Source organism: Bos mutus, chromosome 15 (genome assembly GCF_027580195.1).
Source record: "Bos mutus isolate GX-2022 chromosome 15, NWIPB_WYAK_1.1, whole genome shotgun sequence".
In the NCBI taxonomy this organism is placed as follows: domain Eukaryota; kingdom Metazoa; phylum Chordata; class Mammalia; order Artiodactyla; family Bovidae; genus Bos; species Bos mutus.
In genome coordinates this window covers 76,780,318-76,852,406 of record NC_091631.1, presented here as the reverse complement: position 1 = coordinate 76,852,406, position 72,089 = coordinate 76,780,318, and positions in this window count along the sequence as shown.

Here is a 72,089-nt window from a genome sequence, read left to right as displayed (position 1 = left end):
TCCAAGGAGTAAGTGTCTTTTAATTTCATGGCTGCGATCACCATCTGTACTGATTTTGGAGCCCAGAAAAATAAAGTCTGACACTGTTTCCACTGTTTCCCCATCTATTTCCCATGAAGTGATGGGACTGGATGCCATGATCTTCATTTTCTGAATGTTGAGCTTTAAGCTAACTTCTTCACTGTCCACTTTCACTTTCATCAAGAGGCATTTTAGTTCCTCTTCACTTTCTCCCATAAGGGTGGTGTCATCTGCATATCTGAGGTTATTGATATTTCTCCTGGCAATCTTGATTCCAGTTTGTGTTTCTTCCAGTCCAGCATTTCTCATGATGTACTCTGCATATAAGTTAAATAAGCAGGGTGACAATATACAGCCTTGAGGTACTCTTTTTCCTATTTGGAACAAGTCTGTTGTTCCATGTCCAGTTCTAACTGTTGCTTCCTGACCTGCATATGAATTTCTCAGGAGGCAGATCAGGTGGTCTGGTATTCCCATCTCTTGAAAAATTTTCCACAGCTTATTGTGATCCACACAGTCAAAGGCTTTAGCATAGTCAATAAAGCAGAAATAGATGTTTTTCTGGAACTCTCTTGCTTTTTCCATGATCCCGCAGATATTGGCAATTTGATCTCTGGTTCCTCTGCCTTTCCTAAAACCAGCTTGAACATCAGGAAGTTCATGGTTCACATATTGCTGAAGCCTGTCTTGGAGAATTTTGAGCATTACTTTACTAGCGTGTGAGATGAGTGCAATTATGCGGTAGTTTGAGCATTCTTTCACATTGCCTTTCTTTGGGATTGAAATGAAAACTGACCTTTTCCAGTCCTGTGGCCACTGCTGAGTTTTCCAAATTTTCTGGCATACTGAGTGCAACACTTTCACAGCATCATCTTTCAGGATTTGGAATAGCTCAACTGGAATTCTATCATCTCCACTAGCTTTGTTCATAGTGATGCTTCCTTAGGTCCACTTGACTTCACATTTCAGGATGTCTGGCTCTAGGTCAGTGATCACACCATCATGATTATCTGCGTTGTGAAGATCTTTTTTGTATAGTTCTTCTGTGTATTCTTGCCATCTCTTCTTAATATATTCTGCTTCTGTTAGGTCCATACCATTTCTGTCAAGACCTGGGTATATGTTGCACCTTGTATTTAAAGTATTGAAGTCTGTTGAAGAGCTACTGAAGCCTCACAATTTACACTCTAGTATCTTTATTATTATGTGATTATTTTCTAATACCCTTATAATTCCTATACATTGAAATCACAAGGATATTTTTTTTTTTTAACACACAGATACCTGGACCCCATCCAAGATCAATTGAATCAGTATTTCTAAGTGTTAAGCAGTCATCAGTATTTCACAAAATCAAACTTATGATTGTATAGTTGAAAACCACTGTTAGAAAGAAGTAACATCTTCCTCATAGTCTTAAATTCAAAGTCAACTTCTCTTTTCCTCATAAAAATTAAGGACAGTAATATGCCACAATGGACATAAGATAAAAATACCACAGTCTTCATAATTTGTGCTCATACTTTATAGCAAATAAGTAGAAATTAGAGTCTAGTAAAAAAAATGAATCATACTTCCTGAATTCTTATATTTGAAACCTATGTAATTGACTTTGTGGGAAGAAGCTAGTTCCAGGGTTGCCTAGAAGAAAGTGCTAAAACTAGATCTATAAGACTACAGTCACTGGGTGGTTTTATTAACCTATCTTTTTATGTAAAAATTCATTTCTAGATTATACAATTTTACATGGATTATAGAACTGAGAATTATATATTTTAGAGGAATAATTGATACCTAAAATTAGGCTACAGTGGAAGCTTGGACTACAGTCCTTCAAGCTGAGTATTACCTTTATTTATGCAAACTTGAGCAAGTTATTCAAGCTTCTATGCTCTACTTTCTTCATCTACAAAATGGGGAGAAGATAATAATTCATGCTGAGTAGCCCACTCCAGTACTTCTGCATGGAAAATTCCATGGACGGAGGAGCCTGGTAGGCTACAGTCCATGGGGTCGCTCAGAGTCGGACAGGACTGAGCGGCTTCACTTTCACTTTTCACTTTTATGCATTGGAGAAGGAAATGGCAACCCACTCCAGTGTTCTTGCCTGGAGAATCCTGGGGACGGCAGAGCCTAGTGGGCTGCTGTCTATGGGGTCGCACAGAGTCGGACACGACTGAAGCAACTTAGCAGCAGCAGCAGCAGCAACAGCTTATCTGTATTATATCAAGCTTCAACAAACACTGTGAAGTAGCTACTAATTATTATTCTCATTTTACACATGAAAAAACTGAGGCAGAGTGAGGTTAATAGTGTTCAATGTCACAGAGTTCATAAACAGTGTAGCCACAAAAAGATCAGGCATGTTTAACTGCCCTGGACTGTTGCCATAATAACACTGTTTCAGAGAAGTATTTAGAGGATGTGGTAAAATAAAATAGTGGTTTTCAAAAAACACTTCTGCTTGGTTTTCACTCTTGGATATTTTAATTTCACTGGTGTGGGGTGAAACCTGGCCTTCAGGATTTTTCAAACCTTCCCAGGTAATCTAATGTGTGACAAAGTTTTAAAACAAGTGCTATGTTGCATTGGTTTTGCCATACATCAACATGAATCCGCCACAGGTGTACACATGTTCCCCTTCCTGAACCCCCCTCCCACCTCCCTCCTGTACCATCCCTCTGGGTCATCCCAGTGCACCAGCCCCAAGCATCCTGTATCCTGCATCGAACCTGGACTGACAATTCATTTCTTATATGATATTATACATGTTTCAATGTCATTCTTCCAAATCATTCCACCCTCTCCCTCTCCCAGAGTCCAAAAGACTGTTCTATACATCTGTGTAGAAAGAAATGATAAATGGTTAACAAAAATAATAATAATAAAAAAGAAAAAAACAGACAAAAATAAATAAATAAAACAAGTGCTATAAAGTCTAGAGTGTAATCTATAATGGGAGAATAATAAATAATACCTTTATTTATTATTATTTATTATTATTATTGATGTTAAAATTACACACTGGTGATAAAACAAATCAAGCAGATATTAAAAAATGATCAAATAAGGCAAAATGACAAAAATTAATTTGATTATTATTTAATTACAAAAATGAATTAGATAATTAGTTAACAAATTAATTGGTATGTGTCTAAAATATTTTTCTTGTTAAAAATAATTTTAAAATTGATTTCTTAAAAGATAAACTAAATGAAACATAGAAGCTAAAAGCAAATCAAACAATATAGACCTGAAACTTTGGTTTCAGTTGAGTTCTACTAGGTTATCCAGTTTTAGTCAGAGACAATCCTCTTTGTTGCTTCCTATTTAGGTGGCTACAAAAGAGCTTTCAGGAGCAAAGCTGTTTCTACTTTTTCACATTTTCCATGAGCTGGTTCACATTTTCCATGAGCCTTTGAAATTTTCTATAGTGATTACTGACTCATCTTCATCTTTACAAAAAAGAAAATTTGTATTCAAGGAGATAGGAAATGCTCAGCAGTTTCTTAATCTTTTTAAATAATATTTCCAAACTGTTTCAGTTGGAGACAGAGATATGGATTTCTTAAACTCTCAAGGTTTATTTGAACCTCATGGTTCTATTATGCCTGTGAGTAGTAAACATTTATAATAAACATACAATGAAGTACTAGGCACAATTGCAAATTAGAGCGAGCCTCCCTTTTCTCTAGTTTTTCGTCCTTCAGCTGTGCTTGCTGTAGGCAAGGGACATGTGGTTGCTAATTTTAGTTTGTCAATAGTTGAGTTTCCTGAGGTCAGCTAGCTTTGGTGACTAGCAGAAAATGCATTATTTGCAAATATGTTAGGCAGACTAGAGGGATTATTTTCCCAATAACTTTTAATTTTTTATTTACTTGTCCTGATGGAGGTGATTTGTAAATGTTTTATATAACATTAATTTTAACTTATTTTTATATGTGATATTTGAAAACTCACTAAATGAAGCAAAGCATTGACAATAATGACTGAGGAAAGAGTGGATATATTAATATATTTTACCTTCTTTTTGTCTCTCTCTCAGAATTTATGACAGCTGAGGAGTGTACCTATTTCATACTGAAGCTACTAAGTTGATCATTTTCCAGATATCTTAATACAATTTGAATATCTACAACCTAAATATAAGTGTAATATCAAAATTATCATAACTAACATTTCTGCCCACAAGAGATATATCCTGTTCTCAAATATGCAAACTCCCTGTGCAATTTTGTCATGAACAATGTATGAGTTAAAAACTACAGCTTTCTATTTGGTTACAGTAAATGGATCCAAACAAATCAGAGTTTTTAGAGCATGAATGTAATTGATTTGAGACTAGCTACTCTGATTTAGAAAATTCAATTCAATAGTTTCCAGTTATTTAGATATTTCTTAACAAGAAAGTATTTGATTGTTTAAACAGCATCATGATAAATGTGTATGTTATATTACCTTGAGGATATGATTCTCATGCCTGATTCTATATACAAATGTATAGAGTCAGGTATACAACCCAAGAAAACTTAATTTTCCATGCACATACACAAACAAAAGCACTGCAGCAGAAAGGCTAAAATTATTTTACCCATTTGTGTTAAGTGTATATGTAGAAAAAAATTATCCACTTGGATTTGCTGTTGAGATTTTCAACAGGTCTTTCAATTAGTGTTAAATGAAAGAGGATACATCTCTTTAAGTAAGAGATGAGCTGTAATCCATCCTATAAAAAAACAGACTCACAAATAAGTCTTACTTTTTGGTGTTTCTACTGAGATGAAGTTATCTTAAACCATTGATAGACTTCCTAGTCACTGTTGTTTGTGTGTGTGTGATTTAAAAGACTAAAACTAAATAAATGAATAAATAATAAATCAGCAGTATATCATTAGTTTCCTTATACAATTTGTGTGTTTATAGATTCTGCCCTTTAGTTTGCTAAGTTTGATGTGTATTTATATTAAAATGGCTTTACTTTCCAACAAAGAAAATAAAACAGAGAAACCTTTAAGAGACCCTAAACCTTATGCATCACCGACTCAATGGACATGAGTTTGGGTAAACTCAGGGAGGCCTGGCATGCTGCAGTCCATGGTGTTGCAAAGAGTTGCACATGACTGAGAGACTGGACTGAACTGATCTGAAAACTGACTAGCTAATTGAACTAGCAAGAGCATTAGGAATTCTGATAGAATCTAGTTTTAACTGTCTTGATGAGGATGTGCTTTACCCTTTTATTTTCATGCTGTTCTCTTCCTCAAAGCATACTCTGAGACTGTTAATGAGTGCTCTTAGCATTTCATTTTCCTTTATGCATGTAGTACTATGTATTAACCCCATGCCACAAAAGGATGGTCACTGTCATTTTTGTTGATCTATACAGTGGTAAATTATTTAATCAGATCTCTTTTGGTTCTATAAAGCTCTCCTTGTTTCCCATATTATTCTAGCGTCATCTTAAGTCAATGAATTAATTCCTTTATTAACATTTATGTAGGGAAAATCAACTGGGGAGAGGCATTTCTCTCTGTGTATGAAGGAAGGGAATGTGAATAGTAAAACAGCAATACTAGATACAGCACCTGAAACTTTTATTTTAGAAGTCATTAGTATACATACACATTTCAATATAATTAAATATATTAATATATCAACATATATTAATGTTACTGTATTATATATATTATATATAATATGTTACTGTATTGTATGTGTACATGTGTATGTATATATATATACATACATATATATATATATATATAAAATGGTGTGTGCTCAGTCACTAAGTTTTATCTGACTCTTTGCAACCCCAAGGACTGCATTCCACCAGACTCCCCTGTCAATGTGATTTCCCAGTCTAGAATACTGGAGTGGGTTGTCATTTCCTTCTGCAGGTCATCTTACTGACTCAGGGATAGAACTTGCATCTCCTCCTTGGCAGGTGGATTCTTTACCACTCAGCCACCAGGGACGCCATATATATATAGATAGACATAGATATATACACACATATATGCGTATACACAAGGGTCACAGACAGAACATATCCAGTGCCAGGATATATTTTGTAGGATTATAGGAGAGCTAGTTTTGTCCAAATGTGGCATAGGTGGCAGCAAATTTGACCATCAACTAATTTAGCATAATGGTTGAGCTTTGTGAATACTGGATGAGCATGTAAATGTGAACCAAAATAGAAACTGAGAGACCAAGTCTGTAGCTATTGTACTGACATCTGGGTAAACCAGATAATTTCTATATCAATGCACAAACATCTACAGAAAGTGTGGGATCAGTTTTCAACAGAGACATCAAATGGTAGTGTTTAAAACAACTGGCTCATCAAGGCATCCAATCAACTCTCACCCATACAGCTATGCTTCCAACTCCCTTCTGTTCCATCTCTGCCTACACAATAAAGAGTCCACAGTCCATCATTGCAATCACTTTCTTGCAAAAATCTTCCGACTCTTTCCCCTCTTTACCTCCATGGCAATGTCAGGGAATAGCTATAAGGATTACAATATCACAACATTACTCGTATTAATAGTATCAGCTTGAATTCTTGATTGCACACTCATAGGGGCAACCGATACTTTGTGAGAATCCTACATAATTTCTTTAGTGTACTTTCCCTATTTTGAAGACAATTATTTTATATTTACTTTTCTATTGTCAAACCACCACTTTTGTCTGATGAGCTCACCTCACATTCTATTGATATAATAAAAAATAGTAGAAGAAAAACTCTCATCTTCCATTACCATGACCTTCACTACTAAGATGAATGAAATAGTCTTGTCCCATTCAAAGTCTGTCTTCTTCAGCTCTTGATCTTGTTACTTCCTGTTATCTGTTGGACTCAGCTTCTGCAGGCTTTTCTTTCCTCTTGCCTTTCAACAACTCCTCATTTATCCCACTTTTTATGATAATGTATGGACACATTAAAAAATCATCTGTCTTTCAAAAATTTCTCATAATTTCACTTTGCTTTTTTGCTATGGCCAAAGATCTCTATCTGGAGAAGGCAATGGCACCCCACTCCAGTACTCTTGCTTGGAGAATCCCAGGGACAGGGGAGCCTGGTGGGCTGCCATCTATGGGGTCGCACAGAGTCGGACACGACTGAAGTGACTTAGCAGCAGCAGCAGCAAGATCTCTATCTCCCTTCAAAGCAAAACTTAAACTCTCTCTCTATCCACATTTCCAGTCTTCATCATTACACAGAAACTTCTTTCCCAAGACTGCCAATGACGGAAATATTGCTTTGTTCATTGATCATATCCTGTCCTCATCTTTATTAAACCTTCAATATCATTTGAAACAACTGAGTGTTCCTTCCTTGAAATAGTCTAATCTTTAAATTATTGTGAAACTATGCTGTTCTAAGGTTTCTTTCTGTCTTTGCTACCTCAAGTATGTTTACTGGCTCTGTGTAGTAAAAATTAACCTTATCCAAAGAATGGTCTGGCCTTTTCTCTGCACTATCTGTGGTACCCTGTGTTATCTGGACCCTTAGAATGTCCTGCCTGATAAGTGTATTTTAGTTTGACTAGGAGATCCGGATCATTGGATAGTCAAAAATTGTGACTTATGACAGGGTATCTGCAGTCAAAAATTGTGGGGATCATTGAATAGTCAAAAATTGTGATTTATGACAGGGGATCACTCTACCACTTGAGAGGCTAGAGATAAGGTCACCTATGTGTGCAGTCAACTGTGGAGTGCCAATAAAATTTTTGGACACCAAGCCTCAGGTGAGCTTACCTGGTTGGCAGTGCTCCATTCATAGTCATACATTGATTTCAGGAAATAATTTTCATTGAGTTCTGTGAGTAATTCTAGAGAATTATCAAATCTGAGCCTGGTTGAAAACTACCAAGACATGGGGTTAGTGTTTAAAAGGAGGGAGATCGGTGGCCTATGTTCCCTCAAACTTCACACGCTCCTTTTTTCTCCTTTTGTATATTGGAGTGCTTCGGCTCTTGGTTCCAATCTCATTTTCTCTATCTACACTCTTTCCCTAGGTGATTGTGTAGAATCCTAGAGCTTCAAGTATCATTCAAACTCTATAGCCCCAAATTTTCCTTCAGATTATTTTGGGATAAATTATTTACTTCATGTGTAGCACTGTTTGCCTTTACAGGATAAATAATCAAGAATTTCAGGATAAATAAGCAATCTCACATGTAATAGTGTATGCATTTATGTTGTTAGTTGCTTAAATTCACATAACCTACAGAAAGTGCTTTTCACACTCCCCCCACTTTTTTTTTTTAATCAACATGGTAATCGGTTAAAAGCACCTATATGCTCAAATTAAAATCTAAAAGTTTATTCTTGATTAACCCTTTCCCATACCTCATTTTATAGACAGTATTGGTTGCTCAATTATGTCCAACTCTTTGCAACCCATCAACAGTGGCCTGCCAGGCTCCTTTGTCCATGTAATTCCCTAGGCAAGAGTAATGATGTGGGTTGCCATTCTCTTCTCCAGGGGATTTTCCTGACCCAGGGATTGAACATGGGTCTCTTGCACTGCAGGCAGATTCTTTACCGTATGAGTCACCAGAGAAGCCCATTATATAGAACCCATTAGCAAGTCATTGGAGAAGGCAATGACACCCCACTCTAGTACTTTTGCCTGGAAAATCCCATGGATGGAGGAGCCTGGTAGGCTGCAGTCCATGTGGTCACTAAGAGTTGGACACGACTAAGCGATTTCACTTTCACTTTTCACTTTCATGCATTGGAGAAGGAAATGGCAACCCACTCCAGCGTTCTTGCCTGGAGAATCCCAGGGATGGGGGAGCCTGGTGGGCAGCCGTCTATGGGGTCACACAGAGCTGGACACGACTGAAGTGACTTAGCAGTAGCAGCAAGTCATATTTCAATTAGTGTTAAGATTTCAATCATAGGCAATGGTCTGATGATCTTGATTGTTGAAACAGTATACTATCTATGGATCTGTTGGTATACTATCTATGGATCTGTTGATCATTTCTGTGAGCAAGACTCCTTTTACCCTCTACCATCTGTACTCCTCCCTGGCCCCATATCTAATTACCTCCCCAACTTTGCACAATACAATAACTAAAGATTCAGTGACTGTCAGGGGATGTTAAAACTTGACCTTGTTTAGCTCCATGCTCAGCTTTAGTTATGATTGGTTGGTGTATGGCATGTGCCAGTTATATGTCAAAGTGTTTTTCCTTCTGAGCTGTGCCCTTGGCACCTCTTGGGTCTACTCAGGGCTTATTTGCTACTCCAGCACCTGATATTATGCTCAATCTCCCACCAACTCACTGTTGCTTCCCTAAGAAAACCCACTTTTCCAACACATTTTGGGCAGTGTAGGAAACAGAGTGGCTGGTAGCCATGATTGTACTTCAGTATGTTAAGGCCCAATGGCCATCTGGTAGCCTGAAAGTATCTTCTGGTTTTTTGCTCTCTTGAAATCATTCTTGCTAAAGTGGCTTATTATATGAATTATATTATGTGAGTTAAAGCTTTCTTGAAACTTTTTTCTACAGAATTCCTGGGAGAAATCTGAGGAAACCTCAGTCTTAATTAGTTTCATTTAAAAGCAGTAGTAGGGCACTACAGTCCCGGCAAGTATAGTGGGTGCTCCTTAGAGAATTGAGAGGACTAGGGAAATGTGTGGAGTTTGCAAGCCCATTTGAAGCTGGCAGAGGGAGGTATCTATAGTACAAACGCCTTTTATTTTACCCTTCCCATTGACTTTTTTACCTGAGATTCACAAATTTAAACTGCACAATTCAAAGATTATTCGTATATTCATAAGATTGTGAAAGCACCACTACTACTCAGAAAAAAAGGGGAAGAGGAGAGAGAGGAATCTGTGAAGGAGGAAAGGTTTCTGCAAATGGGAAGTCCTTTCACTGATGGAAACAGAGAGGAAGTTTCAGCATCTCAGAGAAGAATGCAGTGCAGGTGTGTGGAGGGCAAAGTGGACCAAGACCTGCACAGAGGTTCGGTGCCAGCCAGCACTCCGCATCATGAGACACGTGTCCACCTGGCAGCTGGGGATGGCAGAGTTGGGTACTGAGGCTCAGATTTTGGAGGCAAGACCCTTGGGAAATAACTTAGATTGGTTACATGAAGAGACACTGTGTGGGGCGAAGTGTAGTGCTTCACAACTAAGGGAGTCTGGGAAGAAGCCTAGGCTTACCAGAGAAGGGACCATTGTTAGATGGTGCACAGGAGTGGGGCAAGTCTGCCACAGACATTTCTTTCTCTCTTATCTCAAAGGTGGCAGGGCACTGCCTACAGAAGTTGCAGGGATGAGGATGAGCCACAGTTGGCATCTTGAACTCCAGAGGCAAGTGTAGACTGCTACCATGCAAGGCACACCACTCCTGAAGATACTTCAATCCAAGACCAGCTTCCCTGGGAGAGAACAGGGCACACTGCAGACTGTTAACACTTTCTGCCAGTCTCTGCTGTCTTAGGAACTTCATACACAACCCAACCTGTGGTCACTGCCATATGTCTCTGTGGCCTGAGCTAGTAAGTGTGCCCCAATCAGTCCAAGCTTTCACCCCTTCTCACATAGGGAGAAAAAACATGACTGAGGGTGGCTCACATGTAGAGGTAAGGACAAAACCAAAGCTGAACCCAAGTTTCTGTGTGGCTAAAGAAGAGGCACAGAAATGTCACTGTGCAGCTGCAAAAATCCAGGGATGAAATCACTGTGATTGGTTTGCTAAACTCTGAAACTATGGAATATCTGAATGAACTTTGGGGGCAAGTACATGTGGCAAGTGGGTCAGGTCAAAGTCGGGGCTGCCTCAGCAGTGCCCAGTATAAGTCCTAGAGACCTACCTTGAGGTACTGGAGGTTCTCTTTGGGACTGTGGTTCACTGTAGTGGAAAGGACACTTACAGCTGAGGCCCTTGGAAATATTATTACTATTATTTTTGTTTCCTTTGTTGCTTTCTTATATTTATTACATTTCTTTTGAAATTTTTAATAAATTATTTTTCTATTTTTACTTAACATTTTGTTGTTTTATCTTGTTTTTGTTTTCATTTTCTTAATTTTTTTATGTTGTTGCTTTTGTTTATTTTCTGATTTGGTTTTTTTAGTTTTGTTTTTATTGTTTGTTTGCATTTGGGGTTCTTCTATTTGGTTACTCTCTTGATTTTTGTTTTCTTTGTATTTTTTGTCTGTTTCTTTGCTTTTGTTTGTTTAGTTTTGATTTTACTATTTGTCTTGGGTTTTGCTTGCTTCCATTTGTTTCTTTTTTTGTTGTTTTGTTACCTCTCTCTCTCTTTTTTTTTTTCCCCCATGCCGCAAAGCTTGCTGGGTCTTGGCTCACTGGCTAGCAGTTGGACCTGATCCTCAGGGAGGAAGCACTGAGCCCAAGATATTGGGGCACCAGAGAATTCTTGGTCCCAGAGAATGTTAATTTGTGTAAGTTCTCTTGGTGGTATCCATCTTGACACTAAGACCTGGCTCCTCCCAACTGTCTGCAAGCTTCAGTGCTGGGAAATTCATGCCAAACAAGTAGCAAGTCCAGAACACTGTCCCATACAGCTGCAAACAGGCTGTCAAAAGTTGTACTAAACTCAGACACCACAAAACACACCACTGAACATGACACTGCCCATCAAAGGGACAGGACTGAGCTCTATGCACCAGAGCCCAGGTATAAATCCTTCACAACAGAAAGCCTACACAACTCTCTATACCAACCTCAGCCACCAAGGGGCAAGAGGAACTATGATCCTACAGTCTGCAGAGAGGAGAACAAAAACACAGAAATTTAGACAAAGTGAGATGGCACAGATATCTGTCACAGATGATGGAGCTAGGTAAAAACCCACAAGATCAAATAAATCAAGAGGAAATAGGGAATCTACCTCAAAAATAATGACAATAAAGATGATCCAATAACTAAGAATTAGAATGGATGCATGGATGAAGAAGATACAAGAAATATTTAACAAGGAAGTAGAGGAACTAAAAAACAAACAGTGACGAAAAGCACAATAAATAAAAATTTAAAAAATACACTAGAAGGAATCACTAGCAGAATAACTGAGGCAAAAAGAACAGATAAGTGAGCTGGAAGATAGAATGGCATAAATAACTAACATGGAGCAGAATCAATAAAAAGGAATGAAAAGAAATGAGGACAGTTCAGAAGTCTCTGGGACAACAGTAAACACTCCAACATTTGAATAACAGGGCTTCCTATGTGTTGAAGTAATAAAGATTCTGCCTCTCAATGCAGGAGATGCAAGTTTGACCCCTGGGTTGGGGAGATTCTCTGGAGTAGGAAATGACAACCCCCTCCAATATGCTTGCCTGGAAAATTCCATGAACAGAGGAGTCTGGGGGGATACAGTTCAGAGAGTCAGACATGACTGAGCAAGCAGACTAAGATAACTAATATTTGAATTGTAAGTGTAAGGGTTAGAAGAAGAAGAGGAAGAGAAAGCATCTGAGAATATATTTGAAGAAACTATAGTCAAAAACTCCCCAAACACAAAAATGGAGATAGTTACCCAAGTACAGAAAGCACAAAAAGAATCATAGGGAATGAACCCAAGAAGAGACATGCCAGGTAACATATTAATCAAGCTAACAAAAATTAAATACAATGAAAAAATACTAAAAGCAGCAAGGAGAAAACAACAAATAACACACAAGGGAATCCCCATTAGGTTATCCATCAGTTTTTCAGCAGAAACTCTACAGGCCAGAAGGAGATTGTAAGATATATTTAAAGTGATGAAATGAAAAAGCCTAGAACCAAGATTACTCTGCACACCTAGGATCTCATTCAGATTTGACAGAGAAATCAAAAGATTCACAGACAAGAAAAAGCTAAGAGTACTTGGCACCACCAAAGCAGCTTTATCACAAATACTAAATGAACTTCTCCAGATGGGAAACACAAGAGAGGAAAAAAGGCCTAAAGAAACAAATCAAAACAATTAAGAAAATGGTAACAGAAACATAAAAAGTCAAAGTGTTAGGCGCTTAGTCATGCCCAACTCTTTGTGACCCAATGGACTGTAGCCGACCAGGCTCCTCTGTCCATGGAATTCTTCAGACAAGAATAGTGGAATGGATAGCCATCCCTTTCTCCAGGGGATCCTCCTGACCCAGGGATTGAACCCAGGTCTCCTGCATTGCAGACAGATTCTTTACTGTCTGAGCCATCAGGGAAGCCCATATAAGCAGATAATTGTTTAAACTTAAAATGGGCTTTTGATGGACAGGGAAGCCTGGTATGCTCCAGTCCATGGGGGTGGGTCACAGAATTGGACACGATGGAGTGACTGAACTGACTAAATGGGTTAAATGGTCCAAACAAAAGACACGTATTGGTTGAAAGGATATAAAGCACATAGTGAAGAGCTAACTATCCTCAAACTTTTTCAAAAATTGTAACCCATTTGTGTGCTGTCTACCTACAAGAGATTCATTTCAGACCTAGGAACACATACAGACTGAAAGTAAAGGAATGAAAAAAGATTATCCATGCATATCAATTTTTTTTTAAAGCTGGAGTAGCAATGCTAATATCAGACAAAATGCATTTTAAAGTAAAGACTATTATAAGAGACACATAAGGCCAATTACATAAGATCAGGGGATCAATCCAAGAAGATTTATGCAACCAAACTGGGAGCACTTCAGATCGTAAGGCAAAGGTTACCAGTCATAAAAGGGTAAATTAACAGTAACGCAATAATAGCAGGGGACCTTAACACTTCACTTATACCAATGGACAGATTATCAAGACAATATTAATAAGAAAATAGAAACCTTAAATGACACATTAAATGAGATAGAATTAATTGGTAGTTATAGTACATTAAAACAGCAGAAGACACTTTCTTCTCAAGTGCACAAGGAATATTCTCCATAATAGATCACACATTGGATGGCAAATCAAGCCTTAGTAAGTTTAAGAAAACTGAAATTGTATCAGGCATCTTCTCTGACCATGAAACAATAAGATTAGAAATATAATACAGGGGACAAAACCTATAAAACAAAACAAAACAAAACAAAATGCATGGAGGCTAAGCCATATTCCACTAAATAATCAATGGATCACTGAAGAAATCAAACAGAAAATCAGAAAATATTTAGAAACAAATGAAAACAAAATAGAATGACCCAAAACCTATGGATGCAGCCAAAGCAGTCCTAAGATCAAATTTTATAGCAATATAATCCTACCTCAAGAAACAAGAAAAATTTCAAATAAAAAATCAAACCTTCAACCTAAAGCAACTAGAGAAAGAATAACAAACAAAACCCACTTACTAGAAGTAAAGAAATCACAAAAATCAGAACAAAAATAAATGAAATAGAAATGAAGAAAACAACAGAAAAACAACAAAACTAAAAACTGATTCCTTGAGAAGATAAACTAAACTGATAAACCTTTAGCCATACCAATCAAGAAGAAAAAGGAGAGGACTCAAACCAATAAAATTAGAAATGAAAAGGAGAAGCCACAATTGACACTGCAGAAATACAAAAGATCATAAAAGACTACTACAAGCAACTATATGCAAATAAAATAACAATCTGGAAGAAATGGACAGCTTCTTAGCATGGTACAACTTTCCAAGACTGAACCAAGAAGAAATAGAAAATAAAACAGATCAACCACAAGTAATGAAACCAAAATTGTGATTAAAAATCTTCCAAGAAACAAAAGTACAGAAACAAGTGATTTCACAGGCATATTCTAGCAAACAGTTAGAGAAGAGCTAACAGCTATCTTTCTCAAACTTTTTCAAATATTGCAAAGGGAGACATACTCCCTAACTCATTCTAAGAAGCCACAATCACTCTGTACTAAACCCAAGGATATTAAAAAAAAAAAACAAAAGAGAAAATGACAGGCCCAATTCCCTGATAAACATAGACACAAAAATCTTAACAAAATAATAGATGAGAGAATCTAACAATACATTAAAAGGTCATACACCATAATCAAAATTGATATGTCCAAGGAATGCAAGGATTATTCAATATACACAAATCAATCAATGCAATACTTGTTGCTTGTTGTCATTAGTTTGTTTAAAAAAATCAATACAAATTAACAAATCAAAAGATAAAAACCAAATGATTATCTCAATAGATGTAGAGGAAACTTTTGACAAAATTCAACAATTTATGATAAAAACCCTCCAGAAAGTGGGCATAAAGGGATCCTACCTCATCAGATGAAGGCCAATAACAAACACCATTCTCAAAGGCGAAAACCTGAAAGCCTTTCCATTAATATCAGAAAGAAGACAAGGATGTCTACTCTCACCACTCTTACTCAACATATTTTGGAAAGCCATAGCCATGGAAATTTGAGAAGAAAATGAAATAAAAGGAATTCAAATTGGAAAACAAGTAAAACTGTCACTATTTGCAGGTGATACTATATTTATAAAATCGTAAAGACACATCACAAAACTACTAGTGCTAATCAGTGTATTTGGTAAATTGTATGATACAAAATTAATACAAGGAAACCACTTGCATCCCCATATACTAACAGTGAATTTCCAAAAGACATAGGGAAACAATCCCATTTACTATTGCAGCAAAAGGAATAAAATACAAGAAATAAGGCTACCTAGGAGGCAAAGATCTGTACTCAGAAAGTATAAGTTTCTGACTAAAGAAATCAAAGATGACACAGATGGAGTGATATATCACGTTCTTGGATTAAAAGAGTCACTCCTGAAAATTACTATACCCAAAAAAAAAAAAAAAAACAATCTAAAGATTCAAGACAATCCCTATAAAATTACCAATGGAAGTTTTCATAGAATTAGAACAAAAGAATCAATTTGTATGGAAATATGAAAGATTCCAAATAGCCAAAGAAAAGAAAAAAAAAAAAATCAGAAGACCAAAATATGGAGATGAAGAATTCAGACTCCTTGATTTCAGACTACACAAGAAAGCTACTCTCATCAAGATTGTATGGTACTGGAGCAAAAACAGAAATATAGATCAATGGAACAGAATAGAAGGCCTTGAAATAAACCCACACATGTGTGATCATCTAATCTATGACAAAGGAGACAAGGATATACAATGAAGTAGGGACAGTCTCTTCAGTAAGCAGTGCTGGGAAAAACTGGACAGCCTCGTGTAAAATAATGAAATTAGAACATTGGATGGCAAAAGGAGGAAGTCAAGAAACACCTGGAATAATGGGCAAATTTGGTCTTGGAGGGCAGAATGAAGTAGAGCAAAGGCTAACAGAGTTTTGTCAAGAGAATGCACTGGTCATAGCAAGAACCTTCTACCAACAACACAAGAGAACATAACCCGATGGTCAATATTGAAATCAGATTGATTATATTCCTTGCAGCCAAAGATGGAGAAGCTCTACACAGACAGCAAAAACAAGACAGAGCTGACTGGGGCTCAGATCATGAACTGCTTATTGCCAAATTCAGACTGAAATTGAAGAAAGTAGGAAAAATCACAGGGCCATTCAGGTATGATGTAAATCAAGTCCCTTATTCCACTATTCAGTGGAAGTGATAAATAGATTCAAGGGAATAGATCTGATAGAGTGCCTGAAGAACTATGGACAAAGGTTTATAACATTGTACAGGAGGCAGTGATCAAGACCATTCCCAAGAAAAAGAAATGGAAAAAGGCAAAATGGTTGTCTGAGAAGGCCTTACAAACATCTATGAAATGAAAATAAGTGAAAGGCAAAGGAAAAAAGGAAAGATATACCCATTTGAATGCAAAGTTCCAAAGAATAGCAAGGAGAGATATAGCCTTCCTTGGTGATCAATGCAAAGAAATAGTGGAAAACAATAGAATGGGAATGACTAGAGATCTCTTCATGAAAATTAGAAATACCAAGGGAAATTTTCATGAAAGATGGGCACAATTAAAGGATAGAAATGGTATGGGCCTAACAGAAGCAAAAGATATTAAGAAGAAGTGGCAAGAATACAGAGAAGAACTATACAAAAAATATCTTCAGGACTCAGATAATCATGATGGCGTGATCACTCACCTAGAGCCAGACATCCTGGAATGTGAAGTCAAGTGGGCCTTAGGAAGCATCACTAAAAACAAAGCTATTGGAGGTGATGAATTTCCTGTGGAGCCATTTCAAATCCTAAAAAGATGATGCTGTGAAAGTGTTGCACTCAATATGCCAGCAAATTTGGAAAACTCAGCAGTGGTCAGAGGACTGGAAAAGGTCAGTTTTAATTCCAGTCCCAAAGAAAGGAAATGCCAAAGAATGCTCAAACTACTGCACAGTTGCACTCATCTCACATGCTAGCAAAATAATGCTCAAAATTCTCCAATCCAGGCTTCAACAGTACCTGAACTGTGAACTTCCCATCATTCAAGCTGGATTTAGAAAAGGCAGAGGAACCAGAGATCAAATTGCCAACATGCATTGGATCATTGAAAAAGCAAGAGAGTTCCAGAAAAACATCTACTTATGCTTTATTAACTTATCAAAGCCTTTGACGGTGTGGATCACAGCAAACTGTGGAAAATTCTGAAACAGATGGGAATACCAGACCACCTGACTTGTCCCCTGAGAAAACTGCATGCAGGTCAAGAAGCAACATTTAGAACTGGACACGGAAAAACAGACTTGTTCCAATCAGGAAAGGAGTATGTGTATTGTCACTCTCCTTATTTAACTTATATGTAGAGTACATCATGAGAAATGCTGGGCTGGATGATGCACAAGCTGGAATCACAATTGCCAGAAGAAATATCAATAACCTCAGATATGGAGATGACACCACCCTTATGGCAGAAATCGAAGAGGAACTAAAGAGACTCTTAAAAGTGAAAGAGGAGAGTGAAAAAGATGGCTTAAAACTCAACATTCATAAAAATAAGAGTATTCCATCTGGTCACATCACTTCATGGCAAATAGATGGAGACACAGTAGAAACAGTGAGAGACTTTTCTTGGTCTCCAAAATCACTGCAGATGATGACCGCAGCCATGCAATTAAAAGATACTTGCTCCTTGGAAGAAAAAGTTATGACCAACCTAGATAGCATATTAAAAAACAGAGACATTGCCAACAAAGGTCCGTCTAGTCAAAGTTACGGTTTTTCCAGTAGTCGTGTATGGATGTGAGAGTTGGACATAAAGAAAGCTGAGCAGTGAAGAATTGACACTTTTGAACTGTGGTGTTGGAGAAGACTCTTGAGAGTCCCTTGGACAGCAAGGAAATCCAAGTACTCCATCCTAAAGGAAATCAGTCCTTATTATTCACTGGAAGGACCTATGTTGAAGTTGAAACTCCAATACTTTGGCCACCTGATGGGAACAACTGACTCATTGGAAAAGACCCTGATGCTGGGAAAGATTAAAGGTGAGAAGAGAAGGGGACGACAGAGGAGAAGATCACTGGATGGCATCACTGACTCAATGGACATGAGCTTTAGTAAACTCTGGGTGTTGGTGATGGACTGGGAGGCTTAGCGTGCTAAAGCCATGCGGTCACAAAGAATCGGACATGACTGAGTTTCTGAACTGAATTGAACTAAAGAACATTGGTTAACACCATATGAAAGCTAAATTCAAAATAAGTTAAAGATCTAAATATAAGGAAAGACATTATAAAACTCTTAGATGAAAAATAGGCAAAACATCTGGAATAAATCTCAGTAAGATCTTTTTGACCTGCTTCACAGTGTAGTGAAAATAAAAACAGAAATAAACAACAACAACAGCAAAATATTAATTAAACTTAAAAAGTTTTTGTGGAGCAAAGGGAACCATAAACAAGATGAAAACACAACCCTCATAAATGGTAGGAAATGTTTGCCAATGAAGCATCTTACAAGGGATTAATCTCCAGAATATACCAACAGCTCATGCAGATCTATTAGAAAAAAAATAAAAATAAAAATGGGCATAAGACAGAAACAGAAATTTTTCCAAAGAAGACATATGGATGGTCAGCAAACACATTAAAAGATACTCAACATCATTAATCATCAGAAAATTCAAATAAAAAATAGAATGAAGTATTACCTCACACTTGTCAAGATGGCCATCATCAACAAGTCTACAAAGAATAACTACTGGAGAGCATGTGGCAAAAAGGGAACCCTTCTACACTATTGATTGGGAATGTAAATTGGTGCAGGCATTATAGGGAACAGTATGGATGTTCCTTCAAAACCTAAACATATAAGTACCACATGACCCAACATTCCCACTCTTAGCCATATGAAAGTGAAAGTGGCTCAGTTGTGTCTGACTCTTTGCGACCCCATGTACTTTACAGTCCACGGAATTCTCCAGGCCAGAATACTGGTGTGGGTAGACTTTCCCTTCTCCAGGGATCTTCCCAACCCAGGGATCGAACCTAGGTCTCCTGCATTGCAAGCAGACTCTTTACCAGCTGAGCCACCAGAGAAGCCCAAGAATACTGGAGTGGGTGCCTTGCCTTCTCCAGAGGATCTTCCCAATCCAGGAATTGAACTGGGGTCTTCTGCATTGCAGGCAGATTCTTTACCAACCATAATTCAAAAACTTATGTGCACTGCAATGTTCATTGCGGCACCATTTACAATAGCCAGGACATGGAGGCCACCTAAATATCCATCAACAGACGAATGGAAAAATAAGATGTGGTACCTATATACAGCATGATATGATCTAGCCATTAAAAGGAATGAAATGGTGCCTTTTCCAGAGGCATGAATGGACCTAGGGACTGTCGTACAAAATGAAGTAAGTCAGAAAGAGGAAAAAAAAATCATACAATACCAGTTACATGTGCAATCCAGCAAAATGATACAGATGAATTAATTTGCAAAGCAGAAACAGAGAACCACAGGTAAAGAATAAATGTATAGACAATGAGAGACAATGGGGTGAAAAGAACTTTGTAACTGAGTTTGACATACATACACTACTTTGCATAAAATATATATAAGTAGAACCTATTGTATACCACAGGCTTACTCTACTCAATATTCATAGTGACTGAAATGGGAATGAAATTTGGTAAATTGCAGGCCGGGGTGGGGGGGAGGTATACAGGAGACAGGGATCAAGACCATCCCCATGGAAAAGACATGCAAAAAAGCAAAATGACTGTCTGGGGAGGCCTTACAAATAGCAGTGAAAAGAAGAGAAGCGTAAAAAGAAAGATATAAGCATCTGAATGCAGAGTTCCAAAGAATAGCAAGGAATAGAAAAGCCTTTCTCAGCAATCAATGCAAAGAAATAGAGGAAAACAACAGGATGGGAAAGACTAGAGATCTCTTCAAGAAAATTAGAGATACCAAGGGAATATTTCATGCAAAGATGGGCTCGATAAAGGACAGAAATGGTATGGACCTAACAAAAGCAGAAGTTATTAAGAAGAGATGGCAAGAATACACAGAACGGTAAAAAAAAGATCTTCATGACCAAGATAAGCACGATACTGTGGTCACTCACCTAAAGCCAGACATCCTGGAATGTGAAGTCAAGTGGGCCTTAGAAAGCATCACTACAAACAAAGCTAGTGGAGGTGATGGAATTCCAGTAGACCTATTTCAAATCCTGAAAGATGATGCTGTGAAAGTGCTGCACTCAATATGCCAGAAAATCTGGAAAACTAAGCAGTTTCCAGGCTACAGGACTGGAAAAGGTCAGTTTTCATTCCAATCCCAAAGAAAGGCAATGCCAAAGAAAGCTCAAACTGTCCCACAATTGCACTCATCTCACATGTTAGTAAAGTAATGCTCAAAATTCTCCAAGCCAGGCTTCAGCAATATGTGAACCGTGAACTTCCAGATGTTCAAGGTGGTTTTAGGAAAGGCAGAGGAACCAGAGATCAAATTGCCAACATCTGCTGGATCATGGAAAAAGCAAGAGAGTTCCAGAAAAACATCTATTTTGGCTTTATTGACTAAGCCAAAGCCTTTGACTGGGTGGATCACAATAAACTGTGGAAAATTCTTCAAGAGATGGGAATACCAGACCACCCTGACCTGCCTCTTGAGAAACCTACATGCAGGTCAGGAAGCAACAGTTAGAACTGGACATGGAACAACAGACTGGTTCCAAATAGGAAAAGGAGTACGTCAAGGCTGTATATTGTCACCCTGCTTATTTAACTTATATGCAAAGTACATCATGAGAAACGCTGGGCTGGAGGAAGCACAGGTTGCGATCAAGACTGCTGGGAGAAATATCAATAACCTTAGATATGCAGATGACACCACTCTTATGGCAGAAAGTGAGGAGGAATGAAAAAGACTCTTGATGAAATTGAAAGAGGAGAGTGAAAAAGGTGGCTTAAAGCTCAACATTCAGAAAAAGAAGATCATAGCATCTGGTCCCATCACCTCATGGGAAATAGATGGGGAAACAGTGGAAACAGTGTCAGACTTTACTTTTTGAGCTCCAAAATTACTTCAGATGGTGATTGCAGCCATGAAATTAAAAGGCACTTACTCCTTGGAAGGAAAGTTATGACCAACCCAGATAGCATATTCAAAGCAGAGACATTACTTTTTCAACAAAGGTCCGTCTAGTCAAGGTTATGGTTTTTCCAGTGGTCATGTATGGATGTGAGAGTTGGACTGTGAAGAAAGCTGAGTGCTGAAGAATTGATGCTTTTGGACTGTGGTGTTGGAGAAGACTCTTGAGAGCCCCTTGGACTGCAAGGAGATCCAACCAGTCCATTCTAAAGGAGATCAGCCCTGCGTGTTCTTTGGAAGGAATGATGCTAAAGCTGAAACTCCAGTACTTCGGCCACCTCATGAGATGATTTGACTCATTGGAAAAGACTCTGATGCTGGGAGGGATTGGGGGCAGGAAGAGAAGGGGACGACAGAGGATGAGATGGCTGGATGGCATCACCGACCTGATGGAAGTGAGTTTGGGTGGACTCCAGGTGTTGGTGATGGACAGGGAGGCCTGGCGTGCTGCAATTCATGTGGTCGCAAAGAGTCAAACAACCAAGCTACTGAACTGAACTGATGCTTAAACTCTAGATAAATTTGGATATTACTGTTATCTTTAAAATAATGAAGTCTTTTGTTTTTCTTTCTTGCCAAGTTACCATAGATGAAATCTTCAGGGAAATTATGAGTATAAATTGTGAGAGTAAACATTCTTGTATTGTTCCTGATCTCAGGGAGAAATTTTTTGTCTTTTGTTAGTTTTTAACAAAAGACTTTTCTGTGTCTATTAAGATGGCCATGTGAGTTTTATATTCTATCTTATTAATAATGTGTATTATATTGACTATTTTCATATGTTGAATCAGTCTTACATATTTAAGATTAACCCCACTCAGTTACAGTGTATAATCCTTTTTATAAATGGCTATATTTGTTTGGTCAATATTTTTTTCAGAATTTTTACATTTATTTACTTTTCATGTGGTATCTTTGCTTGGTTTTGGTTTTAGGATAATACTGGCTTTTTAGAATTGATTCTGAAGTTATTAATTTTCCATTGTTTTTGGAAGCATTGGAGAGGAATTAGTGTTAGTCCTTTAAATATATGGTTGATTACACCAGTGAAGCCATCTGGCTTGAGGGTATTATTTGTGGGTAGATGAAGATTTTTTTTTTAATTACTAATTCAATCTCTACATAGTCTAGATTCTGCTTATTTATGTGTGTGTTCTTTTGTGTCCAACTCTGCAACCCTGTGAACTGTAGCCCGCAAGGATCCTCTGTCCATGGGGATTTCCAGGCAAGAATACTGCAGTGGATTGCCATTTCATCTTCCAGGGGATCTTCCCAATTCAGGGATTAAACCCACATCTCCTGCATTGCTGTCAGTTTCTTTACCTCTAAGCCAAAGAGGAAGCCTGGATTTTGCTTATGTCTTGGCCTTATTGCATGGTATTCTTCCTGTTTCCACTAGTGTTCATTAAGGTTAGCCTCATTCTATTAGTTAAATAATCAAGTGCTCAGCTCAATGTCTTTACACATGTTGTTTCCTCTGGCTAGAATCTTAAATATTTAACTAATTGATAATATTCTATGTGTTATTCATTTTGATAATAGCTTCACATATTTTATCTGAACAACAATGTTTTATAATCTTGGAAAACAAAGGACTAAAGAGGTTAATTACTCATCCTATATACATATATAAGAAAATGCTTAAAAATTGAAGTAATTACTTTTGTTATAGACTGGCTCATGTCTTATCTACTATATAATACAGACAGAATTTAAACCGTGTCCCTGTGATTCCAGAATCCAACACTTTACCATTGTACTATTTTGCTACCATATTATGAATGTCAAATGAAATGACACAAGTAATAATCTTACTTACACAATGTAAACTTTCCTTAGATATTCTAAGCTGTATGTTGCTATTGGAAGATGATAGATGGTTAGGTTGTTTAAGTTGTGTAGTGTGGGAAATATCTTTGCTCTACTTCTCAACTTCTGGTTTAAATGCCATTTCTCCCTTAGATTTTATACTCAAGGTAATGTGTGTGTGTGTGTGTGTGTGTATTGTGCTCTTCCTGCTACAATTTTTGCACACACTCTTTCCATTGATTCAAGTGTCATTATCAGAATGAAGCAAGTCCATACTTATTTTTCTTAATTATATTTTTTATCAAGGTAAGAATGTTTAACATAAGATCTATGTAACAAAATTTTAAGTGTACAATACAGTATTGTTAGCTTCAGGGACAATGTTTTACAGCAGCTTTTTAGAACTTATTCATCTTGCATAACTGAGACTTTACACACATTGATTAGTATAGTCTTCATTTTATCCTTTCCTCCCAATGTCTGGCAATCACTATTCTACTCTGGTTCTATGAAACTAACTAACTTAGATACCTCATATAAGTGGAATTATGCAATATCTGCCTTCTGTTACTGACTTATTTTACTTGCTTAACATAATGACCTCAGGATACAGCAATATTGTTACATATTCAGGATTTTCTTCCTTTTTTAATGTGCATCATTCAATTTCATGTATTATTTCTAATTTTTATTTCAGTTTTATTAAGGTATAATTGACATACAATACTGTGTAATATTTATATGTACATCATAATTTACTAGTGTTACATATATAATGAAGAGATCACCACAATAAGTTTAGTTAACATTCATCATCTCATATACATTTAAAAAAAGAAAACAAAATGCATTTTTTACCTTATGATAAATCTAGGATCTAACTATTTAATGTTCAAACACACCATACAGCAGAGTTACCTATAGTTATCATACAGTACATTACACCTCTAGCACTTTTTATCTTCTGGCTGGAGGTTTATACATTTTGACAACTTTCATCTGTACTCCCATTCACCAGACCTCTGCCTCTGGTACAACAAATATGATCTGATCTTTTTTCCTATGAACTTCATTTGTTTTTATATTCCATATAAAGATAGATCGTATAATATTTGCCTTTCTCTGTCTAACATTTCACTTAGCATAAGGCCCTAAATGTTCATCCATGTTGTTTCAGTTCCTAATACTAGGAAAACATTAAATGTTATCTCTCTTTGATTTATATTTATTCTTCATACATATGTGTATAAATATATTAATAGATTTTTGGTTTTATAACATTTGCATGTAAGAGTTCTTGCTATTCTGTTTTACTTATTTCTTTAAGCAGAAAAATAGCTTTCTTTTAATTTTAAACTCCTGACTTTTTGTTATATACATGCAATAAGAATAAAAAAACATGAATTATAATATCTATCAACAATAAGTTATTCAAGATTAGGCAAATGATAGATTTCATATTTGTGAAAAGGGCTGTTTAGGGAAAATGTATGTAAATCTCATTGTATCTCAAGTATTTTGTATAACTTAAGAAAAGCTCTAGAACATCTTTCAAGGAAAATATGCATTCATATATGTAGATTAGATCTATCTATATCTAGCTATAATTTCATAGTTTCACAAGCATTCTTAAGCTAATATATGGATAACTCTGAGTTCCTTTGACAATATGTTAATAAATCTAATCTAGCTGCTATCTCTTTCTTTTCTATGAAGGACAATGTTGTATCAATGTGATTAAGGCTATGAACTATACATTTTCCAAAATCACCTTCTCTGTATGATTCTGAGTCAGAATAAAGCAAATTTCCCAGCTTAATTTCACTTTCCTTTGCTCTGTCTCCAGCTTGTCTTCCCTACTACTGGCCCTATTGATCAACAGTGGCCCCAGGCCCACCAACCAAATCCTTGACAGAGAGATATGGTACTTACCCTGAGACAACAGTGTCTCTTGAATCTTGCCACATTTTCCCTTTCACAGTTCTTTGATGGTCTAACCCGACTGTTTTTTTTTTTTTTTTTCCCACATGAATGTGCAAGCTCCAATATAACTACTTACACTAAGTCATCTGCCAGGTTGGGTACTGACTTCTCCAATCCTCCAACTCTCCCTTTCAGTCTTTCATTTCCTACTATAAACCACTTATTCCCGCAATACTTCAGTTCAGTTGAGTTCAGTCGCTCATTTGTGTCTGACTCTTTGTGACCCCATGAATCGCAGCACGCCAGGCCTCCCTGTCCATCACCAACTCCCGGAGTTCACCCAGACCCACATCCATTGAGTCAGTGATGCCATCCAACCATCTCATCCTCTGTCGTCCCCTTCTCCTCCTGCCCCCAATCCCTCCCAGCATCAGAGTCTTTTCTAATGAGTCAACTCTTCAAATGAGGTGGCCAAAGTACTGGAGTTTCAGCTTTAGCATCATTCCTTCCAAAGAACACCCAGGGCTGATCTCCTTTAGAATGGACTGGTTGAATCTCCTTGCAGTCCAAGGGACTCTCAAGAGTCTTCTCCAACACCACAGTTCAAAAGCATCAGTTCTTCGGCGCTCAGCTTTCTTCACAGTCCAACTTTCACATCCATACATGACCACTGGAAAAACCATAGCCTTGACAAGATGGACATTTGTTGGCAAAGTAATATCTCTGCTTTTGAAAATGCTATCTGGGTTGGTCATAACTTTCCTTCCAAGGAGTAAGCGTCTTTTAATTTCATGGCTGTAATCACCATCTGCAGTGATTTTGGATCCTAGTATTGGCTTAATAGAAATTATTTAGCACATGTAGTTGCTTAAGAATATTGAATTAATGAATTATCATAAGAATGAATTAATGAAATTTTAAAGTAAATAAAATATGATCTTATTTATAGTATATGATTTCTACTTTAAAATAAAGATTTTATTTTAAAGTGACTAAGTGATATCAGGGTGGAATCAAATGCATTTATGTACTATGAAGTGTTGCCAGTGTGTTAAAAATATTGTATGGAAGTGGTGTTTTGTACATCATCAGAACATATCTATAAGGAATAATAAGAGCTATCATTTACTTTGAAATCTAGCATACCCATAGAAAGTGAGTTGTCAGAAGTCACACAGATAGTAAAGGAAAACATTTAGATTGAACTGATTTCAAGCCCAATAAGCATTTCACAAACTCCAGTGGTATTCTAATACCTCATTATTAGCTAAGTATGTATTTTAGAAAAAAAAAAAATGTGCTCTGCTCTTTTTATAAGTTTTTTCCATTCTATTTTTTTAAAATAGGTGTGAATTTCTTCTTTATAAAAGAAAAAAAATCTATTTTAACTGGAGGATAATTACTTTACAATATTGTGATAGTTTTTGCCATATATCAACATGAATCAATAGTTATACATGTGGCCACCCATCCCTAACACCCTTCCCCTTCCCTCCTTTTACAAAACTCACTACTTAGGCTTGACCAGTTTGGATAAAGGCATTCCTGGAGTTGCTTGACTCATCTTGGAATGTCTTCTCTTATTCTTTTCACTAACTATTATTCTTTCTTTGTAGTTTAGGTCAAGTCCTCCTCTCCATAAAGCTTTTTATAAAGATTATTCTAATGATCCCTTTTTTCTCTCTGACTCAGGTAGTATTAATAGTTTACTTTGAAATCTAGTAGACATATGCCCTTGATTAATTTATTAATTTATATAAACATTTTGAGTACCTATTAAGTGTCCAATACTATTATTTGTGTTTGGAGGATATTAGCTAATAGATAAGGTAAAAAAACTCAAACTTTTAGAGTTTATTATGAGCATTTATTTTTATGTATTTTTCTTTGTTCTCTAGTTTCTTTGTGTGGTGTTTGACATAGGAGTTTTATTTCTTTATATTTCAAGTTCTCACAAAACAGTGAAAGTACTACTTTATAATATGTATAATGTTTTTAATTTTAATACAGTGTTAATAATTTAGTAAATATACAGTTGAGTAACTGGACTTTTGAAAACAAAACATTACCCAGGTATTAATGGAGAAGTTTAATTTTAGATATTGCATGCATCCACATAATTATTAATAAATATTTTTATAGTCAAAATTTGATACTTTAGCATATGCTATGTGCATTGGATATTTTAATTCTTTCAATAGTCCAATTAAATAAATACAATTCCCATTTATAGACCAGGCCTTGGAGGCTAATTAAGTTTTCTGAGGCTATATGGTTTTTAAATGCCAGGACTGGGATTAAAACTCAGATATTTCTAAACCAGAAGGCATTCTGTTTACCAAAATATCTTAAATACTACACAACTAGGAAGTGATAAACTTAGCTAGGATGGGAGCTGAAGCCAGTTATGTGCATTTCAGACATTTATTCATTAGATAGCTGGGTATTATGAAATTTCATTTTAATAGGCAATTTCATGGCAGATACAACAGCTTTAATGATCCTCACTCTGAATGCTACATGAATACAAAATTAACTAGACACAGAGATACACATATGCATATAAGAATAAAAGCATTTAATGAAAAGACTCTTCTTATAACCTATTCTATGTCTATTGAAAATGTTGTTAACAGCATAAAGCTCAAGGTTCCAGGCTCCACAAATGTGGCATAAATGGTATTCTGTTACTGAAAGAGTGTAGTACTCAAAAATTATAGCAGTGATCCACACCTATGCATTGTCACTTTCCTGATGTTTCTGCATGTTGGAAATTTGAAAGGTTAGAGTCTTTCGCTGGAATGAAACTTGACACTTGTGTAGAGAGAGAGGCAGTGTGGCATGTTGAAAAAGTATAATGTAAGCTTGGAGTCAGTCAGATACCTAAGTTCAAATCTAATCAAAGCCATTTTTAGCTGTGAGATTTTGACTGTATGATTCTAAAACTCATCATACTGGTTAATAAAATGGAAATAATCAAGATCTTAATAAGATTAAAAATAATTTGTGTGAAGTTCTTGGCATGTAATAGATATTCAACAAAGAGCAGCCACTATTATATATCCTAACTCAATCATTCTTGTCTGGAAATCCACCCACTTTCATTACTAGGGGACTTCTTTTCATTTCTCATAGCCCGGTGGTATAATCCATTCCCCTTTGAATGTCAGCCCTAGGCACTCAGAAAGAATTAGATGTTCAGCCTTTGCTTGCTAATATAACTTTTCATCTGCTTGGTAATAGCACTGTCACTCATGTGTGCTTACTTTCCCCATTATCAAGATCACAAGACTGTTAGCTCTGGAAGGAGAAAACTGTCTGATTCATATTTTTATCACTAGATGTTTGGAGTTCCTACTCTGTCAATAAATACCATGTGCTATATGCTGATGCCACATTTTGACAGTGATGTTATGTCTAAAATCAAACACTAGCTTAAATCATGGAAGAACCTGGTAACTTTGGATTATGTGAAACAAATGGTTTCTTTGAATACATACCTCAGTTTTAACTGGAATAACAATAGATAACTTTAATGAAGTTTTGAAGCTTGGGAAGCCATAGGATGATAGAGATAGATGGGATTTTACGATCATCTGGCTGGTCCTTTGAAAATGGCAGACTAGAAGGGCATGTGCTCATCTCCTCCTGTGAGAGCACCAAAATCACAGCTAGCTGTTGAACAACCATCGACAAAAGGATGCTGGAACTGACCAAAAAAAGATACCCCAAGTCCAAAGACAAAGAAGAAGCCACAGTGAGATGGTAGGAGGGGCACAATCATGATAAAATCAAGTCTCATACCTGCCGGGTGGGTGATACACAAACTGGAGAACAATAATGCCAAGGAAGTTCTCCCACAGTTTGTGAAGGTTCAGAACCCCACGTCAGGCTTCCCAGTCTATGGACCCAAGAAAGGGTCTGGGAATTCCCAGAGACACTGATCTTGAAACCCAGCAGGATTTGATTACAAGACTTCCACAGGTCTGTGGGAAACAGAGATTCCAGGCTTGGAGAGCCTGCACACCAACAAAACCTTGTGTGCACCAAGACTCAGAGGAAAGGAGCAAAGGAGCAGTGACCCCATAGGAAACTGAACCAAAACCACCTCCTAGTGTTGGAGGATCTACTGTGGAGGCATGGTTCAGCAGGGGCTCACCACAGCAACGGGGGTACTGGCAGCAGCTGCCTGGGAGGGTCCCCTTTGGCATAAATATACTTGGAAGTCACCATCCCAAATGAAGGGACAAGATAAAACCCCAGAAAAAAACAGCTAAATGAAGTGGAGATAGGCAAATTTTAGGAAAAGAATGCAGAACAATGATAGTGAATATGACTCAAGATCTCAGAAAAAGAATGGAGGCAAAGATTGAGAAGACTCAAGAAATATTTACCAAAGATCCACAAGAACTAAAGAACAAGCAAACAAAGATGAATAATACACTAGAGGGAATCCATAGCAGAATGATTGAGGCAGAAGCATGGATAAATGATCTGGAGTACAGAGTGGTGGAAATCATTGTCACAGAACAGAATATACAGAAAATAATGAAAAGAAATTAAGACAGTCCAGGAGACCTCTGGGTCAACATTAAATGGATCAACATTCACATTATAGGGGCCCCAAAAGGAGAAGAAATAAAGGACCTATGAAATATTTGAATAAATAATATCTGAAAACTTCCCTAACGTGGGAATAGAAATAATTAACCAAATCAGGAAGCACAGAGAGTCTGAGGCAGGATAAACCTAAGGAGGAACACATTGAGACACATAGTAATCAAGCTGAGAAAAATTAAAGATGGAGATCAAATACTAAAACAACAAGGGAAACACAACAAACAACATACGGGAACTCACATCAGGCTATCAGCTGATCTCTCAACAGAAACACTACAAGCCAGAAAGGAATGGCATGATATATTAAAGTGATGAAAAAGAAGAACCTACAACCAAGAATACTCTACCCAGCAAGACTCTCCTTCATATTTGATGGAGAAATCAAAAGCCTTCCACACAAGCAAAGGTTAAGATAATTTGGCACCACCAAACCAGCTTGACAATAAATGCTAAAGGAACTTCTCTAGGCAGAAAATGAGAGAATGTAAAGCCTTACCTACAGAAAATAAAAACAAAACAATTAAGAAAATGGTAGTAGGATCATATATATCAATAATTACCTTAAATGTAAATGGATTAAATGTACCATCCAAAAGACATAGACTGGTTGAGTAGATGCAAAAATGTGCATGTATGCACTTCCACTTACCACATCACTCTTCTTGACCCCCTAAATTGTAAGCAGTTATTTTATATTGCTAGGTTAATCATGTTCTCATTATGACTTGCAATTGTAATTATCCTTTATTTTTGGTTTGGTTATTGGTTGTGAAAACTGATGAACATCTTTTACTATTGTGACTATGTATTACTCAGTACCATTGTGCTATGATTGGTCAACAGAAAAATTGTATAATTTTACATCAACAAAACTGCGATTTAATAGAAAAACCTATACTTAGTTTTAAAACTCCAGATGCATATCAAAATAATCTTGGAATTTTTTTAAAATACAAATGCCAAGGTATTGCTTTTTATCCCCTCCCCAGAGATACAAATATGTTTCCAGTAAGTGCCCATGTTAGGAAAACTGCTGGACTATAGGAGGATATTTTACTTTTATCTAGTTTGTTTCACATTTTCTATTTCATATTTAGTGCTTCCACTTCATTTAGTTTATGTTTTCCAATTTCTCCATCTCTCTTTTTTTGTCCTTTCTCATGTCTTTATCAAGCATAGTAGAATACTTTTTGTATATATATATATATATAAAATATATATGTACTTTAGACAACTTATGATTTTTTTGCATAATTATAAAGCTTATTAAAAAGCAGAGACATGACTTTGCCAAAAAAGGTCCAGCTAGTCAAAGCTATGGTTTCTCCAGTAGTCATGTATGGATGTGAGAGTTGGACTATAAATAAAGCTGAGCACTGAAGAATTGATGCTTTTGAACTGTGGTGTTGGAGAAGACTCTTGAGAGTCCTTTGGACTACAAGGAGATCCAACAAGTCCATCCTAAAGGAAATCAGTCCTGAATATTCATTGGAAGGACTGATGGAGCTGAAACTCCAATACTTTGGCCACCTGATGTGAAGAACTGACTCATTTGAAAAGACCCTGATTCTGAGAAAGATTGAAGTCCAGAGGAGACAGGCATGACAGAAGGTGAGATGGTTGGATGGCATCACGGACTCAATGGACATGAGTTTGAGTAAAGTCCAGGAATTGGCGATGGACAGGGTGGCCTGGCATGCTGCAGTCCATGGGGTCACAACCAGTTGGACATGACTGAGAGACTGAACTGAACTGAAAATCTCATGACATTTTGATCCACTTGTTTCACTTAGTATGAATAGAATGCTAGATTTATAATTTTAAAAATATTTATGCAAAAAGAAACAAAGGTTTTCCACATAGTGCAGGGAACTACAGTCAATATCTTGTAATAACCTATAATGGAAAAGAATTTCAAAAGGAGAATATGTGTATAAGTATAACTGAATCACACACACAAAAAATAACTCTACTTTTTGAAATTTAGTAATGTTTATATTTTTGCCAGTGTTTCTAAATGTCCTATGGATATCTAATAACAATGTATGAGATAAAATAAATTAAGTATGTTTCTGTAGGATATGATTAATATAAATTAAATATGAGTCTATTATACTTAATTATTAATGACATCATTCAAGATGCTCTTATTCTTATTTTTCAGCACTCAATAAACTATTTACAGAGAAATGTTAATATGTCTCACTATTAACATATATTTTTTCTTTTTTTTTTTTCTGACTTCTGCTTTATGTATCTTTGTTTCTTTGCTGTTAAGGTGTCTAATGGCTTATGATGTCTATCTTCTTTGGGAATTTTACTTTTTTATCATTAAAAATATTCATCTCTGTTTCATTTAAAATAAATAAATTAAAAAATAATAAAGCAAACAAAAATAATCTGGAAAAAATATTGTCAATTTATAATGAGAAAACTGTGCAATAAATGAAATGTTTAATAACTAAGACATTTAATAACTAACCTTAGTGCAAATAGTGTTAGAAATAATTTAAGATCCAACTTCCACTGAGTGCCATCACTGAGGCAAATGTTTTATGATCATTATGCACTTTGTTAACAAAAAATATATATATATGTATATATTTTCACTAAAGTTAATGCTTACTACTTATAACATTTAATTGATTTTTATAGTGACCCTCAGAAGTAGAATAAAATTTGGATTCAACGATAAATAAAGAAATTCTGAGAGAGGCTGAATCTTTAATTCTGTATCAGAGAAACTCACCTGCGGCGGCCATACATGAAGCATGTACTTGATTCTTTAAACTGTATTCTTTCACCATATCTCACTTCTGTACCTAAATTAACCCAATCCAATAGGGGTTTTGTTGTTGTTCTTATTTAGTTTTGCAATCAATTACTAAATATCATGTCTTAAAGAGGATTTAGATTCATAGTATAATTGAGCAGAACGTACATTTTTTGCCTTTTTTTAATACACACACACACACACACATCCTTCCCACCAGAGTCATGCATTGGTTACAAAGGATGAGCCTGGAATGATACATCATAATCATCCAAAGTCCTTAGTTTACACCAGGGTTCATTATTGGTGTTTTACAATCTATGCTGCTGCTGCTGCTAAGTCGCTTCAGTCATGTCTGACTCTGTGCGACCCCATTGATGGCAGCCCGCCAGGCTCCCCCTTCCCTGAGATTCTCCAGAGAAGAACACTGGAGTGGGTTACCATTTCCTTCTCCATTACAATCTATGGGTTTTGACAAATACATAATAACATGAATCCTTCATTGAAGTAGCATACAGAATAGTTTCATTTTTCTAAACTTCCTCTATGTTAGCCAACCATCCTTCCCTCCTTCCTAGCCACTGCTGCTGTTGTTGCTGCTGCTGCTAAGTCGCTTCAGTCCTGTCTGACTCTGTGCGACACCATGGACGGCAGCCTACCAGGACCCCTCGTCCCTGGGATTCTCCAGGCAAGAACACTGGAGTGATTTGGGAGAATGGCACTGAAACATGTATAATATCATATATGAAATGAATCGCCAGTCCAGGTTCGATGCAGGATACAGGATGCTTGGGGCTGGTGCACTGGGATGACCCAGAGGGATGGTATGGGGAGGGAGGTGGGAGGGGTGTTCAGGATGGGGGACACATGTATACTTGTGGCAGATTCATGTTGATGTATGGCAAAACCAATACAATATTGTAAAGTGATTAGCCTTCAATTAAAATAAATAAATTTATTAAAAACACACACACACACATTGGAATGGGTTACCATTTCCTTCTCCAATGCATGAAACTGAAAAGTGAAAGTGAAGTCGCTCAGTCCTGTCCGACTCTTAGCGACCCCATGGACTGCAGCCTACCAGGCTCCTCCTTCCATGGGATTTTCCCAACCTCTAGCAACTACTAATTATTTTACTGTCTCTATAGGTTTGCCTTTTACAGAATCTCATATGGTTGGAATAATACAACATGTAGCCTTTTCAGAATAGTATCTTTCACTTATTAATACACATTTAAGTTTACTTGATGTTTTTATAGCTTGAGAGCTCAATTACTTTTAGTGCTGAATAATATTCCATTGTCTGAATGTACCACAGTTTATCTATTCATGAACTGAAAGATATATTGGTGTCTTCCAAGTTTTGGCAATTATTACTAAAACTACTATAAATATCCACATGCAGGTTTTGTGTGGATGCAATTTTCTATTTTGGGGGGTAAATTCCAAGGAGTTTGTTTATTTTTGTAAGAGATTTCCAAACTGTCTTACAAAGTAGCTGCATCATTTTGCATCCCCACAGCAATGAAAGTCAGTTCATGCTCCACATCCTCAACAGCAGATGCCATTCTAACAGATGTTAGAGTGGTTTGTCATGTTTTAATTTGCAATTTTCTAGAGACATATAATGTTAAATATCTTTTCATGTGCATATTTTCTATTTTTATATATCCTTTGATGAGATATCTATTTAGGTTTTTGGCCTATTTTTAATTGAGCTGTTTATTTTCTTAAAGTCGGTAAGAGTTCTTTCTATATTTTAGATAATAACACTTTATCAGATGTACACTTTCCAAATATTTTCTTAGTCAATGACATTGTCTATCACCAAACATAAATTTTTAATTTAAATGAAATATACCTTATTATTTGCTTTTTCATGTATCATGTGCCACTGTTACACCTAAAAGACTTTTGCGATACTCAAACACCTCTAAGCTTTTTTCATATGTTAACTTCTAAGAGTTTTATAGATTTGAATTTGACATTTAGGTCTTTTGATTCATTTTAAGTTAATCTATGTGAAGATATGTGTCTAGGTTCACTTTTTTGCATATGCATATTCAGTTGTTCCAGTCAGCATCATTTGTTTAAAAAACTGTCTTTGTTTCATTGTAATACCTTTGCTTCTTTGTTAGACATGAGTTGACCATGTTTCAGTTCAGTTCAGTTCAGTTCAGTTTAATCACTCAGTCGTGTCTGACTCTTTGTGGCCCGGTGGACTGCAGCACGCCAGGCAACTCCTGAAGTCCACCCAAACCCATGTCCATTGTGTCAGTGATGCCATCCAACCATCTCATCCTCTGTCGTCCCCTTCTCCTCCTGCCCTCAATCTTTCCCAGCATCAGGGTCTTTTCAAATGAGTCAGCTCTTTGCATCAGGTTGCCAAAGTATTGGAGTTTCAGCTTCAACATCAGGCCCTCAAATGAATACCCATCTTTAGAGGGTCTATTTCTTGTCACTCTATTCTGTTCTTTTTTGGCCAGTGTCAACTATCTTGAATTGTTTTTGTTGTTCAGTTGCCAAGTCATGTCTGAGTCTGCTACCCCATTGACTGCAGCATGCCATGCTTTCCTGTCCCTTACCATCTCCTGAAGGAAGTTTGCCCAAATTCATGTCCACTGTATTGGTGATGCCATCCAACCACCTCATCCTCTGTCTCCCTCCTCTCCTTCTGCCTTAAACATTTTCAAAGATCAGGGTCTTTCCTTGATGAGTCAGCTCTTCATATCAGGTGGCCAAAGTATTGGAACTTCAGCTTCAGCACCAGCCCTTCCAATGGGTATTCAGGATTGATTTCCTTTAGGATTGACTGGTTTGATCTTCTTGTAGTCCAAGGGACTCTCGAGAGTCTTCTCCAGCACCACAATTTGAAAGCATCAGTTCTTCAGTGTTCAGCCTTCTTCATGGCCCAATTCTCACATCCATACATGACTACTGGAAAGATCATTCATTGCTTTGGGTATATGGACCTTTGTTGTCAAAGTGATGTTTTTGCTTTTCAACACACTGTATAGTATTGTTTTGTCATAGCTCTTCTTCTAAGAAGCAATCGTATTCTAGTTTCATTGTTTCAGTCACCGTCCACAGTGATTTTAGAGCCCAAGAAGAAGAAATCTGTCATTGCTTCCACCTTTCCCCCTTCTATTTGTCATGAAGTTATGAAACCAGATGCCATGATCTTAGTTTTTTTTTTTTTTTTTTAATTGAGTTTTTGGTTGGCCTTTTCACTCTCCCCTTTCACTCAAATCAAGAGGTTCTTTAGTTTCTCTTTACTTTCTTCCATTAGAATAATATCATGGGCATATCTGATATTATTGATATTTCTCCCATCTGTTTAAGAATTTTTCGTGTTTTGTTATGATCCACTGTAGTTTTATAGTAACACAAGTAGTGTTAGTTCTCCAATTTGTTCTTTTACTTCAATATTGTGTTGGTTATTCTGAATCCTTTGCCTTTCTGTATAATCTTTAGATAAGTTTGTTTATATCCACAAAATAACTTAACTGAATTTTGATGGGGATGTCATTAAAGTCCCATGTCAAGTGGGAGTGATAAGGTAAAAATAAATTTCTGTAAGAACAACTATCATTTGAGTTTTTGGAAGCAAGCCATGAAGTAAATTTCTTTAAAAAGGAAGATGTTGAGACAAGATTCAAGAGGGTGGCTTAGAAAGATCCTGAACTTACCTCCTCCCAAAGACACAACAACTCTATTACTACATATGGATTAATTCCCCTGAAATTGATATGAAATCTGGATAAGCAGTGTCTTCACAACAAAACAGAAAAAGACAGTATCTGGGTGGGTAGAAGAGCAGAGAGATGGACTTACCAAAGGAAAATCAACACTCTGTCCATGGTAACCCTCAGATAGGAAGGATTACAAAGCTACAGTTATTTTCCCTGGGAAGCAGATGATTTGACCTCCAAATCAGATACCCCAAATCTCCGATCCTGCACCAGAAAAGTGCCCCCCCCATAAACATATGTCTTTGAAACCCAATAAGAAATATATTCAGAAAAACCATAGAGTTTCAAGGCTTCCCTCATAGCTCAGTTGGTAAATAATTCACCTGCAATTCAGGAGACCCTGGTTCAATTCCTGTGTCAGGAAGATCTGCTGGAGAAGGGAAAGCATACCTACTCTTATTCGTTGGCTTCCCTTGTGGCTCAGTTGGTAAATAATCCATCTGCAATGTGTGAGACCTGGGTTTGATCCCTGGGTTGAGTGAATTCCCCTGGAGAAGCAAAAGGTTACCCACTCCAGTATTCTGGCCCGGAGAACTCCATGGACTATATAGTCCATAGGGTCACAAAGAGTCAGACATGAGTGAGTGACTTTCACTTTCATAGTTTCAGGAAACAAAATCTCCACTTTTATTAGAACCATGTGCAGACTCAGTTAACCCATAAAACAACACAAAAACATCAAGTTTAAAAGCACAGGGACAACAAATGAATGAGGACTCACTAATCTTGAAGCATGTTCTGGGGAGTCAGGGACAAGTAGGGAAACACCTTGGGAACAGAGACACTCCCTCTCAAGAATCTTTTTTTTTTTTTTCAAGTAAAATATAAGTTAGGAAATTGCATAATGATAAAGAATTCAATCCAATAAGAAGATATGACTTTCACAAATGCACCCAATGTAGGAGCACCAAGGTGTATAAAGAAAATTTTAATGGACTTAAAAGGAGAAATTTAAAACAGCACAATGACATTAGGAAATTTTAAAGCCTCATTTTTATCAATGGATAGATGATTCATACTGTAATTTAATAAGAAACACCATTTCAGATTAGATATTTAGAGTTAATTGTCATATATAGAATATCTCATCTGAAGACATCAAAATACACATTTATCTTTCAAGGGCTCATGGATCATTATCCAAGAAACATCACATGTTAGTCACAAAACAAGCCTCAGTAAAATAAAGGAGACTGAAATAACAGCAAGCATCTTTACCACTCACAATGTCATGAAACTAGAAATCAATCACAAGAAAAAGCAACAAAAAATATGCTACCCAACAAGTAATGTGTCATCAAAAAAGAGGAGAAATAAAAAGCATGTAGAGAGGAGCAAAAACAAATACAACATACTAAAATCTATGAGATGCAGCAAAGTTGATTCTGAGAGGGAAGATTATAGCAAGACAGGCCTACCTCAAAAAACAGGAAAATGTCCCCAAAATAATCTAACTTTACACATTAAAGAGCTATAAAAAAAAAGTACAAAGTGAAAATTTAATAGAAAGAAGGGAATAATAAAATTCAAAGCATAAATAAATAAAAGAGAGGCCAGAAAAGTAATGAAAAAGATCAATAAAATTAAGAGCTTGTCTTTCAAAAGATAAAATTGACAAGATTAATCACAACACAAAAGAGGATCCAAACAAATAGAATCAGACACTAAAGGGAAGAAATTAAAATACAGCACAGAAGTAAAAAGACCATTAAGAGATAACTATGAACAATTAAACACCAACAAATTGGACAACAAAATTGGTATAGAGAGAATATATCACAACATAATAAAGGTTTTACATGATAAACCCACAGATACCATCATACTGAATGGTGGAAAGCTGGAAGGTTTTCCTTTAAGATCAAGAACAGAACTCTCACCTCTTTTATTTGATGTAATAATAAAAGTCTTGACTACTGCTGCCAGCCATGATGCTTGAAGGGACCACAGCACCTTTACACCTCCATATTAAGAGGATAACATAGGGTGAGGAAAGAGACAGACAATATCCAAACTAAAAACAGCCTCAGTTTCATACAAAATGTAGAAGGGACTTGAACTTATCCACTGTAATGAAAATATCAAAATGAAAAGGAAATGCTGAACAGTAATCAACAAATGAGACTGGAACCAAACAAAAAATATATTTTACACTTAAAGACAAAGAAGCCGTAGAAAATGATGGGAAAGTAATTTGGCTATAAAATCAAATCCCATACCTTCCAAGTGGGCAACATCCAAACTGGAAAATAATTATATCACTGAAGTTCTCCAACATGAGTAATAGGTCTAAGTCCCACACCAGGCTACCTAGAGTGGAGGTCTAGCAATTGGAAGAGGAGTCGTTTGACCATTTGATTTTGAAGGTCAGGAAGGCTTGAGTACAGGAGCTTAATAGGATTGAAACAGATATTCCACTCTTGGAAAGCACACAGAAAGTTTCATATGTACTGGAACCAAGCATTAAACAGTGACTCCATAGACATGAAGTAAAGTGAAATGAAGTGAAGTCACTCAGTTGTGTCTGACTCTGCGACCCCATGGACTGTAGCCTGCCAGGCTCCTCTGTCCATGGGATTCTCCAGGCGAAAATACTGGAGTGGGTTACCATTTCCTTCTCCAGGTGATCTTCCCAACCCAGCGATTGAACCCATGTCTCCCTCATTGGAGGCAGACACTTTAACCTCTGAGCCACCAGGGAAGCCAGGGCCAAAACTACCAGTGAGCCTTGGAGTGCCTTTGGACAGATGGGAGTTGTCTCTGGGTCAAGGACACAGGTGACAGAGATCCCAGGGTGTAGGGATTGGCATGAGCTCTCCCAGAGGTCAACATTTTGGCTCCAAGACTTGGACCCATCCAATAGACTTCAGATTCTAGTTCTGAGACACTTCAGGCCCAACAACCAATAGGATGGGAACACAGCCACAATCATGAGCAAACAGGTTGCCTAAAGTTATACTGAGCTTACAGATATTTCTATACATATCACTTGTCACAGCCTGCCCATTGGAGGGAAAAAAATCCAATTCCATCCAAAAGTTGGCAGGCACTAGTCCTTCCAACCAAGAAGCATGTACAACTCCTTGGATCAATCTCACACACAAAAGGGAAGACAAGAAACAAGAAGAACTACAATCTTGAAGCCTGTGGAAAGGATATGACAAATACAGAAAGTTAGACAAATGAGAGTACATAAAAATATGGTCCAAAAAAGAAACAAGATAAAAACCCAGAAGAAAAACTAAAACAAGATGTCTACTCTCACTACTTTCATTCGACATAATTTTGGAAGTCCTAGCCATGGCAAACAGAGAAAAAAGAAAGAAACAAAACAAAGTCAAATTGGAAAATAAGAAGTAAAGTTGTCACTCTTTGCATATGACATGATATTACACACAGAAAATTCTAAACATGCTACCAGAAAACTAGAGCTCATCAATAAATGTGGTGAAGTTTCAAGATGCAAATAAATACACAGAAATATGTTGCATTTTTATACACTAACAACAAAAGATCAGAAAGAAAAATTAAAGAAATAATCAAATTTACTATCTCTAATAAAAAGAATAAAATACCTAGTTATACACTTACCTAAGGAGGCAAAAGACCTATACTTTGAAAACTATGACACTGATGAAAGATCATGGAGATGACACAAACAGATGGAAAGATATACCATATTCTTGGAATAGAAGAATCAGTAGAGTCAACATGACTATACCACCCAAGATGATACATATATTTAATGCAATTCCTATTAAATTACCACTGACATTTTCATAGAATTAGAACAAAAAATTTAAAATTAGCATGGAATCACAAAAGATCTCAAATATCCAAACCAATCATGGCAGAGGAGGGGAATAGAGCTAAAGGAATCAGGGTCCCTGACTTCAGACTACACTATAAATCCATAGTCATCAAAAAAGTATGGTTCTGTCAGAAATATAGTTGAACAGAACAGGATAGAGAGCCCAGAATAAAACGCACACATCTATGGTCAGTGGATCTATGGCAAAAAAAGAAAGAATATACAATGAAGGAAAGGCAATCTCATCAATAACTGATGCTTGGAAAATTAGACAGCTGTATGTAAAATCATGAAATTAGAACATTCTGTAACATCATATATAAAAAAAAAAACTCAAAATATATTAAAGACCTAAATATAATGCCAGATATTACAAAACTCTTAGAGGAAAGCATGCAGAACACACTTTCACATAATTTGTAGCAATATATTTATGGATACACCTCCTAGAGTAATAATGATAAAAATAAAAATAAACAAATGGCACATAATTAAATTTAAAAGTTTCTCACAGCAAAAGAAGCCATAAACAAAAATAAAAGACAACCCACAGAATGAGAGAAAATGAATCAGTAAGCAGAGGATTAATCCCCAAAATATGCAAACAGCTCATGTAGCTCTGTATTAAAAAGGACAAACAATCAAATAATTCAATTAAAAAAAAATGAACAGATGATCTAGATACACATTTCCCCAAAGAAAACATACATACATACAGATGGGCAAGGGGCACATGAACAGAGGCTAAACATTGCAAATTAGAGAAATGCAAATCAAAGGTACTATTATATATAATCTCACAGCAGTAAGAATGGCGTCATAAAAAAGTCTACAAACATTCTGGAGAGTGTGCGGAGAAAAGGTAACCCTACTACATTATTGGTGGAAATGCAAGCCTAAACTTCCAGATGTTCAAGCTGGAATTAGAAAAGGCAGAGGAACCAAAGATCAAATTGCCAGCATCTGATGGATCACAGAAAAAGCAATAGAATTCCAGAAAAACCTTTACTTCTGCTTCATTGAATACACTAAAGCCTTTGTATGGATCACAACAAACTGTGGAAAATTCTTAAAGATATGGGCATACCAGACCACTTTACCTGACTCCTGTGAAACCTCTATGGAGGTCAAGAAGCAACAGTTACAACCGGACATGGAGAAAAGCACTGGTTCAAAATTGGGAAAGGAGTACACTCTGCTTATTTAAATTATGTACAGAGTATATCATGCAAAATTCTGGGCTGGATGAAGCACAAGCTGGAAAAAAGAGTGCCAAGTTAAATATGAATAACTTCAGATATGCAGATGAAACCACCCTTATGGCAGAAAGAGAAGAGGAACTAAAGAGCCCTTTGATGAAGGTGAAAGAGGAGAGTGAAAAAGCTGGCTTAAAACTCAACATTCAAAAAACTAAGATTACGGCATCCTGTTCCACCTCTTCATGACAAATAGATGGGGAAACAATGGAGACAGTGAGAGACTTTATTTTCTTGGGCTCCAAAATCATAGCAGATGGTGATTACAGCTATGAGATTAAAGGATGCTTGCCCCTTGGAAGAAAAGCTATGACAAACCTAGACAACATATTAAAAAAGCAGAGACACTACTTTGCTGACAAAGGTCCAAATAGTAAAAACTATCATTTTTCCAGTCGTCATGTATGGATGTGAGAGTTGGACCATAAAGAAGGCTGGCCGCTAAAGAATTGATGCTTTTGAACTGTGGTATTGGAGAAGACTCTTGAGAGTCCCTTGGACTGCAAGGAGATCAAACCAGTCAATTCTAAAGGAAATCAACCCTGAATATACATTGGAAAGATTAATGCTGAAGCTGAAGCTCCAATAGTTTGTCCACCTAATGCAAAGAGCCAACTCATTAGAAAATACCCTGATGCTGGGAATGATTGAAGGCAGGAGAAGAAGGGGAACAGAGGATGATACGGTTGGATGGCTTCACTTACTCACTGGACATGAGTTTGAACAAGCTCTGGGAGATGATGAAGGACAGGGAAGTGTGGTGTGCTGCCATCCATGAGGTCACAAAGAGTCGGACATGACTGAGCAAATCAACAACAACCACTATGGAGAACAGTATGGAGGCTTCTTAAAAACTATAACTAAGAGCACTGTAATATCTAGGAATTCCATGCACGGGCATATCTGCATAGAAAATCATAATTTAAAAAGATACATGCGCCCCAATGATCATAGCATCTGTATTTGCAATAGCCAAGACATTGTGCCAACTTAAGTATATGTTGACAGAAATAGAGAAGAAGATGTGGTCCATCTATTCAATAGAATATTTCTCAGCCATTAAAAAGAATGAAATAATGTCACTTGCAGCAACATGAATAGACCTGGTGACTATCATACTGAGCGAAGACAGATATCATATGATATCATTTGTATATGGTATCTTAAAAAAATAGAAATGAACTTATTTACAAAACAGAAACACACTTTGGAAAAAAAAAACTTTTGTTTTTCAAAAGGTAGCGTGGTGGAGGTGGAGAACAATTTAGGAGTCTGGTATTAGCATATATCCAGTACTATATATAAAATAAATAAAAACAAAGAACTACTGTATAGCACAAGTAACGCTGTAATAACATATATGGGGAAAAAAATCTGTAAATATCCTTAAAAAAAAAAGTCCTAAAAACATCAATCAAAATATAAAAAAGAAATAAAAAGCATAAAATTCAGAAAGAAAGAAGTAAAACCATCACTATTGCAGATGTAATATGTAAACTTAAAAAAAAAGTGGGGGGGGCTCAATAAAATGTTAGCATTAATGAGTTATTCAGCAAAGTCACAGAATGCAAAATTAATATACATAAGTCTATAGTGTTTCTATGCACTAAAAATGATTATCAAAAAATAAGCAAGCCCAATTTCAATTGTATCAAAAAGAATACAGCGTATAGGAATTGGTTTAACTATGGACCTGAAAGATATGTACATTGAAATGTATGAGATATTGATGAAATATTTTGAAGTATACATGATAATAGAAAGATATTTTGTGCTCATGCTTTGAAGGACTTGTTAAAATGTTCATAATACCCAAATCATTTTATAGAATCAATACAATCCTTATTAAACTTCCAATGGCCTCATTCACAGAACAAGAACAAATAATTCTAAATGTGTATGAAACTACAGAAGATCCTGAATAGTCAAACTACTACAAAACTACATGATAATAGCACAAAAATTGAAACACAGATCCATAGGACAGAGTGGAAAGCCTAGAAATGTACTCACATATATTTGGACATCTAAACTATGACAAAGAAGCAATGAACATACAATGGAGAAAGAGAGGTCTTTTTGTTTTGTTTTGTTTTGTTGTTTGATAAATTGTACTGAGAAACTGGACTGCCACATGGAATAGAAGGAAACTTCTATCTTATGCCACATGTATAAATCAACTCAAAACTTAATGTAAGACGTGAAACTATAAAATTCCTGGAACAAAACAAATCTCATTGACATTGGTTTAGCAATATTTTTGTATATCTGTCTTGTGACTTAGGAAAAACAAAGATAAAAATAAACAAGTGAGACTACATTAAAGCAAAAACTTTTGCACAGTGAAAGAACTCATAATCAAAGTGAAAAGGTAAGCTACTAAATGGAAGAAAATGTTTGTAAACCATAAACCTGATGAGGTTCATATCCAAAATATATAAAGAACTCCTGTAACTCAACAGTGATAAAATAGGCAGTCCTATTAAAAATATGCAGAGGATCTGAATAGATATTTTACAAAGAAGACATACAGATGGCCAACATGAACATAAAAAGATGTTCAACATCACTTATTCTAAGGAAAATGCAAATCAAAACCACATTTCATGTTGCCTCACATCTCTTAGAATGGCTATTATCAAAAGGACAATAAATGACAAATGTTAGAGAGGATATGGAGAAAATGAGAAACTTGTACACTGTTGGTGGGAGTGTAATTGAGGCAGCCACTATGAAAAATATTTGGAAAACCCTCAAAAAAAAAAAAAAAAGAAATTACCACCTTTGGCTATTTATCTGAAGAATCTGAAAGCACTAATTCAAAAAGATATATGTACCTCCATGTCTATTGCAAATTTATTTACAATAGAAAAGAGATGGAAACAACCTAATTGTCCATTTATGGATGAATAGAAAAAGACAATCTGATGTACATTTTCACTGAAATACCCCTCAGATGTAAAAAAGAATAAAATCCTGCCATTTAAGACAACATGGATAGGCCTTGAAAGTATTATGGTAAGTGAAATACGTCAGACAATGAAAGACAATTAGTATATATATATATATATGCAATTTTATGAAATTGCTCATATATATATGTTACTGTATATATAGATACATGAGTGTGTGTGTGTATATCTATATGTACATTATATAATCAAGGGACCTATCCAAGAAGAAGATAAAACAATTGTAAATATGTACATGCCTAAAATAACATAATTTAGATACACAATGCAAATATTAGCATAAATAATGGGAGAACTTTACAATAACATATTAATATTCAATTCAGTTCAGTCTCTCAGTCATGTCCAACTCTTTGTGACCCCATGAATCACAGCATGCCAGGCCTCCCTGTCCATCACCAACTCCTGGAGTTCACTCAGACTCACGTCCTTCGAGTCAGTGATGCCATCCAGCCATCTCATCCTTTGTCGTCCCCTTCTCCTCCTGCCCCCAATCCCTCCCAGCATCAGAGTCTTTTCCAATTAGTTAACTCTTCACATGAGGTGGCCAAAGTACTGGAGTTTCAGCTTTAGCATCATTCCTTCCAAAGAAATCCCAGGGCTGATCTCCTTCAGAATGGACTGGTTGGATCTCCTTGCAGTCCAAGGGACTCTCAAGAGTCTTCTCCAACACCACAGTTCAAAAGCATCAATTGTTCAGCACTCAGCTTTCTTCAAAGTCCAATTCTCACATCCATACATGACCACTGGAAAAACTATAGCCTTGACAAGACAGACCTTTGTTGGCAAAGTAATGTCTCTGCTTTTCAATATGCTATCTAGGCTGGTCATAACTTTTCTTCCAAGGAGTAAGCGTCTTTTAATTTCATGGCTGAAGTCACCATCTGCAGTGATTTTGGAACCCAAAAAAGTATTAATATTATGAGGCTTTAATATCTGACTTGGAGAATTTTGAGCATTACTTTACCAGCATGTGAGATGAGTGCAATTGTGTGAAAAGAAGTATGTCAATGCTGTATATTGTCACCCTGCTTATTTAACTTATATGGAGAGTACATCACGAGAAACACTGGGCTGGAAGAACCACAAGCTGGAATCAAGATTTCCAGGAGAAATATCAATATAACCTCAGATATACAGATGACACCACCCTTATGGCAGAAAGTGAAGAAGAACTAAAAAGCCTCTTGAAGAAAGTGAAAGAGGAGAGTGAAAAAGTTGGCTTAAAGTTCAACATTCAGAAAACTAAGATCATGGTATCTGTTCCCATCACTTCATGGGAAATAGATGGGGAAACATTGGAAACAATGTCAGACTTTGTTTTTTGGGGGGCTCCAAAATCACTGCAGATGGTGATTGCAGCCATGAAATTAAAAGATGCTTACTCGTTGGAAGGAAAGTTATACCCAACCTAGGCAGCATATTAAAAAGCAGAGACATTACTTTGCCAACAAAGGTCCACCAACAAAGGTCTGTCTAGTCAAGGCTATGGTTTTTCCTGTGGTCATGTATGGATGTGAGAGTTGGACTCTGAAGAAAGCTGAGCACCAAAGAATTGATGCTTTTGAACTGTGGTGTTGGAGAAGAGTCTTGAGAGTCCCTTGGACTGCAAGGGGATACAACCAGCCCATCCTATAGGAGATCATTCCTGGGTGTTCATTGGAAGGACTGATGCTGAAGCTGAAACTCCAATCCTTTGGCCACCTCATGCTAAGAGTTAACTAATTGGAAAAGACCCTGATGCTGGGAGGGATTGGGGGCAGGAGGAGAAGGGGATGACAGAGGATGAGATGACTGGATGGCATCACCGACTCGATGGTAATGAATTTGAGTGAACTCCAGGAGTTCGTAATGTACAGGGAGGCCTGGAGTGCTGCAAATCATGGGGTCGCAGAGAGTCGGACATGACTGAGTGACTGAACTGAACTGAATACCTGAGTATGTCAATGGACATATCATCTAGACAGAAAATCAATTAAAAAATTCATCTTTAAGAACACATTAAATTATATGGATTTAATATATACATGTAGAACATTCCATCCAAAAGCAACTGAATACATATTCTTATGAAGTACAAATGGACATTCTGCATGATAGATCACATGATAGCCTACAAAACAGTTTTCAGTTAATTGAAGAAAATTGCATTTAAAGCATCTTGTCTGACCTCAGTGCTCTGAGACTAAAAATCAACTAGAAGAAAAAAAAAACTGCAAAAAGCATAAGCACATCGAGGTTAAACAAAAAACAACTAAACAACCAATGGAGCACTGAGGAAGTGAAGAATAAAATAAAAAATACTAGGGGATAGATGCAAATGAATCCACAATGATTCACAACATAGAGAACACAGAAAAAGCCTTTCTAAGATAAATCTTAGCCTTACAACCTTAGCTCAGAAAACAAGAGAGTTCTCAAGTAAGCAGCTGAACCTCAGACCTAAAGAAACTAGCAAAAAGAAATAGACCTAAAGGGACTAGTAAAAAGAGAAAAGAAAAAAACAAAACAAAACCCAAAGATAGTAGGACAAACATCATAAAGATAAGAGTAGAAATAAATAAGAGACTAAAACACTATAGAAAAGATCAGTGAAACTAAGACTTAGTTCTTTGACATGACACCATAACACTTCTAGAAGAGATCATAGGCAAAACAATCTCTGAAATAAATGTTAAAAATGTTTGTTTGTTTGTTTTCAGATCAATCTCCAAATATAATAGAAATGAAAACAAAAATAAATAAGTGGAACTGAATTAAAATTACAAACATTTGCCTAGCTGAGAAAACCATCCACTAAACAAAAAGACATGGATGGGAGAAATATTTGGTAATGAAGTAACTGGAAGGGGCTGAATTTCGCAAGTATAAAAATAGTTCATACAAAACAACAACAATGACAACAAACCCAAAGAATCTAATGGAAAAATGGGTAAAAGACCTAAATAGACATTTTTTAAAGAAGATACACAGTGGCCAAGAGGCACGGCAAAAGATGTTCAGCATTGCCAATTATTAGAGAAATGAAAATTCAGTCTACAATGAGGAACCACTTCACACTGAGCAGAATGGCCAACATTAAAAATCTCCACGAAGAACAAATGCTAGAGATGGTATGGAGAAAGGGGGACCCTACTATAATGTTGGTGGGAATGTAATTTGGTACAACCACTGTGGAAACAGTATGGAAGTTCCTTTAAAATCTTAAAGTAGAACTACCACATGAACCAGCAATCCCACTACTGGTCATATATCTGGAGGAAACCATAATTCAAAAACTACATGCACCCCAAAGTTCAACTGCAACACTATTTATAGGAGCCATGATATTGAATCAACTCAAATATCTGTTGACAGAGGAAAGGAAGAAGAAGTGGTACATATATACAATGGAATATTAGTCATAAAAACAATGAAATAATTATTAGTAATAAAGTAATGAATATTACTCAACCATAAAAATAATGAAAAATAATGAAATAATGACATTTTCAATAGCATGGGTGCAACTAGATATTCAGTTCATTTCAGTTCAGTCGCTCAGTCGTGTCCGACTCTTTGCAACCCCATGAATCGCAGCACGCCAGGCCTCCCTGTCCATCACCAACTCCCGGAGTTCACTCGGACTCACGTCCTTCGAGTCAGTGATGCCATCCAGCCATCTCATCCTCTGTCATCCCCTTCTCCTCCTGCCCCCAATCCCTCCCAGCATCAGAGTCTTTTCCAATGAGTCAACTCTCCACATGAGGTGGCCAAAGTACTGGAGTTTTGGCTTCAGCATCATTCCCTCCAAATCATACTCACTGAAATAAGTCAGAAAGAGAAAGACAAATAGTATATGATACCACTTATGTGAAATGTAAAATGTGGAACAAATGAACCCATCTACAAAATGAAAAGCAGATTCACAGAGAGTAGCCTTGTGGTTTCCAAGGCAAAGGGAGATTATGAAGTACATAGAAAAAAGAACAAGGTCCTACTGTATAGCACAGAGAATTATATTCAAAATCCTATGGTAAACCATAGTGGAAAATATTTTTAAAAAGAATGTATGTATATGTATAACTAACTAACTTTTCTATATAACAGAAATTAACACATCATTGTAAATCAACTATACTTCAGTGAAATAAAGGATTTGATTCCTTGAAAGGAGAAACAACATTGATAAACTATTGGCCAGACTCATCAAGGGAAAAAAAAAATCAGTCCAAGTCAATAAAATTAGAAATTAAGAAAAGAGAAGTTACAGCTAACACCACAGAAACACAAAGGAGCCTAAGAGTACTATGAGCCACTATACAACAGTAAAATGGATAACCTAGAAGAAATGGACAAATTCTTAGAAATGCACAATCTCCCAAGACTGAACCACAAGAAATAGAAAATATGAATAGACCAATTGACAGTAAAGAAGTTGAATCAGTAGCAAAAATTTGTTCACATACAAATATCCAGGATGAGATGGCTTCAAAAGGGAATTCTACCAAATATTTAGAGATGAGTTAAAACCAATTCTTCTCAAGCTATTTCAAATCTTGCAAAGAAGTAATGGCTCAAAACTCATTCTACAAGACTGGTGTTATCTTGAAAGCAAAATCAAAGATCTCACACACACAAAAATGAACTGACAAACCAATTTTCTGGAATGAATGTAGATGTAAAATACTCAACAACATATTAGCAAATTAAATCCAACAATGCATTACAAGGATTATATTCCATGATGAAGTGTGATTTATTCCAATAATGCAAGGCTTTTTCAGTATCTTCAAATCAATCAATGTGATACACCACAGTATCTAATAGAAAAGTAAAACCAAATGATCATCTCAAGCAGAAAAATCTCCTGACAATATTCAACAACCATTTACGTCAAAAACTATCCAGAATTTGGGCATCATGGAAACATATCTCAACATAATAAAGACCATATATGAGAAGCCACAGCTAACATCATACTCAAAGACATAAACTGAAAACATTTCATCTAAGTTGAGGAAAAAGATTAGGATGACATGATACTATACATAGAAAATTCTGAAGAAACCAACAGAAACTACTAGTTTATCAATGAATCTGATAAAGTTGCAGGATACAAAATTAATATATAAAGAATTGAAGAAACAGTCTCATTTGCCACTGCATCAAAAAGAATAAAATACTTATGGATAGTATTATCTAAGGAGGTAAAAACCTATACTCAGGAAACTATAAGGCACTAATGAAAGAAACTGAAGATGACACAAACACTGGGGAGATATACCATGTTCATGGACTGAAGAAGTAATATAATTAAAGCAATCATATTATCCAAGGCAATCTACAGAGTCAATTCAATCCCTACAAAAATACAAAGAACATTTTTTCACAGAATTAAAACAAATAATTTTTAAAATTGTACGGAAGCATAAAAGAAACAGTCAAAACGATCTGGAGAGTGAAGTACAGAGCTGGAGATTTCACACTCCTTGACTTCCAACTATATTACAAAGCTTCAGTAATCAAAATAGTATGGTTCTGACATGACAACAGACACATGAATCAACAGAACAGAATAGAGAACAAAGAGCTATGATCAGTTAATCTACTGCACAGGCGGTAAGAATACACAATGGAGAAAATAGTGTCTTCCAAAAATGGTGCTGGGAAAGTTGGACAGTAACAAGTAAAATAATTAAATTAAGCCACTTTTTCATGCTGCATGCAAAAATAAACTCAAAATAGGTTAAAAACTAAATTTAAGACTAGGAATCAAAATTTTTCTAGAGGAAAACATAGAAATAATTTGCAGCAATAATTTTTGGATTAAAGCAAAGGAAATACATGCAAAATAAACAAATGGAATTTAATAAAATATTTTGCACAGCAGCAGCAAAGATATACACTTAAAGATAACCTGTTGAATGGGAGAAAAATATTTGCAATTGATACGACTGATAAAGGATTGCTGCTGCTGCTGCTAAGTGCCACTGCCTTCTCCTATAAAGGATTAATGGTCAAAAATGCATAAATGGATCAGAAACAATATCAAAACAAACAAACAACATAATTAAAAAATCAAATTATAGGCAGAAGGTCTTAATGGACATTTTCCAAAAAAAAACATACAGATCTCCAAAAGGCACATGAAAAGATGTTCAATATTATTAATTATCAGAGATATCCAAATCAAACATATTATCACCTCATACATGTTAGAATTGATATCATCTAAAGGGGCCCAGATATCAAATATTGGTGAGTTTTTAGTGAAAAGAGAAATGTTATATATATATACTATTTTTGGTAATGTAAATTAGTGTGGCCATTGTGGAAAAGCGTATGGGAGGCTCTCCAAAAGCTAAAAATAGAACTGCCGTGCATGTGTATATGCTAAGGCTCAGATGGTAAAAACTGTCATATAACCCAAGAATTCTACCTTTGGACATATATCTTAAAAAATGAAAACACCTAATTCAAAAAGATACAGGCAACCCAATATTTATAGCAGAATTATTTGCAGTTGCCAAGATATGAATTAACAGATGGGTGGAGAAAGAAAATGTGGTATGTATATGTATTCAAGGAACAGTCACAAAAAGAGAATGAAATTTTATCATCCGCAGCAGCATGGATGGACTGGGAGGGCATGGACTGGGATGGATTGCTGTGGTTTTATAGTTACATGCTTGCTTGGGGATTGGTTTCCACAGAAGATAATCAAATTATTCTATATACTGTGCATCTGAAGGAAATACCTCTGATACATTGAAAGGAAGTTGATGTGAGTTTGGTGTAAGATTGTTGAATATAAGAGGAGTAGGCAATTAAAAATGTAAGGTCCAATATCCAAATATTCTTTGAAAAAATGTTTTTGAGCCTATATAAATTAAGTGTACTATTTGTACTGAATTTGGGGGTCATGAAAGTAGCAATTAATAATAACTTCAAAATAGAACTGGGCTTGATCCTATCCTCTTGTCTGAATTTTTGTTGTTGTTGTGTCAGTATGCATTCTGTATCATTGTTTCTCCAACTGCAAAACCAATCAATAGTACTTGAAACCTTCCAACCACTTTAATATTTCTTATATCAACTTTTATTGAACAGTGATAAAACTTGCAAATAAACAATATTTGGATTTGGTTTTTATCGATATAAGAATCTAAAAGAGAATCAAATTCTAAGAAGCTAAGAAAGATATAACTCAGTATTATTAATACAAATATATTCAACATCTAATTTCACTTTTTCTGAACTTAATATTTTCATTGTTACTTGGACTGAAAAGATGGGATTATTCAATTCAACATAATTCAACAAATATTTACTTAATGAGTATGCTTTGTACGGAGTACTCTTTTAGACCTGTGAGATGCAGAAATTGTGTTAAAAAAGCTTACAGTTTATTTACAATAAATGAATGAATGTGGTAATTATTATGATATAGTTGAAAAATATCACCCAGATCTCCTCCATTGCAAGTGGACTCTTTACCGTCTGAGCCACCAGGAAAGCCCTCTATAACCATATTTAGTATATTAAATGTCATTAGAGAAAGAAAACCAAACTAATTTTAGGGACCTCTCTGGCAGTCCAGTAGTTAAGAATCTGCCTGACAATGCAGAGGACACAGATTCATTCCTTGGTCTGGGAAGATTCCACATGCTATACGGCAACAAAGCCCATGTGCTGCAACTACTGAGTCTGTGTGTCCCAGAGAACATACCTGCAGCAAGAGAAGCCACTGAAATGAGAAGCCCACACACTGCAACTAGAGAATAGCTCCTGCTTGCTGCAAGGAGAAAAAGCCTTTATACAGTAATGAAGACCCGGTGTAGCCAATAAATAAATACCCACTGCTTTTAAAGAAAGGTAATTAAATCTAGTGAGGAAATAATTAGTTTGAAGATATTATGAAGACAAAGATTAGGAGTAGATGGGATAGTGATATTTTACTTCAAATTTACAACTTACCAGTGAATAGGATCATTTAGGAGATAAAGACAAGCAGGATAAAGATTTTGAATGCTTAAACAGAGGCTTTTGGTACCCTGCCAATATTCCCCTGGCAATTACCTCTATACTGGGTACTTCACCATCTCCTGGAGCTTGCTCAAACTCATTTCTATTGAGTCAGTGATGCCATTTCATCCTCTGCCATCCCCTTCTCCTTGGGCCTTCAATCTTTCCCAGCATCAGAGTTTTTTCCAGTGACTCAGCTCTGCTCTTCACATCAGGTGACCAAAGTATTGGAGCTTTAGCCTCAGCATCAGTTCCTCCAAATGAATATTCAGAATTGATTTCTTTTAGGATTGACTGGTTTGATCTTCCTGCACGCCAAAGGAATCTCAGGAGTCTTCTCCAACAACACAGTTCAAAATAATCATTTCCTCAGCATCCATCCTTCTTTATGGTCCAGCTCTCACATCCATACATGACTATTGGGAAAACCATAGCTTTGACTAGATGGACATTTGTTGCCAAAGTAATGTCTCTGCTTTTTAATGGCTGTCTAGGTTTGCCTAGGCTTTTCTTCCAAGGATCAAGTGTCTTTTAATTTCATGGCTACAGTCACCATTTGTAGTGATTTTGGAGCCCCCCCAAATAAAAAGTATCTCAATGTTTCCGTTGTTTTCCCATCTATTTGCCATGAAGTGATGGGACCAGATGCTATGATCTTTGTTTTTTGAATGTTGAACTTTAAGCCATCACATTTGCTCTCCTCTTTCATCTTCATCAAGAGGCTTTTTAGTTCCTCTTCACTTTCTGCCATAAAGGTGCTGTCATCTCCTTATCTGAGGTTGTTGATATTTCCCCCAGCAATCTTGATTCCAGTTTGTGCCTCATTCAGCCCAACATTTTGCATGATGTACTCTAGATAGAAGTTAAATAAGCAGGGTAAATCAGCATATAAGTTAAATGTGCAGTACTAACGGGTCTTTCAAGGAGATATTTGTGGCAAATGCTATTCATGCCCTGCCCACACCCCTTCAACATTTAAATTCTATGTGCCTAATGTTGCTTATCACAACTCTTTATGAGATATTTAACTTTTGACCAAGAAGATCTTTCTTCTCAATCTCTCTATTTTTGGTGAAACAGTCTGTCTGGTAACCCTCAATGCACTTCCCAAACTCAAGGTTGAAATCATTATACAAGGTCATGTTTATTCCTCCAACAGACAGACTGACATAGGGACAGAGATGACATACAAGTTAAGTCAGATTCTTCCCAAATGTGTGATTCATAAGACTTAGAAGGATGAGATAGAGAGGTGAGAGAAGAAGAGAGAGGGGAACTGAGCTTGATAGCACACTTTGATCACTTGACATTAGTTTTATGCCTAAAATAATAACATGCATACCCTTATTTATTTTAGTTTTGTTTGCAAATTATAACAGGAACAAAATCACGGTTAATATAAGGTGTGAGACATGGTAGATTGACTCAGAGTAGACAATCTTCATGGCCCAATGGAAGATTGTATGTTTTAGCTGTCATTAATTGAGGAAACAAAAAGTGAGAAAGCTTAAGTGGTTTAAAGATATTTAGTTTTTATTTTTCTATCATCTGTGGAATTTTTATCTTAACTTATATTTAATATAAATGCTTAGAATTGCATCTATCATATTCTTACTTCATCTCCTTACCATTATCATTTTTCCAAATCTTTATTTTAATCTAGTGACACATTTCTCCTTCTTTTTTAATTGTTCTTTCTAAGTACTAATTTTAATGTATTGATGTATTTCCTTATATAAACAAGTGAAATAACTTATTTTTAAATACATGTGAAATTATTAATTTATCTTATCTATATATGACTAGCTTATTTACATGATCATACAAGTAGTATCATGTTATAAATCTGCTTTCTTTTTTAAATCCACCCAACAGTTTCAAAATATGTCTGTATTGCCATATGTCAATCTAGTTCAAATTTTCTCAATATTGAAGCATATTTTCATTATCCAATCTCTTATTGATGCTTCCAATTTCTTACATTGGAACAAATACCAGAAAGCACAACTTTGCACATGCTTTCTTTTGAACCAGAAAGTGCCTCTGATATATAATTTGAAGTATAACTGCTGAATTATGTTATACGTATATTTATATCTGTTATGTGGAAAAGGCAATGGCACCCCACTCCAGTATTCTTGCCTGGAAAATCCCATGGATGGAGGAGCCTGGTAGGCTGCAGTCCATGGGGTCACGAAAAGTCGGAAAAGACTGAGCGACTTCACTTTCACTTTTCACTTTCATGCATTGGAGAAGGAAATGGCAACCCACTCCAGTGTTCTTGCCTGGAGAATCCCAGGGACGGGGGAGCATGGTGGGCTGCCGTCTATGGGGTCGCACAGAGTCGGACACGACTGAAGCGACTTAGCAGTAGCAGCAGCAAGTATTATATGATCTTTAAAATGTCTAGAACTATTTAACATTCTTCCTGTGACCATATATCCTGGTTAGCATCTGACAGTACTTTAATTTTCTACATTTGCTATTCTACAAGATATAAGTGGTAACTGTTGTAGTTTGTATTTCTCTGATGGCTAGTGAGATTGAAAATCACTTCATTATCTTGCATTTTCTGAGTCTTTTTTTATGAATTTCCCAAGCATAGACTTTCCTTTTCCTGTTAGATCTTTTGTATCTATTTATAAATTCTAGACATTACATTTTAGGCAACTTCAATTGTTATAAATACCATTGTTCACTGAATTGTTTAATATCTTTGTGATATCCTTTGTTGAAGCCAATGTCTTTATTTGAATAAAAATAGTCACATTCACTGCTATTATTTGTACTTTTTGGGTCTTGTTTAAGATGTAATACCCAAGTTCACAAGAATATTGTCCTAGATTTTCTTCTTTAATTTCATAGCTTTATATTTCATAGCTAGACTTTAATCCATCCAGTTTATTATTGTATATAGTGTGACTTGGATCCTGCTTAAAGTTTCCTCAACATCATCTAGTAAGTAAATGCTTTTCACAGTGACCTGTGATATAAATACTATTATTAAAATTGTTTCAAGTATGTATAACATTATGGTTTTTCCAGCAGTCATGTTTGGATGTGAGAGTTGGACTATAAAGAAAGCTGAGCTCCAAAGAATTGATACTTTTGAACTGTGGTGTTGAAGAAGACTCTTGTGAGTCCCTTCGACAGCAAGGAGATCCAACCAGTCCATCCTAAAGGAAATCACTCCTGAGTGTTCATTGGAAGGACTGATGCTGAAGTTGAAACTCTAATACTTTGGCCACCTGATGCGAAGAGCTGACTCATTTGAAAAGACCCTGATGCTAGGAAAGATTGAGGGCAGGAGGAGAAGGGGACCACAGAGGATGAGATGGTTGGCTGGCATCACCGACTCAATGGACATGAATTTGGGTAAACTCTGGGAGTTGGTTATGGACAGAGAGGCCTGGCATGCTGTGGTTCATGGGTTGCAAAGAGTCAGACACGACTGAGCAACTGAACTGAACTGTTGTGTAACATTTTGTTCTCACATTCAATTTCAGAATCACTTTTTACTGCTTATCCATAAAACCCCATTGGAATTTTATTTGACTGTTGCATTGAATTTATCTTTGAACAATATCTAGAAAACATTAAGAGGAAACAAATTAGTGTTTATGAAGTATATACTATATGCTATGTGTTATAATTTTGCTGGAATGAGATAGGATGAAATATAAATGGGCTTAAAAAATAAAAATAATATATCACCATACTAGAAAAAAAATGACATATATATTTTTAATGTTGTTTAGTGGCTAAGTCATGCCAGACTCTTTTGTGACCCCATGGACTGTAACCCATCAGGCTTCTCTGCCTGTGGGATTTCCCACACAAAAATACTGGAGAGGCTTGCCATTTCTTTCTCAGGGGATCTTCCTAATCCACGGATCTAACCCACCTCTCTTGCTTTGGCAGGCAGATTTTTTACCACTGAGCCACCAGGGAAGCCCCTCTCCACAGCAGCCTCTCTGTGTGGCACTTGGGAATGTCATGGTCCCTCCAAGATATGGATAATCTTGATTTTTCAGGGACTTGGTGGTTATGGTTGAGATTTGTTTTATAATCATAATAAGAAACACAAGGGCTAGTCCAGCCACACGTTGGCTTCAAGGGGAGAGAATACCTGTAGAGCTTTGTGACAAGTATCAGTAATATGGGACCAAGCAAGTGCCACAGGCATTTTTGGCCAATAGCATTGTTATCAATAGGGTGAGACCAATAATGCCTAGATTAATATTATTTCTGAAGACAATATAATAAAGTAAAAAGTAGCTTATGTACAGAGAAACATAACTGCATATTATTAAAACTAGTGAGCATAAAGTATATATATATATATATATATATTTGTTTTTATTGTTCAGTTGCTAAGTCATGTCTGACTCTTTGCCACTCCATGGATTACAGCACACAAGGCTTCCCTGTCTTTCACTGTCTCCTGGAGTTTTCTCAGGTTCATGTCCATTGAGTCGGTGATGCTATCTAACCATTTCATCTTCTGCCACCCTCTTCTTATTTTGCCTTCAATCTTTCCCAGCATCAGGATCTTTTCCAAGGAGCACAGATGGGAAGTGTTGGAGCTTCAACTTCAGCATCAGTCCTTCCAATGAATATTCAGGGTTATATTCCTTTAAGGATTAACTGGTTTGATCCTCTTGAAGTTCAATGGGCTCTCAAGAGTTTTCTCTAACATCACAATTCAAAATCATCAGTTCTTTGGCATTCAGCTTTCTTTATGGTCCAATTGTCAAATCCATACATGACTAGTGGAAAAACCATAGCTTTGACTAGACAGAGATATCTATATCTATCTATCTATTTATCTATCTATTATAAAGCTATAATTTAAATTAAATCATGATTTTAAAATGCATATTTATTTCTCATTGTTTAACTAGGGCTGTAAATGTTTCACATTTTAGCAGTAGTCAGGACATGCACATACCATGTGTATAAGTAGAAAGTATCATGTGGATGTTAGAGAAAATGATCATGCTTTAATCATATAGCTTTTAATATTATAGTAAAATTGAAAACAGAAAAAGACAAAACAAAATTCACCTTCATGATTATTTCAATACAAGCTTGTGTTCTTTATAAAGAAAAATTTCTCACATAAGTAATGTATCAAAAAATATTCTATAAATGGTTTAGGAAATACAATTTTTCTTTAAAAAAGATATTTTAATAATAATAATAATAATAAAAGATGTGTAGTAGGTATACCCTACATTTTTATTGCAAAAGTATTCTAGTCAACTAAACTAAATCCAGAATAATGTTTTTGCAGTTGCTAAACAATAAAACCCAATAAATGACATTAAATCCTTACAAGAAGTTTTTAGATTTTTTTTAAACATTTAATTATTTTTATTTTATTAAAAACAACATTTGTATTGATTTATGCTATTAATTTAATGGCATTCTCAATTTATAATAGAGTACTAGACTAATACTTGAAGTTCGAAAAATAAACTTTTATATTTGACATTTGTTTGCACTTAAATGCATCTATTTCTGCTTTATGTAATATGCCAAAGCCTTTGACTGTGTCAATCACAATAAACTGGAAAATTCTGAAAGAGATGTGAATACCAGACCACCTGACCTGCCTCTTGAGAAACCTATATGCAGGTCAGGAAGAAAAAGTTAGAACTGGACATGGAACAACAGACTGGTTCCAAATAGGAAAAGGAGTACGTCAAGGCTATATATTGTCACCCTGCTTATTTAACTTACATACAGAGTACATCATGAGAAACGCTGGGCTGGAAGAAGCACAAGCTGGAATCAAGATTGCCAGGAGAAATATCAATAACCTCAGATATGCAGATGATACCACCCTTATGGCAGAAAGTGAAAGAGAACTAAAAAGCCTCTTGATGAAAGTGAAAGAGGAGAGTGAAAAAGTTGGCTTAAAGCTCAACATTCAGAAAACTGTACTTCATGGGAAATAGATGGGGAAACAGTAGAAACAGTGTCAGACTTTATATTTTTGTGCTCCAAAATCACTGCAGATGGTGATTGCAGCCATGAAATTAAAAGATGCTTGCTCCTTGGAAGGAAAGTTATGACCAACCTAGATAGAATATTCAAAAGCAGAGACACTACTTTGCCAAGAAAGGTCTGTCTAGTCAAGGCTATTGTTTTTCCAGTGGTCATGTATGGATGTGAGAGTTGGACTGTGAAGAAAGTTGAGCGCCGAAAAATTGATGCTTTTGAATTGTGGTGTTGAAGAAGACTCTTGAGAGTCCCATGGACTGCAAGGAGATCCAACCAGTCCATTCTGAAGGAGATCAGCCCTGAGTGTTCTTTGGAAGGACTGATGCTAAAGCTGAAACTCCAATACTTTGTCCACCTCTTGCGAAGAGTTGACTCTTTGGAAAAGACTCTGATGCTGGGAGGAATTGGGGGCAGGAGGAAAAGGGGACGACAGAGGATGAGATGGCTGGATGGCATCACTGACTTGGTGGACGTGGGTTTGGGTGAACTCCAGGAGTTGGTGATGTACAGGGAGGCCTGGCGTGCTGCAATTTATGGGGTCGCAAAGAGTCAGACACAACTGAGCGACTGAACTGAGCTGAACTGAACTGAAATGTTTTCTAAAAAATTAACAGCCACAGACTTAGGTTTTTGTATAATCATCTGAAAGTTTCTGCATTATTTAAGTCTCCACTATTATTGCTTTCAGTTTCTCATCTAAATGGATTTAATTAAGTTCTCTAGAGAGAAAGTCAGAGACAGTTTTGATTTATGGTCCTATTTTCCCAAGGTAAAATTATGTAGCCATAATAAGCACAATACAGTCATACTATACAAGAGATAAGTCCCAGATAAGAGTTATATTAAAAGCATATATTTTTAGCTCTCACCAAATCTGTACAAAATGATTCTCTGTGGTGGCAAAATTTACAAGCTTTCCTTCTTAGCTTGAAAAACAGTATTGAATAAGAAAACTAACATTTAATTATAAATTGACTGCATTTTTCAGACTTAATGAAGATATGCTAATAATGATCATCCAAGAGTTTGCCCATATAAACTTCTAAGATGTAGAAAATGGAGTTTGTAACATATCAAATATATTTAGAGTTCTGATGTAAAATAAATTATTTGCCATTGAAACCAGAAATACCAACTGCAACTATTTTACACTTTTCAGCACTTGTATTTGTATACTTATTAATTGGTTACTATATTCCCTAATATTCACAATTCTTTACTTAGAAATCCATAATGACAATTTCCATTTAAATGATAATATTACATCCCACCTGAGGGTATGTCAGAAATTGTTGGCAGATATTTCTTGTTGGGTATGATTTAGAACACAATGTAAGGCTAGAAGAAAATGTTACCATGTGTGGATTTGTGATTTCTAAATAGCTATTTTTAATCACTATTTTATTATGTACTCAGGGTATATTATACTAATCTATATTCCGTTCTCATCTTCCAGATATAAAACAGTTACATTTCCTAGTCCCCTTGCAGTTAGACCAGTGGGTTCTGAGTGGAATGAGTCATCATGGTCTGAAGAATTTAAATCCTGATGTAGAACCTTACAACCATCTCTTCTTCTGCCATAGCAAAGATGAAAGGGTATGTTGCATGAAAAAGACATGATACATGAAAATAGCAAGAGATCAAAGCCCAGAGATTATTGAGCCACTGCATGGAAAGCAGATCCATTAGATGGTCTCTCACACCCATGGTGATCATAGGTTTAACAATAAAAAACTTGTAATAAAATACTGAAATTCTTGTGTTTGCACTGCTACATGTCCTCAAAATCTGGGCTTATACAATAACTTTGACATTATTTGTTTAATAGCTAGAATTAACTGAAAACTTAGATAATTATTCTATAAGGAAAGAAGAACCTAAATAAACTAGACTCACTAGAAACTGGATACAGAGTTTGCATAGTTGAAGAAGACTGTTAGGAGCACAAGGTCTTCTTTTCAACATGGAAGTACATTCCCATGAAAATGAACTTCAGTTTTAGGTTAGAAAAGTTGTTTACATACTGAAACCATTTCCAGCAAGTTACAAAACAACAATGTTTATATTATTGCCAAGAGGAATGTGTAAAGGCAGGATCATTTCAGTTCAGTTGCTCAGTCATGTCTGACTTTATGCGACCCCATGAACTGCAGCACACCAGGCCTCCCTGTCCATCACCAACTCCTGAAGTTCACTCAAACTCATGTCCATTGAGTCGGTGATGCCATCCAGCCATCTCATCCTCTGTCGTCCCCTTCTCCTCCTGCCCCCAGTCCATCCCAGAATCAGAGTCTTCTCCAGGAGTCAACTCTTCTCATGAGGTGGCCAAAGTACTGGAGTTTCAGCTTCAGTATCAGTCCTTCCAAAGAACACCAAACACTGATCTCCTTTAGAATGGACCAGTTGGATCTCCTTGCAGTCCAAGGGACTCTCAAGAGTCTTCTCCAACACCACAGTTCAAAAGCATCAATTACTTGGTGCTCAGCTTTCTTCAGAGTCCAACTTTCACATCCATACATGACCACTGGAAAAACCATAGCCTTGACAGGATATGTTGTACCATCCCTGAAGCTCACTAATGGCTTATGCATTTTGGTGAGCTATGTATCCAGCCCGGAAACCCCAATTACACATTGTCACTGAAGTGTAGAGCTCCTGAAGTTTCTGAGCACATCTATCAGGTCAATGGAGTATTTTTAAAAATGATGTCCATTTTTCAATGGCCTGGTCCAGTGCCCTCCAACCACCCTGTGATTGGTGCAGGCCAAAAACTTTTCTTCTTTTTAAAATAGTTTTTTTAATTAACTTATTTTGTCCCATCTCACATGCTAGTAAAGTAATTCTCAAAATTCTCCAAACCAGGCTTCAGCAATATGTGAACTGTGAACTTCCAGATGTTCATGCTGGTTTTAGAAAAGTCAGAGGAACCAGAGATCAAATTGCCAACATCCACTGGATCATGGAAAGAGCAAGAGAGTTCCAGAAAAAAACATCTATTTCTGTTTTATTGACTATGCCAAAGTTTTTGACTATGTGGATCACAATAAACTGTGGAAAATTCTGAAAGAGATGGGAATACCAGACCACCTGACCTGCCTCTTGAGAAACCTATATGCAGGTCAGGAAGCAACAGTTAGAACTGGACATGGAACAACAGACTGGTTCCACATAGGAAAAGGAGTACATCAAGGCTGTATAGTCACCCTGCTTATTTAACATATGCAGAGTACATCACGAGAAACGCTGGGCTGGAAGAAGCACAAGCTGGAATCAAGATTGCCAGGAGAAATATCAATAACCTCAGATATGCAGATGACACCACCCTTATGGCAGAAAGTGAAGAGGAACTAAAAAGCCTCTTGATGAAAGTGAAAGAGGAGAGTGAAAAAGTTGGCTTAAAGCTCAACATTCAGAAAACTAAGATGATGGCATCAGTCCCATCACTTCCTGGTAAATAGATGGGGAAACAGTGGAAACAGTGTCAGACTTTATTTTCTGGACTCCAAAATCACTACAGATGGTGATTGCAGCCATGAAATTAAAAGGCACTTACTCCTTGGAAGGAAAGTTATGACCAACCGAGACAGCACATTAAAAAACGGAGATATTACTTTGCCGACAAAGGTCCGTCTAGTCAAGGCTATGGTTTTTCCAGTGGTCATGTATGGATGTGAGTTGGACTGTGAAGAAAGCTGCGCTCTGAAGAATTGATGCTTTTGAACTGTGGTGTTGGAGAAGACTCTTGAGAGTCCCACGGACTGCAAGAAGATCCAATCAGTCTATCCTAAAGGAGACCAATCCTGAGTGTTCATTGAAAAGAGTGATGCTAAGGATGAAACTCCAATACTTTGGCCACCTCATGGAAAGAGTTGACTCATTGGAAAAGACCCTGATGCTGGGATTGGTTGGAGACAGGAGGAGAAGGGGATGGCAGAGGATGAGATGGCTGGATGATTTTACTGACTCAATGCTCATAATTTGGGGTGAACTTTGAGACTTGGTGATGGACAGGGAGGCCTGGCGTGCTGCGATTCACGATGTCACAAAGAGTCAGACACGACTGAGCAACTGACCTCAACTAAACTGAATTTATTTTAATTGGAGGCTAATTACTTTACCATATTGTGCTGTTTTTTGCCATACATTAATATCAATCTGCCATGGGTGTACATGTGTCCCGCATACTGAAACCCGCTCCCACCTCCCTCCCCATCCCATCCCTCAGTGTTGTCCCAGTGCACCAGCTTTGAATGCCCTGTTTCATGCACTGAACTTGGACTGATGAACTATTTCACTTATGGTAATATATATGTTTCACTGCCATTCTCTCAAATCATCCTACCCTCGCCTTCTCCAACTGAGTCCAAAAGTCTGTTCTTTATATCTGTGTCTCTTTTTCTGTCTCTCATATAGGGTTATCATTACCATCTTTATAAGTTACATATGTGTGTGTTAATGTACTGTATTGGTGTTTTTCCTTCTGATTTATTCACTCTGTATAATAAGCTCCAGTTTCATCCACCTCTTTAGAACTGAGTCAAATGCATTCTTTTTAATAACTGAGTAATACTCCATTGTGTATATGTACTGCAACTTGCTTATCAATTTGTCTGCCAATGGACATCTAAGCTGTTTCCTTCTCCTAGCTATTGTAAACAGTGCTGCGATGAACACTGGTGTGCACGTGTCTCTTTCAATTCTTGTTTCCTAAGTGTATTTGCCCTGCAGTGGGATTACTGGGTCATATGGTAGTTCTATTTCTAGTTTTTTTAAGGAATCTCCACACTGTTCTCCATAGTGGCTGTATTAGTTTGCATTCCCACCAACAGTGTAAGAGGGTTCCCTTTTTCTTCACACTCCCTCCAACATTTATTGTTTGTAGACTTTTTGATAGCAGCTATTCTGACTGGCATGAGATGGTACCTCACTGTTGTTTTGATTTACATTTCTCTGACAATGAGTGATGTTGAGCATCTTTTCATATGCTTGTTAACCATCTGTATATCTTCTTTGGAGAAATATCTATTTAGTTCTTTGGCCCATTTTTTGATTGGGTCATTTGTTTTTCTGGTGTTGAGCTGTATGAGCTGCTTTTGTATTTTTTAGTTTAATTATTTGGCAGTGTCTTCATTTGGTATTATTTTCTCCCAATCTGAAGGCTGTCTTTTCACCTTGCTTATAGTTTTCCTTCATTGTCCAAAAGCTTTTAAGTTTAATTAGGTCCCATTTGTTTATTTTTGCTTTTATTTCCATTACTCTGGGAGATGGGTCATAGACGATCTGGCTGTGATTTATGTCAGAGAATATTTAGCCAATTTTTTCCACAGCATTATCCTCAATGGTCAAAAAATAAAAGCTTTTCCCCTAAAGTCAGCAACAAGACAAGGGTGCCCACACTCATCACTACTATTCAATGTAGTTTTGGAAGTTTTTGACACAACAATCAGAGAAGAAAAAGAAATAAAAGGAATCCATATTGGAAAAGAAGAAGTAAAACTCACTGTTTGCAGATGACATGATCCTTTACATAGAAAACAATAAAAAACACTTCCAGAAAATTACTAGAGCTAATTAGTGAATATAGTAAAGTTGAAGGATATAAAATTAATACACATAAATCCATTTTATTCCTATACACTAACCATGAGAAAACAGAAACAGAAATTAAGGAAGTAATCTCATTCAAATAAAATACTTAGGAATAAATCTACCTAAAGAAACAAAAGACCTTTATGTAGAAAACTATAAAACACTGATAAAAGAAATCAAAGATGACACAAATAGATGTAGAAATATATCATGTTCATGAATTGGAAGAATCAATATAGTGAAAATGTGTATACTACCCAAAGCAATCTATATATTCAATGCAATTGCTATCAAGCTATAGATATTTTTCACAGAATTAGAACAAATAATTTCACAATTTATATATAAATACAAAAAAATTCAAATAGCCAAAACAATCTTGAGAAAGAAGAATGGAACTAGAGGGCTCAACCTGCCTGACTTCAGACTATACTACAAAGCTACAGTCATCAAGACAGTATGGTACTGCCACAAAGACATAAGTATAGATCAATGGAAAAAAAAAAAGAAAGCCCAGACATAAATCCACGCACGTATGGACACCTTATCTTAGACAAAGGAGGTAAGAATATACAATGAAGAAAAGACAATATCTTTAAGAAGTGGTGCTAGGAAAACTGGTCAACCATCTGTAAAAGAATGAAGCTAGAACACTTTCTAACACCATACACAAAAATAAACTCAAAATGGATTAAGACCAGGACAAGAAATCTTAACTGGAAGAACTTTAGAATCAGAACACAACAAGGTGGCCTAACTAGTCTAACTATGCTAAAGTTAGTGGGCCACCTGATGGATAGTTTTAGCTTCCTGTGAATGTAACCACTGCTTCAATTACTTCCCACCTTGTGCCACCTGCTACTATCTGTCCTTACTTGTGGGTTTCTCTATCTTGTGTCAGTGGCTGGCACTTTCCAGTGTACTTTGATATTTTGTAAACAAGATCTCCTTTCAGAAGCAGAAAAGGATAAAAACAATATTAAAACAAAGAAACGTGTCACTGAAAAAAAAAATGAAGAAAAAGACTTAAATACTGTTTTTCAGAAGAAAATAAAAAAGGAAGCCTTAGTTTTTCAAATTCGTTCTGTATTTACACATTCAGCATTCTGGAATCATTCCTAAAGGGTATAATTAGAGATTCTTATTAGAAGTGGTTGATAACTAAGAACAGAATAAATATAAGATAAAATGTGATAGCTCTGCTGAGAATTGTTGTGCATGTTAAGTCACTTCAGTTGTGTCTGACTCTTTGCAATCTCATGGACAGTAGTCCACCAGGTTCCTCTGCCCATGGAATTCTCCATGCAAGAATACTGGAGTGGGTTGTCATGCCCTCCTCCAGGGGATTTTCCTGGCCAAGGATCAAACACATATCTCTTACATCTTCTGCAATGGCAGACAAGTTCCTTACCTCTGAAACCACCTGGGAAGCCCTTAAAAAGAGTCACCTGTCTTTTGTTGGAGCAAAGGAAGAATAGGTTTTGATCTTCATGTATGAGATTTCCCTTTTATGAAATACTGAAATAGTCTCAGGATGCATGTACACATGGAGAAAATATATTTGTTTACTACAGAGCATGGGCTAGAAGGGTTCCTTTTATCAGTTTGGACTTCCATTGTATTGATTTCACTTGGAATGAAATAGATTGGATGGTTCGGCAAAGTTCAGAATGATCTAGGGTGAAAGAAATACAATTTGTCTTTTTGTGTACTTCAGGCAAGTCAATTGCGGCAGATGAAAGAACTATCTTAATGATTAACTGAAACTAATGTTAGTCAAAGCTATGGCTTTTCCAGTGGTCATGTATGGATGTGAGAGTTGGACTGTGAAGAAAGCTGAGCACCAAAGAATTGATGCTTTTGAAGTGTGGTGTTGGAGAAGACTCTTGAGAATCCCTTGGACTGCAAGGAGATCCAACCAGTCCATTCTGAAGGAGATCAGCCCTGGGATTTCTTTGGAAGGAATGATGCTAAAGCTGAATCTCCAGTACTTTGGCCACCTCATGCGAAGAGTTGACTCATTGGAAAAGACTCTGATACTGGGAGGGATTGAGGGCAGGAGGAGAAGGGGATGACAGAAGATGAGATGGCTGGATGGGATCACTGACTTGATGGACATGAGTCTGAGTGAACTCCAGGAGTTGGTGATGGACAGGGAGGCCTGGCGTGCTGCGATTCCTGTGGTCACAAAGAGTCGGACACGACTGAGCGACTGAACTGAACTGAACTGAATGTTCAAATAAAACCACAGCAGCAGTCAAAACACCTAAAAATGTTACAATCGATAGTGAAGCATATGCCTTTCTGGGAAAATGTAAAGGTAGAACATGAGTTTAAGAGAAAGAAGCTATCCAGTAGAAGATGTCAGCAAATAGTGACTCTAAAAGAGACCAAAGCAAAGTCAATATTTAAGCAAATGATTTGGTCATACAAGTGACAATAGTAGTTCTTTCCAAGTCATAGCTCTGCTGTCATCTTGGACTGAATTATGATTTGGGGGAGAACTAGGTATCCTCAGCTATAGATTTAACAACTCACCTGCAAGATTTCTTCCATAGAAAATATTCTACTATAGTGTATAAATGTAGCAATCCTTAGAGCCAACTTCATCTAGGGGTTCTGGTGCCTCAGCAGTAAAGAATCCACCTTCTAATGCAGGAGATGCAGGTTAGATCCCTGAATCAGGAAGATACCTTGCAGAAGTAAATGGGAACCCACTCCAGTATTCTTGGCTGGGAAATCCCACAGATAGAAGAGCCTTGTGGGCTACAAGACCATGGAGTTGCAAACTATCAGAGAGGTATAGATTTCCTTTGCCTTTCACCTCTCTTCTCAGGTATTTGTAAGACCTCCTCAGACAACCATTTTGCATTTTTACATTTCTTTTTCTTGGATAGGGTTTTGATCACCACCTCCTGTACAATGTTATGAATCTCCATCCATAGTTCTTCCAGCACTCTGTCACATCAAATCACTTGAATCTATTTGTCACTTCCACTGTATAATCATAAAGGATTTGATGTAGGTCATGCTTGAATGGCCTAGTGGTTTTCCCTACTTTCTTCAATTTAAGTCTGAATTTTGCAATGAGTTCGTAGTCTGAGCAATAGTCAGCTCCCATTCTTGTTTTTGCTGACTGTATAGAGCTTCTCCATCTTTGGCTGCAAAGAATATAATCAATCTGATTTTGGTGTTGATCATCTGGCAATGTCCATGGTAGTCTCCTCTTGTGTTGTTGGAAGAGGGTGTTTGCTATGACCAGTGAGTTCTCTTGGAAAAAGTTTGTAAGCCTTCATCCTGCTTCATTTTGTACTCCAAGGCCAAATTTGCCTGTTACTCCAGGTGTCTCTTGACTTCTTACTTTTGCATTCCAGTCTCCTATAATGAAAAGGACATCTTTTTTATGTGTTAGTTCTAGGTCTTGTAGTTCTTCATAGAATCATTCATAGGGAGAGGAGAAGTGTAATACATTATTCGGAGGCAGGTGTCTTTGTTCCAAACTCTAGTTAACAATGATAATTCAGTTTAATGACTGACGATTTGACCTTCTGCAACTGAAGTTCTCAGAAACTCAAGTCTCTCATCAAGTATAAAACTAGGAGGTGTAGTCACTGAACAAGATAATACAATTTTACTAATATAAAGATTTCATGTTTCTATAAGGGCTTTATATACTAAACTGGAAACTATATGACAGCTTATTACAGTTGAGAAAATATGAAAAGAATATTCATTTTTAACAGATTGCCTATGTGACTGTTTCAGGTAAAATATTTTAATAACATCAAATGCAAAATAGTGATAATATTCAAGTTTTTCTTAAATGTGTAGAGCAAAGGGATTATAATGAGAGGGACACAAGCTTATATGAACATAAATGTATAATGAACATAAAATTGTATTTAATATGAGTAATTATGAGATATAGGTTTTTATTGATATCAAATTTACCTTTCTAGCTTATCTGTATTTAGAACTGCAAATGTCCCAGGTGAATCACAGTAAATTATTTTCTGCCTAAAACATTTTAATGAGTAATAAGTTGAATAGAAGAAAATATCTTCTTCTTCAGAGTCCAGCATTTCTAAATATAACTAATTTCTCCAAACTAATTTTTCCCCTTTTGTGAAGGAGAAGCAAATAAAATGTAATGCAAATCTATCAAGTTATGTACGTTAAAAAGGGTCTTATCTAATTGGTGAATTCCTTCATTTTCTGGCGCATTTATTTGTTGCACATGATATATAAGCATCATATGCAGCAAAAAATCACCTGCACACACACAAAGTACATCATGCAAAATATTGAAGAAATATTGCCATTTCTTCTTCAGGGATATTTTTGACCCAAGAATCAAATCCCCACCTCCTAGTTGGCAAGTGGATTGACAGGCTGATTCTTTATCACTGAGCCACCGAGGAAGCTTGATGTATATATATATTCTTAACCTTGACCTATTTTATTTTGTATTCCAAGGTCAAATTTGCCTGTTACTCTAGGTATCTCTTGACTTTTTACTTTTGCATTCCAGTTCCCTAAGATGAAAAGGACATCCTTTTTAAGTGCTGTTTCTAGAAGGTCTTGTAGGTCTTCATAGAACTGTTCAACTTCAGCTTCTTTGGCTTTAGTGATTTGGGCATAGACTTGGATGACTGTTATATTGAATGGTTTGCCTCGGAAACAAACTGTGATCATTCTGTCATTTCGAGATTGCATCCAAGTAATGCATTTCAGACTCTTTTATTGACTATCAGGGATACTCTATTTCTTCTAAGGGAGTCTTTCCCATAGGAATAGATATCAATGGTTGTCTGAATTAAATTTGCCCATCCCATTCTATTTAAGTTCTTTAGTTCACTGATTCCTGAAATGTGGATGTACACTCTCACCATCTCCTGTTTGACCACTTTCAATTAAAAATTGCCTTGCTGACAAAGGTCCACATGGTCAAAGCTGTGTTTTTTCCAGTAGTTATGTATGGATGTAAGAGTTGGACCATAAGAAAAGCTGAGTGCTGAAGAATTGATGGTTTTGAACTGTGGTGTTGGAGAAGATTCTTGTCACTTGCACTGCAAGGATATAAAACCAGTCAATCCTAAAGGAAATCAGTCCTGAATACTCATTGGAAGGACTGATATTGAAACTGAAGTTCCAATACTTTGGCCACCTGTTCTGAAGAGCTGACTCCTTAGAAAAGACTCTGATGCTGGGAAAGATTGAAGGCAGGAGGAGAAGAGGACAACAGAGGATGAAATGGTTGAATGACATCACCAACTTGATGAACATGATGAGTCTGAGTAAGTTCTAGGAGTTGGTGATGGGCAGGGAAACCTGGCATGCTGCAGTCCATGGGGTCACAAAGAGTCTGACAAAACTGAACGATTGAACTGAAATGAAATGAACTGAATTCACCTTGATTCATAGACATAACATGCAAAGTTCCTATGCAATATTGTTTTTTATAGCATCAGACTTTACTCTCACCATTAGAAACATCCACAACTGGGAATTGTTTTTGCTTTGACTCAGCCTCTGCATTCCTTCTGGAGCTAATTCTCAACTCTTCTCCAGTAGTATACTGGATACCTACTGACCTGGGGAGTTCATCTTTCAGTGTAATATGTTTCTGCTTTTCATGTTGTTCATGGAGTATTCAAGGCAATAATGCTGAAATAATTTTCCATTCCCTTCTCCAGTGGACCACGGTTTCTCAAAACTCTCCACCTTAACCCATATATACATATATATATGTGTGTGTGTGTGTGCTATTGATTGTTTTTCTCTAGATTACTGTGACTAATAACAGGCATTACAGAGATACACAGATAAGCCTTCAAAAAGAAAGAGCATTGTCATCTCTATGCTCCATAGTACAACAGATAGAGTGCAAGCAGCCAAATGCCAAGACATGTTAGAAGAAATTTGGTACATGGTACCATTGAGTGGCATGTCAGCTGTATGACTTACTTTCTGTGAGACACAAATAATATTCTATCTTTTAAAGACAATGGTATTTTTTACCATTCATAAAAATTGTTTTTTACATTGAAAAATTATTTAGCAATCTCCTAAATTGTCTTCATAGTGTGTATTTGTCATTAGATGGAGTAAATGTAGTCAAATGATCTTAATCATAAATATAGGGATATAATATCAAAATGCTTAGGGATATTCTTGTCTATAGTTCTGGGAGCACTTCTTACTGGAAATGTGGAAAATAAACTTATAAATTACTTTTCCTGGGGGGAAAACCCTCATTGTAACTGATATTTATCCAAAATAATATCATAAATTTAGCATTTTTTTTTTAAAAATTTTTTTAAAATTTTATTTTATTTTTAAACTTTACAATATTGTATTGGTTTTGCCAAATATTGAAATGAATCCACCACAGGTATATATGTGATACTTAGTTCAATTGTAATGAAATGCTCCAAGGATATACCTTCCTTAATATGTTCTCCTGAAGGCAGGGTCACTTTTCCATATGAAAGAAGTTTTTAACAAAGCTATATGATTCATTGAGAACATGGACTGTTCCTTTTGGTCAATGAGCTATATTTTATACTTAAAAACAGTAAGTTAGCATAAATATGAGTAAATGTAAACATAAATCAATGATGATTGAAAATTTGTTTTTCCTCTAGAACACCATATTCTCCATGTGTTTGTATGTGTGTGCATATGTATATATGTATATATATATATATATATATATATATATATATGTATGTATACACACACACACACATATATAAGGTGTCCTAATCACAGCATGAAATGAAGATAAAAAGTAAAACACACATATATACAATCATATATTGTTGTTTTTAATGTCATCAACATTATACATGGGTTTATAACCTTAATAATTGAACTAGGCTCCCAGCTGTGTAAATTATGTGACAAAACTCACCATACAGAAGTGTTCATAATGGTGACCCAGTTCGGTTCAGTTCAGTTCAGTTGCTCAGTCATGTCTGGCTCTTTGTGACTTCATGGCCTGCAACACACCAGACTTCCCTGTCCATCACCATCTCCCAGAGCTTGCTCAAAGTCATGTCCATCCAGTTGGCTCTGCCATCCAACCATCTCATCCTCTGCCATCCCCTTCTCCTCCTGTCTTCAATCTTTTCCAGCATCAGGGTCATTTCTAAGGAGTCAGTTCATCACATCAGGTGGCCAAAGTATTGGAGCTTCAGCTTCATCATCAGTGCTTCCAGTGAATATTCAGGACTGATTTCCTCTAAAATTGACTGGTTTGATCTCCTTGCCATCCAAGGGACTCTCAAGAGTCTTCTCCAAAACCACAGTTCAAAAGAATAAATTCTTTGGCACTCAGCTTTCGTTATGGTCCAAGTCTCACATCTATACACGACTACAAAAAACAAAATAAAACAAACAAAAAAAAAAGCATAGCTTTGACTAGACATACTTTGTTGGTAAAGTAATGTCTCTGTTTTTTAATATGCTGTCTAGATTTGTCATAACTTTTCTTCCAAAGAGAAAGTGTCTTTTAACTTCATGGCTGCAGTAACCATCTACACTGATTTTGGAGCCACCCCAAAATAAAGTCTCTCATTGTTTCCCCTTGCCATGAAGTGATGGGACTGGATACCATAATCTTAGATTTTTGAATGTTGACTTTTAAGCCAGTTTTTTCTCTGTCCTCTTTCACCTTCATCAAGAGGCTCTTTAGTTCTTCTTCGCTTTCTGCCATGAGGGTGGTGTCATTTGCATATCCGAGGTGATTGATATTTCTTCCAGCAAACTTGATTCCAGCTTGTGCTTCATCCAGCCTGGCATTTTGCATGATGTACTCTGCATAGAAGTTAAATAAACAGGGTGACATTATACAGCCTTGTGGAACTTCTTTCCCTATTTGGAACCAGTCCACTGTCCATGTTTGGTTGTAACTGTTGCTTCTTGACCTGAATACAGACTTCTCAGGAAGCAGGTAAGGTGTTTTGGTTTTCCCATCTCTTTAAGAATTTCTCACAGTTTGCTGTGATTCACATAGTCAAAGGCTTTAGTGTAGTCAATAAAGCAG